Source organism: Paramacrobiotus metropolitanus, unplaced genomic scaffold (genome assembly GCF_019649055.1).
Source record: "Paramacrobiotus metropolitanus isolate TYO unplaced genomic scaffold, Prichtersi_v1.0 Parri_scaffold0000057, whole genome shotgun sequence".
Taxonomy (NCBI): domain Eukaryota; kingdom Metazoa; phylum Tardigrada; class Eutardigrada; order Parachela; family Macrobiotidae; genus Paramacrobiotus; species Paramacrobiotus metropolitanus.
Window position 1 is genome coordinate 167518 of NW_026570277.1, and position 70042 is coordinate 237559.

At 45.0% G+C, this 70042-nt stretch overlaps 7 protein-coding genes across 9 annotated transcripts; 3 read left to right on the forward strand and 4 right to left on the reverse strand.

Annotated features, from left to right (window-relative positions):
* Positions 1–8705: 8705 nt before the first annotated feature.
* LOC129592914 (uncharacterized) lies at positions 8706–10190 on the forward strand. Its single transcript, XM_055489068.1, has one exon. The coding sequence runs from the start codon at positions 8706–8708 to the stop codon at positions 10188–10190; it is 1485 nt and encodes a 494-aa protein (XP_055345043.1).
* Positions 10191–13999: 3809 nt separating this feature from the next.
* On the reverse strand, positions 14000–16110 carry LOC129592958 (uncharacterized). The gene is made up of 5 exons (XM_055489116.1): positions 15782–16110; positions 15482–15724; positions 15245–15403; positions 14591–15118; positions 14000–14523 (listed from the first exon to the last, which is right to left on the reverse strand). Exons 1-5 carry the CDS (start codon positions 15878–15880, stop codon positions 14311–14313), a joined length of 1242 nt encoding a protein of 413 aa, XP_055345091.1. The 5' UTR covers positions 15881–16110; the 3' UTR covers positions 14000–14310.
* A 192-nt stretch (positions 16111–16302) lies between these two features.
* LOC129592915 (uncharacterized) lies at positions 16303–28877 on the reverse strand. Its single transcript, XM_055489070.1, has 12 exons — positions 28478–28877; positions 24111–25181; positions 23788–23931; positions 22291–22739; positions 19832–20072; positions 19334–19723; positions 18995–19235; positions 18081–18899; positions 17964–18013; positions 17184–17891; positions 16706–17116; positions 16303–16626 (listed from the first exon to the last, which is right to left on the reverse strand). Exons 5-12 carry the CDS (start codon positions 20057–20059, stop codon positions 16303–16305), a joined length of 3171 nt encoding a protein of 1056 aa, XP_055345045.1. The 5' UTR covers positions 20060–20072; positions 22291–22739; positions 23788–23931; positions 24111–25181; positions 28478–28877.
* Positions 28878–30912: 2035 nt separating this feature from the next.
* LOC129592916 (solute carrier family 22 member 6-like) lies at positions 30913–33183 on the forward strand. Its single transcript, XM_055489071.1, has 3 exons — positions 30913–30918; positions 32131–32490; positions 33022–33183. Exons 1-3 carry the CDS (start codon positions 30913–30915, stop codon positions 33166–33168), a joined length of 513 nt encoding a protein of 170 aa, XP_055345046.1. The 3' UTR covers positions 33169–33183.
* Positions 33184–33197: 14 nt separating this feature from the next.
* Positions 33198–34155, forward strand: LOC129592917 (solute carrier family 22 member 3-like). The gene is made up of 3 exons (XM_055489072.1): positions 33198–33650; positions 33749–33926; positions 33995–34155. Exons 1-3 carry the CDS (start codon positions 33198–33200, stop codon positions 34153–34155), a joined length of 792 nt encoding a protein of 263 aa, XP_055345047.1.
* Positions 34156–42679: 8524 nt separating this feature from the next.
* LOC129592949 (uncharacterized) lies at positions 42680–45251 on the reverse strand. Of its 2 annotated transcripts, none has more exons than XM_055489108.1 (3): positions 44938–45251; positions 44525–44787; positions 42680–43564 (listed from the first exon to the last, which is right to left on the reverse strand). In XM_055489108.1, exons 1-3 carry the CDS (start codon positions 45056–45058, stop codon positions 42896–42898), a joined length of 1053 nt encoding a protein of 350 aa, XP_055345083.1. In that variant the 5' UTR covers positions 45059–45251; the 3' UTR covers positions 42680–42895. The 2 variants fall into 2 exon arrangements, with proteins under 2 accessions (XP_055345083.1, XP_055345081.1); XM_055489106.1 differs by having other exon boundaries at positions 42680–43579.
* A 6796-nt stretch (positions 45252–52047) lies between these two features.
* LOC129592939 (uncharacterized) lies at positions 52048–57114 on the reverse strand. Of its 2 annotated transcripts, XM_055489096.1 has the most exons (10): positions 56775–57114; positions 55392–55815; positions 55048–55290; positions 54313–54969; positions 54089–54203; positions 53829–54016; positions 53578–53761; positions 53117–53489; positions 52717–52993; positions 52048–52637 (listed from the first exon to the last, which is right to left on the reverse strand). In XM_055489096.1, exons 2-10 carry the CDS (start codon positions 55598–55600, stop codon positions 52169–52171), a joined length of 2715 nt encoding a protein of 904 aa, XP_055345071.1. In that variant the 5' UTR covers positions 55601–55815; positions 56775–57114; the 3' UTR covers positions 52048–52168. The 2 variants fall into 2 exon arrangements, with proteins under 2 accessions (XP_055345071.1, XP_055345073.1); XM_055489098.1 differs by lacking the exons at positions 52048–52637; positions 52717–52993 and having other exon boundaries at positions 53123–53274; positions 53358–53489.
* Positions 57115–70042: the final 12928 nt, after the last annotated feature.

Below are 70042 nucleotides of genomic sequence, written 5' to 3' on the forward strand. Positions count from 1 at the left end.
TGTACGCAGCTAGCGATGTCCGCAGTCGGGCATTAATCCCTGGTCAGCGGCAGTATACGATCGACAACTTTTTTGGTTCCGAGAAAATACCAAATAGAATTGTTTTTTGCTATGGTCACTCACGACGCCTATCTAGGAAACTACCGCAAAAATCAATAAATTTCCAGCACTTCAACCTTGAGGAAATAACGCTAATAGTCGATAATCAGATTCTATCGTATAAGCTCGATTTTAAAAACGGGCACTATGCCATGCTTTACATTGCGTTGGCATGTCAACTCGGCAATAGAGATTATGCCTGCTCCACCGACACATCGTATGCCGACATTCGCTACGGAACGGTACAAATGATTGTTTTAATTAACGCTCTATCGTTAGAATTTTCTTATCGTTATGTATTTGATTTGTGTTTTGTGTTTTTCTCGCAGAGCATCTTCCCTTTGATTTGACGCCCAATCATGATATCGATGATATTCCGGTCGAAAGGAGACAGCTCGCTCGATTAGAGCTTAAATTCGCTGCGCCGCTAGAAGAACCTGTCGAACTGCTTGTATTTTCTGAGCAGCCGCGCATTTTTCAAATTGATAAGAGCAAGAAATTTATTAATGTCATGTGAAGGTCACTAGCAAGTTATAGTGTTAGTTTTGTCGTTCGGTCGTTTTCTACTACGTAAATCATCATGTGTCTGTTCTCTTAGATTATTAAAGCATCCGAAAAGCATCGAGTCGATTTTCTGTGATTTATTAAATATCATACACACGACAGCAGATCATAAAAGACGGTGTCATAAAGAAAAAACATACCTGACGTGCACAAACCATTATTACGATTTTTTTACGTGTGATAGTTATCGAAAAATTCATGCAAAAGTTTACGGGACAGAGAGCAGTTTGACAACATCAAAGGTTTTATATACGAAACGCTTTTTACAAAAGTAGGATCGTTCAACAGCTGTTTATAAGCGATAAACACGACCGAGATCGTCAACAATAACCTGTTCGGGGTGCGGTGTCCCATCCGCTCGCTTAATCATGCGCCGAATAGCTTCCATAGGCTTCACATCCATAAAAAGGTTAAATCCGGAATAATAAAGGACGCTGAAGTGGCTTCCCCTTCGCTGGTTTCAATGCTCTTCATCCAGTCCATATCATGTCCACGGGCACTGCCGTAGGCCAAATCGGATAGGATATAGCGGTCCACAATAACAATATTTCCGTCGGCTAAATTACTGCGAATGTCATTAATGAGTATCTGGCGTCTCGCGGAAAGGATAAGATAGGTAGCGCGGGTGTGAACAAGGTCACGGTTAGATAAGGCAAGAACAGAGGCTCGGAATAAGTCAGGCAATGCTGGCTGGGTGAGGCAGTTCGACATGGAAAGGTCATTGTGTAAGGAAACATTATACCCCATATTGGCAAGCGCATCAGCAAGTATGACAGATCCATTGGTTTTCTCTGCGGTGTTAATTCCTTCGAATACAATTAAAAACGGCTTCGGTTTTGTCTGTTTCTGGTTGCACTGCTGCTGCTGCTGCTGATGCAACATATCCATGATCGTAATGTGCTGCAAAATGAAATGAAACACTATGTAAGCTGCTGTTACACGGATATATAGGCACAGTACTGAAAATGCTTCAGGAAGCGAAGCGAGAACGAGCTGTCTGTAGTGAGAATGAAAGAAACCTTACTTTGCTCAGTCATTCATCTTCATGCGTTTGGATGGTGATGGTTTCCCCCCGCTGGTATAGTCACTCCCTCCAGTTTCCTCACCGCTAGCTCCTCCTCTAAGCTGAATGGCCGGCGCATTAGCTTCGGCAAGCCGATCCGCTAGTTCAACAACAATACTTTTGATGTTGTTAGCGTAATCAGAATTCCTCCTCAAGAAGTCGGTTAAGCCCACTTCACAGAACCACTTGAACGCTGCGTCTCGGTAAATCCAGGTTTCTCGACTCATGCCCGCTGCGTGGGCTGGACCTAATACGCTGTCCCTGAGCGGTTGTAACACGTCGCGCCGTATTGATTCGGTCCGGGCGCAACAATCTTTCAGGGTCAAGATATCTGGAAAGTGGTTTCTCAGCGAGGCAACTGGATGACAGGTTTTTGGCCGGTGTAACTACCTCCTTCTTAGTGGAAACATTATTAAAGCCGGTGGTGGCATCCATTGGTGACGACGGTGGTGTAATCGTCGTGGCGGTGACAATAGGGTCCATAAAATTACGGCACGCAAAACCGTTATGATTGGGTGGAATGTAAAGCACTGAAGACATTGCCGACTGTGCTCCTGATGAAGGAGGATTTTGTTCTGCAGGCAGATGGAAAAACGACGCCATTGGATATTCATGCTGTTGCTGCTGCTGCTGCTGCTGCTGCGGCGGCGGGTCAGCGTGAAAGGTCATCATCCCTCCTGCAGAAGCGAACGGTGGCGGCGCAAAGGCGAGATTCTGCATTCTGTGGTCGACAGCCGCCGACTGTTGCCACAGTGAAGCCAAAGACGGTGCCGGTGGCGGGGCAGCGGCGGCTGAGGCTGCGGTGAAACTTTGCAGAGAACGTAGTTGGGTTGCTGTTGTTGCTGATGCTGTTGTAGGAGCTGGTCAGGCTGGTGGTATTGCGGAAATGCAGAAAGGAATTGACTAAGAGTTGTTGCGGTTGCCGATGGCGACAGGTCCGACGGCTGCGCTGGCTGAAAGTGATTACGCAACTGTTCGGTGGCTGGCAAGGACATGCTGTGTGAGAACTGATGCGGATGTAGCAGTGGCAATGCTTGATGCGGGGACTTTTGGAGTCCTGCTGTTGTGGCTGTTGTTGTTGTTGCTGTTGTTGTTGCGCTACGATCATCCCGTCGGCCGTGGTTCCATAGCTGAACGGATTCTGAATATAACAACTGGCCATTACGTGATGCTGTGGTGCCGATGATGATGATGATGTGATAACTGGAGTATACGTTGCCGCAGAAGGTATTCCGAGACTGTTGCTGCTGCTGCTGTTGCTACTACAAGTAGATTTTGCCGGCAAGAATAATCCTTCGTCAATAAGAGGAACTTTTACACAAGTATCAACTTCAGGCATAACAAAATTGTAAACTGATCGGTTTAATAAGCGACCAGCAATACTACTAATCCTCCTCCAAAAATCCTCACGCGCTTAAATAGAGTAAAAAAGGAGAGGATGAAGAGGCGCTCATCCAGAGTGATGGGAGGAGCTGCACAGAGAGGAAGCAGATGGGCTAGAAAGTATAGCAGGGAACCCCCAGTGCGGCTGCCAGAACAGATGGGGTATATAATCAACTTACGCGGTTAACTCCGCTAAATATTGGTATTATTACTATAGACTGACTGCAAGGACAAAATGGATATGGGTCAAACACCTTCGCCGTTCCTAGCGGCGCTGTCGTAAAACTGATTTTGAAACTGGCGGTAATGATGGTAGTAGTAGCGACAACAACAGTGACCACAACAACAACACTTGCTATAATGCTGAAATCGATAATAATAATAATAATAATAAAAATAATAATAATAGCGAATTTATTGGAGAAAACAGGAACCTGTTGTTATATCGTCTTGGAAGAGGCTAGTTATTTTCCCTATCGAGTGCGACGAGGCGTGGGAAATGTATAAAAAGGCAGTTGCTTGCTTTTGGACACCTGAGGAAATTAACCTCTCGCATGACACACGACAGTGGCCAATGCTCAGCCAGTTTGAAAGAGATATCTTGGGAAACGTTCTGGCTTTTTTTGCTGCCAGTGACGGCATAGTCATGGAAAACCTTGCATAGAATTTCCTATGTGAAGTTCAATTGCCGGAAGTCAGGGCGTTTTATGCTTATCAGATTTTCATTGAAAACGTTCACAGCGAAACGTATTCTCTGCTTATTAATACGTATTTCCAGGATTCCGAAGAAAAACAGAGGTTACTGCAAGCAATCATTAATAATAGCAATGTTATGGAAAAAGCAGAGTGGGCAGCGCAGTACATACGCGATAAAGAGCGTTCTTTTGGCGAAAGGCTAATTGCCTTCGCCTGTGTCGAGATGATATTTTTCTGTGGGGCTTTTGCAGTTATTTTTTGGTTCAAGGGGCGAGGCATTTTACCTGGTTTGACATATAGTAATGAGCTGATAGCCCGCGACGAATCTCAGCACGTTGAATTTGCTTGTTGGTTATATCTGGGATTAGTAAAATTTAAAATCCACCTGAAGTCATTTATGAACTAGTGTTAGAAGCTGTAGAAATTGAGTGTAGGTTTTGGGAGAATGCGTTCACACATCCTCTGCGGGGCCTTAACGAAGCCTCCATGAAAACCTATGTTATGTTTGTCGCTGACGTCCTGCTGAAAATGCTGGAAATGGAGCCGTACTTTAAAGTGGAAAATCCTTTGCCCTACATGGAAACTATCTCGCTAGAGGAAAACCAATTTTTTGAAAGACGCGTCTCCGAATACCGCAAGGCTTATGTTGGCCAGGGTGCCGAAGTTATGAAAGAATTTACAACCGAAGCAACGTTCTAACGAATGCTTTTTCGTTAATACAGAAGAGGTTAATTGAATTCTTGATTTCTTTGAATTTAAAACAGAAGCAACGTCTTGACAGCTCTCGTCGTTTTAATGTTTTTATTAGTTTCTCTATAATGTTGTTTTTTTTTGCAAGGAAAAAAACGATAATAAAAGGCGAATTTGCATTGAAAAAGCATCTTTTATTCGTAGTCGTCATGTAAAAGCATATTATTGCAAAACAATCTTGGCGGTCTGCTATCATAGGGGTGGTACATTTGATAGCGGTGTACGCGGCCATGGCTGTAGTTTTTTTAAGTATTCCACGCACTGTATTTCCTCCCAATTTCCCGTCCAATCACATTTTGGGTGAGCGCATTGTATAATATTGGTTGCATGGAATCCGTGAGCAAGGAGAAATTCGATATCGTTTAGATCAGGCAATTCTTTGTTGTCGAATGTCCTACGACGACTTTTGTAGGTCCGGCGGCGTAGAGCGCCGAACTCTACAGGATCCGGGTCGGTTAGGGAATAGTTCTTTAGATCTTGGCACTCTCGCTCAAAATGATGAATTATAGCAGCTGTATCGCGCCAGTACAATTCCTTTTTACAGTGATTGCAGCGTACAGTGCCTTTGAAATTGTATCCCCATGATGCCAGTACAAACCGCGTCCACTCTGATGTGCGGAACATAAGCAGAAAAGAATCTTTGTGCTGTTGATACATAGGGCATACGGCAGCGGTGGCCGGGGGTAAACATCCAGGTCAGTGGCAAACGAGTCAGCATCAGCAGTAACAGGATCATCATCATAAGCTGATGATGACAACCGGCTTTCATTGTAATTGCCGGCATCATTGTCACTGCCTTGTTTAACAACTGCTGTTGTAATCTTTTGCGCTGCAGCAGTGGACTCCATAATTGAATTAATAGAAATGAGCAGCAGCTGCAGCACAGCACTAACCAGGCTTCATCAAACGCATCGAGTCAAGCTGTTTATATACAAACTGCTAAAACGTTTAGTACACAATAGTGATATTCCCGCTGAGCGAGATCCCCACTGAGCGGAAAGCCACCTCCTTCTAACTGATGGTGCACCGCAGGCGCCGCAAGCACTGGGTAAACATGACATTAGCGCGTTGTGCTTTGCCGGGATGCATATATAAATAAGCTGACTAATGTATGTCACCCCGCAGAGTAAAGCTGCTCACCATCCGGTCGCTAACGAGCGATCATCATGACGCTGTTGTTTAGGTTATTTGTTTCTAGCTTTAGATTCAGTGTTCACACCTGTTGTCCCAGTGTTAGTGGTGGAAGAAGAACGACATCATCAGCATCAGCAGCTGCCATCTGCGTTAACGATGAAAATGAACCCGAAAAGCAGCAGCAGCAGCAGCAGTCAGCGCGGCAAAAGCTTAACCAAATTACCGAAGAATTTATTGCACGAGAGAAAAAGGTCACCAGCAACACCCCACCACAGACGAAGTCGCAACGACAAACGACAGCGGCAACAAAAGATTCGATGGGAGAAACTTGAAACTAAAAGGCTCTACAACAAATGCAAAGATGTGCAAGCAGCATCACTTTTGTTTCGGCAAACGCGTCACATTGCATTCTCGTACAAGTTGTTTTACCAACAATTAAAAACCTGACTGGTGGTGGTGGTGATAATAAAGTAGTGGGCCTATGAACACGAAAAAATCAAAACAGCTGCTGGTGACGGAGCCAGCGCCGCCAATAACGACCGTATTGACACCGATGCTGAAGAAGAAAAACAAGAAAATCGTGTCGCTCTCGACGTCATAAAAAATCCCGCGCAGTTTTACGCTCTGAAATCAATAACGTCGCGGCATAGCAAAAGTTTAATGTCTGGGCAGGGAATTTTCAGCTAAAAATTGAGTCTCTACCGCTAGAGGGAATCGATACGGTCTTGCCTATTTTGTTGGCGATATTGGAAGATTTATTCAGCAATCTTCGCAGCTACATTCCAAATAAAGAAGATCTTGTTAGCGTGTCGCTGGAATCTAGTCAGCTATCCCATCCTATACAGATGCGTCTAGCCGCACAAGACCAGGTTAATGCAGAAATGTTTCTCTATCTTATTGCCAACGCACTAACTTCAAAACTGAATTTTCGCTTGATTGGCCGGTATATATCAACCTTACACGCGTGCCAAAGCGTCCAGCTGGAGGTTGCGATCATGACAAAAATAATAATAATAATGATGATGATGATGGTAAAACTAGAAAAAATAAAAAAAGTAATGCTGCTGCGCGCCAACACCACCTACATAACCTAATTCGAACCCCTATGGCGGCGGGATAATTAACGTGCGCAACAACGATATGCTATGCTTCGGGCGTGCCCTAGTTATATCAATGGCATTTGTTAATAACCTTCCTGCGCAGGATAACAGGAAATGGAAACAGCTCTGCGATGGAAGAAAAGCGGTTCAAAAAATTGAAGCGATAAAGCTGTATCAGCAGGCCATGGTACCCCTTGGCTCAGTGACATTCGCGCAATATACAGCCTTCCAAAACCTTCTCGCCCCTAACTATTGCCTTAAAATCTATAGAGCGCCCGACAATGAAACCGGGCTGGTCTACTCCGGTAGTGAGGACCAGCAGGTGCAGCAGCCGCTTGTCTCTACAAGCAAAGATGTGTACCTGTTCTTGTCGGATAACCACTATACAGCAATAACAAAACCCGCTCGATTTTTTGGTAAAGCTAAGCAATGTCAACACTGCAAAAAGTTCTGCTATAGGCTTGGTGCGGCGCACCACTGTCCGAAAATGTGTCCGAACTGTCAGCGCCCGGAATGCTTCTTTGAAGTGGAGAAAATCTGCGGCTTGTGTAATCGCGCTTTTCAAAATAAAGTCTGTTTTCTCTTCATCGCTCCAAGGTGGTGGACATAGGAACGGGAATGACTGACTGTCAAATGAGACAGAAATGCCTGGATTGCGGCCTGATTACCAATGCAAACAAAAGACACGGCGACAATCCGGTGCATTGTTGTGGTGAATATTTCTGCAGAAATTGTAAGATGGTGGTGGGAAAACTTCACCGCTGTTTTGTACAAGTGCACAAGGCGACACCGAAACCTGCACGGCCGTTTTTGTATTGTGATTTTGAAGCGGACATTAGCGGCGATCAGCATGTTCCAATTGCAGCAGCAGCAGTAGATGATCAAGGCATCGCAACGTCATTTTTTGGCCCGAAGGCCGGAATCCAGTTTTGTAGCTGGCTATTTGCTCGCTCCCATCTTAACCATATCGTCATCTTTCATAATTTAATGGGATACGACGGCAATTTCATTATGCAGTTTCTGCATACAAAGCAAATCTGGCCACAAGTCATTATGCGGGGATTAAAATTTCTCCAGATTTATGTACGAAGGTTGCTCTGTTATTGCTCTGTTGTTGTTGTTATTGCTGTTGCTTGTTACTTTTACCTAATCCCCCCCCCCCGACTTTAACTTAAATCGTGTGTTAACATTTTAGGTGCCCAAGTTTAAAATAACATTGCGTGACTCTCTGGCCTTCCTACCGATGAGCCTTAGCGAAATGCCGGCTGCATTTGGATTCCCAGCTGCAAAAGGGTGTTTTCCGTTTCTTTTGCGCGGTCGGAAAACTTCAATTACCGCGGAAAAATTCCCGATGAGCAGTACTATCTTAGCTCTCAAATGAAGTCAAAAGAATACGCTGCCTTTAAAAGTGGTACGATGAGGAAGCTCTTCAGACAAATAAACGTTGGGTTTTGAGAAAGAAATTATCAAATACTGCATTAACGATTGCCGTATTCTACGCGATGCTTGTCAGCGTTTTGTACTAGCATGGCGGCATTGTCAGGCGGGTACAACCCACTAGTCGAGTCCGTATCCCTACCCAGCTTCGTGAATACCGTATATCGAGCACGCTTCATGCCCGCTGACAGCATCCAGTTTTTTACATATCGTGATCTTCACACGCATCGATCTTATTCTTTTGAGAGCCTGGAATGGCTGCATTATGTGGCAAAGTCAGAACAAAATCAATACGTCACGCTCGCAACCATCCCGAAGGTGAAAAGCAGATTGGGCGCTTCTTTGTGGATGGGTTTGATGAGGAGAATAATGTGGTGTATGAGTATCACGGGTGCTATTTTCACGGTTGCCCAGCGTGCTATACTAAGGACGCCAAAACATATGGAGGGCAGTCGATGTCACAGCTGTTTCATTCAACCATGCACAAGCAGAAATGTTTAGAATCACGGGGATTTGTATACCGTTCAATTTGGAGCTGTCAATGGCGCGAGCTCAAGCGGCAGCAGCAGGAGGCGGTCCAGCAGGCACTAAACGATTTCTGCCATGTGGCACCAATGAATATCAGAGATGCGCTTTTCGGTGGGCGGACTGAAGCTTTTCGATTGTTGGCTCTGCCAGACTCTTCAAAGGGTGAATATGTATCATACTTGGATAAAAATTCTCTGTACCCTGCTGTGTGTAAACAGAAAAGCTACCCGCTGGGTATTCCGGAAAAGATACTCAGTAACTTCAAACCATTAGAAGAGTATTTTGGGATTGCCCACGTGCGCATTTTGCCCCCTGTCAGCTTACATCTGCCTGTTTTACCCCAGCGGATCAATAACAAATGCTTATTTACGCTTTGTTGGCGCTGCGCCGAGCTGAACAATCAGGATGCCACATGTGGGCACACTGACGAACAGCGATGTTTCAATGGGGTGTATACAACACCCGAGTTAACACTGGCCATGTCGTTGGGATATACTTTAATTAAAATCCATGAGATCTGGCATTATCCGCGACAAGGGGATCTTTTTTCCCATTATATCAGTACATTTATGGCCGAGAAAGCGGCTGCCAGCGGTTACCCTGCCGGGTGCATCAGTGACAGTGACAAAAGAGCCTATCTGCAGCTGCTGTACGAACGCGATGGTGTAGTGGTTGATCCGTCCCGCATGGAAAATAATCCCACTAAGCGCTTGCTTTCCAAGCTCATGCTTAATACGCTCTGGGGACGTCTGGCAATTAAGGAAAATAAAACACGATTCGAATATGTGAAAGATATGAAACGATTTAATGATCTCTTCTATTCCGGTACTTACAACGTTTCTTACGTAGACGTTCTGAGCGATGACGTTCTGCAGGTGCAAAGTAGTTTTACTTGCGATGTTGACGGATCAGATCTGCATGCGAATGTAGTCATTGCGAGCTTTGTGACTAGTTATGCGCGCCTCGAATTGTACGCAGGAATGGCGTATGTGGGAATAGAACGGCTGCTGTATGTCGACACTGATTGCGTAATTGCTTTAGAGGGACAAAACTTGAAGAGCCTACCTGTTGGCGAGTGTTTGGGAGAATTTAAGTCGGAGATTGGTGAAGACCAAATTATTGTGTTTGTCTGTGGAGGTCCTAAAATGTATGCCTATCGAACGCGCAAAGGTTCTGAAGTATTTAAACTGAAAGGAATCAGCATAAATCAGGGTAATAAAGATTTGTTTACCGTGGACACGCTTGAGAAAATGGTGCGAGATCCCAGACTGGTTAAGCATTCCGTGAACCCATACAAGATATTCCGGATTAAAGGAAAATGGCAGTTAAAATCCAGTGAACAACGCAAAGTTATTCGTTTCACTTTTGACAAGCGCAGAATCTTAGAAGACTTTCGAACGGTGCCTTTCGGCTACCATCCGTCAGCAGAAGTATAAAAGCCAGAAAGTTAAACACTTGCCAATTGTTCTGCTCCGTTACTGTTACCGGAAAAAATGTTTGAGCAATTTAGTTTTGAGCCGCTTCTTGTGCACCCGTTCAACTTGGTCTGCAGCTGCCAAAGCCAAGGTGGCAAAACATACTGGATTTCGCGGCTGCTCGAAATGCGCAAGATTACTCCTTTTCCTAAAAAAATCTATTTTATTTTCTCTTACGAGTCGGCTTTTTTTAAAACCATGAAACGTCATACGAAAAATATTGTTTTTATTAAAGATATTCCAAGCGATATTGCAGAGGAGAGTTTTACTAATAAATGCGAGCCATCACTGATTATTTTAGACGATCAAATGCAAAATATAGATAAAAACGTAGTGTCACTTTTCACTCGCGGCACCCATCATCTCAATCGTTCAGTAATTCTGACAGTACAGAACGTATTCTACCAAAATCCCTTTATGAGAACCATTTCGTTAAATGCGCATTATTTAGTGTTGTGGAAACAGCCGCGCGATATGCTGCAAATCGAGATTCTCGCTCGACAAATGTACCCTCGTAGTTCTAGTTTTTTTATGGAAGCATATAAATCTGCGACCGCTCGCGATTACGGTTATTTGTTCTTGGATTTCAAGTCCTGTACGCCAGATGTTCTGCGCGTACGTGCTTGCATTCTAAACGAAACCAGTGACCTTTACCAGCGCATTTACGCCATAAATACAACATCTATGGAGGAATTTGCTCTGGTCCCTGTAAAACACTTGACGGCCACTGGATCAAAAATGGTGATGACACGAAAGAAAAGTAAAGGAAGCGGGAGCGGCGCCGGTAGTTCAAAGAGTCACACCAAGAGCAGTAACAAAAGCAGCAGAAAAAAGAAGCTGAATGCTGGCAAAAAGAAACGTCACAAAAGTGGTAAAGAAGGCGCTGGACTGGGGATCGCTAGCTAGCTAAAATGGATCTGTCTGTTTTTATTGTAAATAGCAGAGACAGTAAAATAATGTCTTTATGTATTACTGCATGGTGGCTGTATATGTCAGTAAAGTTTAAATTATGAAAAACAGATGGGTCACTACCGTCAGAGCGCTGAGATTTTATTGATCTTTGTTCAAATGTTCCTCGCCTTTTTGCTATTGACATGACAAACACACAAACACATACACACGCACACACACTCATTCAAACACAGGTACGAACATCATTTCTTCACAATCTCACAAACTTCACTATCATCACCGTCAATAGCATCTCCATCATCATCATCATCATCATCATTCACATCACCCTCATCGTCGTCATCCCCACCTTCAATATCACTACCGCAGTTTGCTTTAGTGGAAACACGGTCGACGCTATCCGTAGTCTCATCATTATCATCATCATCATCATCATCATCTTCATTGTCATCGACAAAACCGTTGTTATTGTGGCCGCCAGGTTTATTACTATTTCGGATTTTATAATTCGTCCTTTTCTTCGGGTTTCCGGTTTTGTTGCCGCTGAATTTTCGCTTATATTGCTGCTTTTTCGAGGAATAAGGTGGTTGCTGAGATGATTTTCCTTTCCGTAAAACTGGTTGGGGCTGACAAAACTTATTATCCTTCTGCCACTCTTTTACTTTTTCTCTGAATTTCTGGAGCGCGTTACTGATTTCCGAAAGGTACTGCAGGGGAAAATGTAGTCCACATCTAGTAGCTACGTATTCGTCCTTTTGTTGAGATCTGACGATAAGCCGAATGTCTGCTCGCGGCTGGTTCTCTACATAGGTGCTCAGGCTTAGCATTACCTTGGTGGGCTTGTGCTGCAAGCAAGCAGGGATATTTAGTAGTGCCTGTACTACCGCTTCTACTGCGTAGTGACGGAAATTCGTCTTTATGTAAAGTAGAGCTCATAACAATAGGCGGAGATTGCTGAATGATTTCGCTGATGTTTTTTTCCGTGGGAAAAAGAATTATGTCCAGGCGCGGCTCGCCTTTCAACCAGCTATTTGTAAGAGCAGTTATATTCATTTGATAATTTAAGGTTTTTTCCGAGAGTGCTCGTATTAGCCTGTTAACGGACCCATTCAGCGGTCTGAACATCGAAAGAATATTTTCGACACCGCGACCGTTTTTTAAAATTGCCAAGGTGTCATTAATAAAACTGCTAATTAAAGAAGATTTTCCGTTTAAAACGGCAGCAGTCTCATTAGTAAATTGATTAAGCATTCTCCCGCTTCTCGTAAAAAGGCACAGCGTTGTTAGTTGGGTTGCAAAAATTAAAACTAAAAAGGTCGGTTGGCTATAGCGATGCCAAGCGGAAATAAGATACTCATGAAAGGTCATTTTAGCAAATGCTTAAGTGCCCAGGGGCGGCAGAAGAGCGCAACTGTTCTCGACAGCTCCGCTCTCCTTCCGCTTTTATATCCAGCACAATCATCATTCCGCCTATGCCAAAATATTATTGTTGAAAACCCTGCATTTGTTTACAAAATGTTTACAGAGAAGGGTTATTGCATGCACTTACAACAAGAATGAACGGGGCGGTATTCAACAGCGTTTCGTATTCCGATCCTCCAGCATCGTCTTGGCTTAAAATTTTCAGATTACCACTACCAGCATTGCTCTTAGTATTTCCATGTGCCATTTTTCCGTAATGCCAAGCAAAGTGAATTTCGCGCATTCAGCATATTGCTCAAATAGCCTTTTTATTGAGTAGGGTAGTAGAAGTAGGTCATGATGTTAAATTGTCAACGCCTCCTGCTGCCTGTTGGGGCAGACTGGAGAGCCTTTGTTATTGCCTGGCAGCAGCTGCATGGCAGAAGGCGCACAGCTTGTCGTCTGGCAGGGGCGGAGCATGTCCAGCTGGCTGTTGTTTACGGCCAGATGAACGCAGCTTACCACCCGCTGCTTCCATGTCGGTGAATTGACTCATGCAAGAGCATAGGGCGGCTATGGAACCCACCCCCCACCGCGCAGAAAACTACCATTATAGCGGAAGCGTATAAAAGCAAAACCGTAACTATTTCAGCTAGCTACTCGATCAAGTTGTTCAGCGGCAAATTTCCAAAAATGTCCGATTTTAGTCCGCTTATTCAGCAGGATACAGAGCTTGGTCTGAAAATTGTTTGGCCCGGGAATGACGATGAAGTAGCTATTAATCAGCTAAGGGCAAATGGCTTCACCCCCGTTAATCTTCTCGATTCCTACTTATGCGCTTATTGTGGACGGATAGATGTTGGATTAACTACACAAGCCAATCCAATCATTTGTCATATTCAGAAATATTCTGATTGCGAAAAACTCCGTGAAATGTGTATGGATGATGCGGATGATGATGAGCGCCCTATCAAGCTGAAGTTACCGGAGTTTCCAGCTTTTCAGAACCTGGACGATCGCCTGAAAAGCTATGCCCATTGGCCCGTGAAAATTGCGAAGTCTCCCTATGAACTTGCACAAGCAGGGTTCCACTATTGTGGACGAAAAGATATGGTTAAGTGCTTCTATTGTGGACTTATGGTCAGTGGGTGGATTAGCTCGGATGTTCCGCTGCTGGAGCATCTGCGCTGGGCCCCCAGTTGTCTCTACGTTCTCCTTAAGCTTACAGATCGTCGCATGCCACCCATATATGCCACGTGCTGCTCACCAACAGACAGCGAACCATCATCATCGACAGCTATAAGCCCCAGATCGCCACCCACACCCTTCTCTGACCCGAAAAACTGACCACCACTAAACAAGCTTAATTAAACGTATCGGACTTGCTTCCTATCACTGAAGGTCATTGAAGATTACTATCAGCAAAATAAAAACCACCGCTGCAATGAGTTCCTGTCTGTTTACTATTCAAGTTTGAAAAAGGTTTCTGATTCTAATCGGATTGCATGAAACAATAAAATAAAGACGGTACCAGAAAGTTGTCGCCGGCGCAAAAATGTTTGTAAACCCTAAAAAGTTCATACGATACCGTTCTTTCAAGATTAAAAACCAAAACAAGTAGCCTGTAAATTGAAAGATCTGACCCTCATTGTCAGCTATAACAAGTAACTGCGCAGTAAGCCATCGCCAGTAAAGGAGGAAATGTACTGCCGCAAAAACAAAAAATTCAACAATATCTTCCCATACAGTAGCGGGAGAAAAACGATTTCTAAAACAGCTGAAGAAATTGCCCCGGACGATATTCCTTGCAGTTGGTTTTCTTAGGAATTACGGCGTAAAAGTGGCGCTGGATCTTGACGTTCATGATGCGCAAAATCGGAAGTGATTTATCCACGACACCATCTTTGTTCGGGAAACAGGGGCGAAAATCGAATGCTACCGATCCGTTTTTCGTGGGAAATAGGAGAGCTTTCCTTTTCATCTGCAAGGTATATTTTTGCCATTTTTACATTTGACAAAAATAGAAAACCAATACGAAAATTGCTTACTGGGCAGTCCAGTGGCAGAGATCCAGGATCAATGAAAGGACTGTAGCCATCATAGCTGTAAATCGCTTGTCCGATGAAAAGAGCTATTCCGCCGCCATGTCGCTCCATACCATATCGATCTGCGTTCACTGAGGCCGCGGAAGACTCTTCCTTAGAGAGGCAGGCGATTTTAAGGAGTTCGGGGAAGGTACGCGGCTTGGATTTCGGATGCGAATTCTCATACAGCTGCTCGAATGCCTGACCATAATGGAGCATTCCAAAGACGGCAGCCAGCCGCATCGCAAGGTAGTGCTCGTCACTTCCCGTCTTTGCCAGTGAGATGGCTCGAAAGAAACAGTTGCCATCGCCAGGCACGTTGTATGCTGTGTACTCTTCACAAAACTCCACTGATTGCAGCATTTCGTAGTGCCATTTGCAGCCCACATGCCGCGAATCGACATTTTCTACCAAAATTTGGCGTGAGGCAGCCTGGGACGTCAAGAAGTCCTTTAGTTGTTCCGCGATATTTCCATATTGCTCTTTAATGAGCTACAAAAACGTAGGGAAAAAATGAAAAATCACGCTCATTGCTAACCCACATATACGCAACGCACACATGCGACACACACACAAACACACACACACACAAACACAGGGTTTAGTTGTTATCCTTACATTAAGGACAGCAAGGTGGAACTGTTCAGCCGCAAGCAGTGTGGCGTCGACACAACATCTGTCGACCAATTCCAACACATCCACAATAACGTCCCGAGTGAGCGATGATGGGGAGAGAAGGGGAGAAGTCAGCTGCAATTTGCAAGATGCCGCATATTTCTAAAGAACAAAACAGAAATTCTGATGATTCTGTGCAAATATCTCAGACGGATTTGCCGGCAAAGCAGTGCTTTTTACCTCCTGGTCAACAAGCGCGCTCATCAAATGGTTGAAAGCGCCGCGACGGTGATCGGCAGAGGCGGTGCCTGCCAAGAGCGGCAACAAAACCTCATCCGGATACAATGTGCATAGCTTGCTGAGAAGATGCTGATTAATATCGACTTCGATTGTGAAACTCGGCTTCTTGACTTCGCTCAGAATCTCATTCCCGGATTTGGAAGGCGACGACAGTGAATCACAATCATCAATGGGGATGATATTCTGCAAGCATTTTGTGTGTACAGGCTACAAACGTAGCAGTGAATCCTAGAATCATACCTCTTCAAGGACCATTTCAGGACCTTCCTTCGGCTCTACGTCGATGACTACCGCAGGGACAACGGGCAAAAGATCGCGAACGTCTACTAGCGCTTCCATGCTTCCACTGTTTTGTACGACTGGCCCCAAGGGTGTTTCGGCGATTAAGCCTGCAGCGCCGTCATCAACCACCAAGTAGCCGCTAGCGCCACACTCGTAAATGCTGGAATAAGACTTCAAATCGGCTTTCACGGGCTCGAGGGCATCAAAACTCGACGAAACATCAAGGAGCTTCTGGCGGTGCTTGTACAAATCAAGCTTCTTTAGCTCGTTCCCAATTTGTTGTAAAGTCTGGGGTTTCTCTGCCAGTAGCTGCCGGTGTGCTGCATTTCGGTCCGTGCTTTGGGGGGTGTGGATCGACAGTTTCTACCGCCTGTTTTTTTGGACCACTTGGCTGCTGCAAACCGATTGAGCCATTAAAACTGAAACGTGAAAAACTTAAACGAGCATGTTTTTCACATACTTCGGTTGCGTCTTCAGCATCATTTTTGGCGTTCACTGCCAGCGAAAAACCAAAGTGAGGGGGGATTGGGTTCAGAGCCAGAGCCGCGACCGCTATCCTGCAGAGACTGCGCTTCCGCATCGGGCTTCACGGAATTCGGAAGCGATTGTGACGTGCTGGCAACTTCCATTTCGTCATTGGGAGGAATACTGTGAGTAGGGGATTGTTCTTCTTCCACAGCATCCAATGAGGTTGATGACGGCGACGGTGTCGCAGTGCCCGGTTCCTGTCCGGCAGACGCGGTAGGACTCTGTTCTGCTGACACAACCACCGAATCGCTGCTGCCTCCATCCCCGGACAACGACTATAAAGGCACGCACATTATTAACAACGGGAAGAAAATTTACGAGCTTGGTACTATGGATACAGTTCCGGCAACGCACCTTGATTGTCTTTCTACGTTTGGCTGATGGCTCCTCATCGCCGGTGGAAGGATGATGCGCTTCTTCCTGATTGTGGTCACCATTGTGCTCATGCTCTCCGTCGTCTTCAGTGCTCTTAATAGCACTCACATCCGCCCCGAAGTGCTCGTCCAGTGTGCGGCAGCGTTTTCCTGAGCTTGCCGGCAGCGGTGTGGAGTGGCGCATATCACCGGACGATGACGTAGTGGAGGTAGTGACGGGTAGAATAACAGGTGGCTGTTTAGAAGCTGCTGCCCTGCTATACGCTGTCCGCGTTGACCGAGTCGCACCTCTCGAAAGCTTCACAGTGGACGGACGTTTCTCTTCCGGCTCTGGCAGCGCCCGTTTTGTCGTTGGCCAGGGGACCTTGCGCAATTTTTCCCACCGCTTTTTCTGCATGCAAGGAATAGATCAGTCAAAATGTTGCAAAGAGAATCAATCGCGTTTTCAAATATCTTACCACTACATCTGGCTTGCAGGCCTGAATGATGCTCAGGCTCCCATCCAGAATCCGATCCAATGCGAAATCGACCATGGGCCAAGGATCATCTTTGCGTAATTGGCGCAGGTCGTGCAGCTTTCGAGGGGTTAGAAGAACACAGAAGAGGCTGCCCAGTTTGTTTTCACGCCGGGCCAGGTTATCGACAGCCGGCTTTGCCCTTCGCTCCACTAGATCCCAGAGTTGATCGAATTTCGACTGCAGCGCGCGCGGATAGCAGGCAATTTTGAGAAGCCAGCCTATCGCTTCGGACTGATCTTTCGTCAGAGCCTGATGGTCATCGCAAATTCCAGGCATTGCGGGCTCAAGATTTGACAAAAGCGTTGGATAATGCTTAATAAACAACAGCTTAGCTGACGCGAGCGGCTTGCTTTGTTGAGTAGTTGGAACTGGAGTGAAATGAAAGCGGTGGTCAGGATTCGTAATGGGAACGGAGTCCGGTAGATCTACGGTATCATCCACGGCCTGGTCATCACTGAACGGAACAGGAACGTTATCTGGAATCCCAAGCTCTTGTGCATGCTGTCGTGCAACTACTTCGACACATTTCCTGGCTGTACTGAAAAGCTGCTTGCCCGTGTACTGCAGGGCGACCTGCGCGTTGACTTCCTGAGCTCGACAACACAAAAACTTCTGCTCTTCTGCCGTGGGATTCAGGTACAGACAAACCTGCACAACAAAAACAAAGAATACAAATGTGAATTTTTAAATAAGGCATTGCGAGGACTGATGAACACGCACGTCCAGTTCTTCCCATCCCATCATTTCCGCCGCGGCGCACCGCTGTGCACCTGTAAGAGTAATCCTGTTAAATACTTTTTCTACATGATGCGCCTAGCGTAGTTCGAGATTGCATACCGTCGTAGATGGAAATCTTGATTTTGCCATTATTGACCAGCTTTTCCACGTCTTCCCATGTACCATCCGGTTTATTGTAAAACACAACTCCCGTAACTGTCCAGCCAACTGTGTCGGGAGTTTCGTCTGTTCGATGGTTACGTAAATGGTGGCGTAGATCATTGGCATAGCTTAAAGAGACTGGCCGGACATCCGGGTGCGGGACCTTGCTGCCCCAGACCAGGCAACTAAGAGGAAATTTCCGCCTAACCAGGAACCGCGTTGTCAGAGCCGGTGGTTCAAAAGAAGTGGGTTTTTCTGGCAACAAGATATCGTCCTGCCTTAGGCGCTCCTGAGCTGCATATGCCCGACCGGAATAGTGGTACCATTCCACTGACTCCGGGAGCGGAAGATTGGAAGTCAGGTCAAGCTGGGGATTATTTGTTGCCTTGGCAAGCTGGTCTCGGGCGTTTAACCAAGCTTCCATCTGAAAAACTTCCATTCTGCACATTCCGCGGGAGGTAGCCTTTGGATCTGTATTGTTGGCAATATCGTCAGGGCATTGACGATAGAGATCCGTACCAATAACTACGTCTCTGTAGTTATGGATATCCGCAAAGTTTCCTGCAATGGCTTCATTACGTCCAATTTGTCCGCCTTGATGGATCACCCCGCAGCCGACAAGAACGAGATCTCCCGGTCCCTGCTCGATGTACCATGCATGACCTCCTTGCCGCAAGAAGTCTCTCCAGTCGGCCAGGATGAGGAGTTTGTGAAGATGGTTCACGCCGATATCGTCACACGTTGCGGTGTCTGGCGCGATAACTTGAGCGTACTTGTCTATTAAAAATATTAAAAACAAACAAACAGATGACACCTAAGGACGTTCTCATATGGGAGCCACACCCGTTGCAATTATTCTATCGCTTTCTTACCTGCAAATATTTTCTTGGCCAGTGGAAAGTGCTCAACCGGAATTCCCATCCATGACTTAATGACGCTTTCTAGTGTGAACAGGAAGTTGAAAGAAGCGAGCATCCCATCTTCACAGTGAGAACCGAACCCGGTAAGTCCGGCTGATATGAGCAGCTGATTTTTGGTAATGCCGGGCCGAGGACCGCGCTTGAACATCCGGTCAAGCTCTTTAAGCACACAGGGCACTTCGAAATCGCACAACTACAAAAAAAAAAGCAACAATGATTCCCCTACGTTTACTTAATTCCCCTACGAAGATGACACTTAGCAAAAAGGACGCATGCTTTAATTATGCTTACTTCTGGAACAATCTTCACTTCGTCTACAAAGGCATAATAGCCGACGTCTCGGGATGCAGCTTGTGAATGGCGAAGTGCGGCAAAGAATCTCACGCCGGCCTCAGCATCGTGCCGCCCGGGATTTCCCTTCAGGACATCACTGGCATCTAGCTGGCGTAAAATGTTGTTCTCTGATTTCCAGAGCGCACGGTTGGCACATTCATCCCAAGATAACCGTTCATCAAGGGGACAGTACTGCTTGCCAGCATTTTGAATAACGACTAAGCCGTTAGGATTGGCCGTGAAGAACTGTTTGGAATACGTTAGCTGTCCGTTCCTTTCAAACTCTTTGAACGCGGGATGTTCCTGCATATCATTTCGCGATATGCACAGATGTTTGTTACCGGTCACCTGAAGATGTTCAGATGGATGTTTTAAGAAATAATTATCGTGGAAGTTTTACTAGCACAAAGGTTATGGGATAGGCGTTCAGCAGGCAGTTTATAGACAGACACACACCTTCATAAACAAACTGCGTGGGAATTGGTATTGACCGGGGTTTTCTTTCATTTGAAGATATTCACGCTTAAACAGATCGTAAATCTGCGGTCCCACATTGTTCCGATCGAATTTACATTCCACCTCGCGCGCTTTGTGCAGCTGACCAGGAAATTCAACGTCAAGGTTGGCAATATCGTTGCTGGATAAGCAGCCCATGGGCACTGTTGTTGCAGCGGGGAACGACATTGTTGAGGAATTACTGGGGAATACATGAGCGTGAGCGTTAATTCTAAATGTTACAAGAGTATAATTATGCTGGTTTTTTAATTGGCTACACGATGGATACAGGGCAGTGTGTCTTTAAACATGCTGTTCCTAATATTATTAACTGCAGAAATTTACCTAATCCGTACATATATGTTTGACAACTGCTACAGATTGGTAGAGGTTAGAGTTATTGACACTCGTGTTTTGCTGATAGACTTCTGATTCCATTCCACTTCCTTACCATCATCACACATTCTTGTTTTGAACAAAGAATTACATACAGCCCAGTATTAAAAACAAAACAATCAAAAAACTAATAACTGTTATTAGAAATCTATACCAATCAGCCATGAACAAGATACACATCATCAACGTTAGCATGGAAAAGAATCAGGAAACAAAGGTTTTAACACAAATCCAAATCTTCATTCCACTCTCCGCTGGTCCATCCTTCACCATCAGATCTACAAAAATGCCGTGATAGTTAGAAAATAACTCAACAGACTGCTGCTATGTGGCAAACGATGCAGCGGAAAAAGATTATTGCACCTAAATAATAATATTCTACTGTTATTATTATTATTTCTTGTCTCACCTTACTACTACTGCTGCTTCTTCTCGTTGACCTTCTTTTTCTTGCGCCGATCATTGCGGAGACCTGTGCCGAGCTTGCTCCCGTTCTTGGCCACGGTCTGCCGCTCTTTCCGCTGCTTCTCGGCACGGTGGGCACGGACGGCAGCTTTGTGCTTCTCCTCGGATTCCTTCCGCTCTTTGGCAGCGCGCTCATCAGCATCCTTCCGCGCCTCAGCCGCCCGATCATCGGCCGCTTTCTTCTCCCGCCGTGCTCGCTCATCCGCATCCCTCTGCTCCTGCGCTTCCCGCTCTTCCTTTTCCTTCTTTGCCCGGGCAGCTCGCTCGTCTGCCGCCTTCTGCTCCCGCTCGACCCGCTCCGCCACTCGCTGCTTCTCCGCTGCCTCACGCTGCGCCCGTTTTCTCGCCTGCAGTTCGGCTGTACGCTCTGCAACAGACAAACAATTAGCATTAAAAACTAAGAGAACATAAATTTGACACAGAACCGAATCTTTAATTCACTGCACTTAGCATCATACTTTGGGCGACGCGCTCAATGGCTCTATACATGGCAATGTACAGCCGATCGCCCATGGCGGGAGCAATATGCACATTGTCTGTGTGCAGGAACTTGTCCTTATGGTCGGCGACATTCCCAAGCTCGAAGGCCGGCATGTTGATGAAATGCCAGTTGTTCCGGCATTTTCGCCCTCCACGCAAAACTTCCGCAGGCTTTCATTGATATAGCCGATGGCGATATTGCAGTGGGGGCGGTTGATCTCGGTCTCCGGCACTTGCACCACAAAAATTGGGCTATAATAATGCTGCAGGGCGTTTTTAACAGCATTTAATTGGCTGATTATGTCGGATGCCGGCTTGTGGTGATGGGTAGTACTTAAGCGCTTCCCGTACCAGAAATTCTTCACATCGTTGGTGCCGGCGAGGAGAATGAGCTTCTTCCGACGGTCGGCAGGAGGCAGCGCGGTCCCGTAGTGGGCGCGGGCCAGCTGGATCATGTTCCACAGGACCTGGTTGAAGGTGGCCCCGGCCTCCACGTGGAATAGGGCATCGCGCTTCGCAATGGTCGGGTAGCGGCGGTATACTACGGTGGTCGAATGGCGCCAGCCCTTCCCGGACTTGATCCAGCTGTCCGTGACAAGGAGCGTACGGCGGCCCTGGGAATCGGTTCCCACTACGACCTTCACCTGTCCATATTCGCCCACAACGTCAGTACTGTTGAGGCGCTTCAGCTTCGTGAATGCTTCTTCGCTCAAGCAGCGGTATTGGGATTCGTGTTCCTGAAGAGGTGGACGCGGATGGACCAGGTAATCGCAGTTCGCGGCTTCAGCATCTGGAATTGGGATGTGTTCGTCCCCCAACGTGTCGATGGGCAACAGTTCTGACTCCATAACGCAGCAGCTACTACCTGCAAAAAACTTTCAAGACACGCAATATAATTAGTACGTACTACATACGTACGTATTGTATGCAGTCTATGAAAGTACTTGATTATCATTATTATTACGAGTGAATAATATTTGTGTTAAATTAGAAATTGCTTAATTTAAATACTAGTAGTACGTACGGATCCATCGTGTGCCATGCAGAATACCTATAGTGTACAGACAGATACTACTTACGCGTACACTTCCGGGGGGGATATGGAAGGCTACCCGTTTGTCCGTCCGTCCGTCACAGCGGCGAGTCCAGGTCGCGACGCCTGCACTACTACCACCCAACTTTATCAGTCAGGTAGCAGTCTCTGTCCGGTAAACCGATTGTGAGTCAGTTACGCGGACTGCAGGCGGTGGCACACCGACCGATGCGCTGCTAAACCAACGGTTAGTCAGTTGCCACAACGCATCAATCGGCAACTGGTCCTTGATGGAGAGGTGCAGGACAGCAGGTGGCTGGAATACGGCACGGACACGTCGCGGCAAAGAGGGCAGGAGGCGATGCTGGGATTGCTGAACCAACTGTAAAAGTCAGTTACCGCAATACCCCCGCACTACCGGAAGGAGCTGGCTTGGACAGAGACTGCGGAGCGAGGAACGGCCGGCACTGATCAGTCAGACGATTCCGGTGGAAACTGCAATAGAAAAAACACTGGTAGATACAAGTATTGGTACACGTACACGTACACCTACACCTACACCACTACTGCTCCGCAAAATATGCACAGAAAATATTCATATAAGCTTTCCTTGTTGCCAGTATACTAAAGTATTAGATAAATCAGTACTGTGACTACTTGCATAATGTGCAGAGAGAAAACACCTCAACCGCCTGCGGGTTGCACTGGTCTGAACACTGACTTCGCTAGTTGCGAAGTTGGTCACTACAGCCCGTGGGTGGCTGGTAGCTTGCCCGCCAAATACACGAACATACAATTCCGTTGCACTTTAGACAGCAATAAGTGGCAGCAAAGAAAGATGTCGATGATAAATTTCTGTTTTCAACACTTATTCCATTGCATTTTAATTTTTTGGGAGCAATAAAAAAAATAAATTGAAATTCATTAGAAAATAAGTTCGAACATTTTGAAATTTGGTCAATAGTCAGTCTTCCCAATGGGTCTTTCTTGATAAGCCTCTCACAAATATCTGTTGCTGTGGAATACGAAATATTTAGTTTGCGCTTTGTGCAAACTATAAATAACTATCTTTAAGGAATTTTGTTGTATTTTTTTCGATCAAAATCGGCTTATTGAGAGCGTAAAGCTATAGCAGTCTTACTGGAAATGGGTTATTATTATCATTTTCTTGTGCATTTTGGCTTGAATTTTTCGGTTCTTCAAAATTAACAAACAGTGAAAGCACTGCATCGAATTGTATTTAATGTTGATATCCTCGGGTGGTACGGTATCATTGAATCTACCATAATATTATTGCAATTTTGTTGATGAAATATTTTAAATGCCGATATTTCCATAAATCAATTTTGGATTATGCGAATTTGAGAATTACCTAAACCTAGACTAACGGAAGTGGAGAATACAGCATAATTCACGAACCAATAACTGAAGAGGATTCTCAATAAACAGAAAGATACAGTGTGCAATTTAGTATTTTAGAAATGCACATTTACACTATGAGAACGCTGAGAAATAATTATGCGAAAGCAGACGGAGAACTTACAAGTAAACAGGCAACTCAGCGGGCTCCTCGATATGCGATGGCACTTGAAGGCAGCCGTAGTTCTCGGTAGTTTCTCTCTTCGCAGCAATTCTCTGATCTCGCTCTTCCGCAATGCTCAAGCCTGATACCGTTTCGCAGTATGCCCTGTAAAAAGCAAAGAATTCGATTCGTTTCTCGATAAATATTGACGAACCCGTAGCCAGTGCACGTCGATTCATTTTACGATCAGCAGACATACAGATTGCAGCAATGGTCGAGGGCTAGATGTGCTAAAAAACATAGCATTCTGCATCGTAAACAACAGCGCTAAAATGCCTGCTTACCAGTTTTTACGACTGCTTTCCCCGAGTAGGAAGAATAACACGGGGTGGCTTGTGGTGTGGATGAGGATCCAGATCCTTTGCGTCGCAAGAGCACCTCCGCCTCAGATCAAATTGGCAGGCCGCGATGGACACCAGAAGCAATGGAAATTAACGGCGAACACAGAGATATTTTCCCTATAATCTCCAATACACTCCAAAAAACTAGTCAGCGATGACTAAATTAAAAAACCTCAGAAATTCACGCTGGTTCTTCGTTATGTGTTAAGCTTCAGTCACGCACGCGGAACACTGTGTGGCAAGAAGTGTGCCGTGTGCCTTGGCAACTGGGCGCAGGGCAAATGCAGGTAAAGCTGTCTGCGCTGTATCTCTAACACATATACAGCGCAGTTATATGTGCGGCGCAGCCTGACCACCCGCAGGCTGGCTGACACCTGCTTCGGAGGTAGCGAAGCACGTCACTTTGGCCCGTGAGTGGTTGACGGCTTTATTAATATTTTAATTTAATATTGATTTATACAGTTGTTTATTTTAACTTTGAAAATAGTATTATTTATTATTTTATTTTATTATTTAATTCCAGGGGCAGTTGGGGTGGCTGCTTCTGGGGGGCAGTGGATCAGGGGTGGCGCCCAATGGCGCCAGAATGATCACTTATCATCATACGTTGTCCGCCCACGAACACCTCCACCAGCGCGTAGTCCGATAAGTTCGCGAAAGAATCAATTAGGACCCTGCCGGAATACCATTTCCAGGCATGGTCGAACAGCAACACTTCCACGGCAGCCCCAGCCCGTGGTTCATCAAACGGTCTCATGCAGTCGAAAACCTTCCCGTATTCTATCGGAACCGGTTCCTGTGCCGGACACCCGAAATCCACCACAAGACGCTGGGGGGCTCCTTCGTGTTCTTCCAGACCGATGACATGGCCGTGCTGCAGCATTCCGTCCACCTCCACGTCCACAGCGTTCCATGCGTATACCGATCGTCTATCGTCCTCGTACAGATGCATTCTGGCTTCGGCCAAGTAGTACACCAAATTTGGACGAAAGAAGCAGATATCTGACTCAAAGACTGCCAACAAACTGAACTTGTAATTAATAATACAGGAAACTACACTGAAATTTCCTGTACACTTAGTACAGATTAAAATGTACCTTACATAATAGTAGGGACACGCGTGGAAGTGGAATGCTCAGTACAGTTAACAGTACATACTCAAAAGTCAATACTCATCGCCGGTGGCTCATAAAAATCATCGTTGCCGAGTCAGACGTTGCACGTTATATGAACTAAACTTTAGTTTTTTATCTTCTTGACGTAGCTGAGTTCTGCCACTTACAATTCCTTGAACGCGGATGTTTCGTTGTAATTTTGTTTGAATTGGTGAGACTGTATGTAGCCAGCAGGTTCTTATACATGGGTATTTCGCATCCGGTTCAGAGCAAAAGTGTATGTAAGCCTATTATGCAGGTGTATTAATTCACTGTACAGGATCCCCCTTATGTAATAGTCTACGGGATGCGCCGGTTCAGATTCCAACGTATTTACTTTTCAGGTGTATTAAATTTTGTTTACCAGGTGTATGAAGAAGCAGTTTTTACACTTTTACTGTACTTTAAATAAGAGAGTCGAAACGGTCAACTGTTAGGGCAGGAAAGCGATAAAGAAACCGACTTTATTGGATTTGGATAAGTAAATGTACGAATTCAAAACAGAAAAAGGAAAACCTTTAGCAGCACGAAAAGTTGTGCGCAGAGGCAAAATGCATTAGGCATCGACCATGGACGTCACTGGCGTTCAGCAAAAAAAAATTGGTAAACGTCCACCAGGCGTCGCCTAACGTTTATATTATAAAAAGTAGGTTTTATGATTTTTTATCCATACCTTCCAATATTAACAAATTTTCATGCTGGCCATCACAATCCTACCTTCCGCCTTCGAGATTAAACCATGATCTTTCTGCAATCTCACTGGATTTATCCTGTGCAATGAACCAAGTTTGCTCATTAAATTCGATGCTGACCTTTCTCGTCCACGGGGAATTAACGAGCATTACATCATTTCACTGAAAGGATCGGTATACCCGTGCCTTATATCGGTAACGCGGTAAAAACCATCAAGTACGAGTATTAAGTGTGTTAGTGATTTAGCTTCTGACACTGCTCCTGTAAACGGTTAGCTTCTGACCATGCGCAACATTTGGGCCTCTGTGTAAAACGCCATAAAAATGTCCGTTCGCGTTCGAATTAGAAAATGGCGACCTCAAGAGAGCATGCAGCGCCGCGATATTTTTATAAACTGTAGCGTGGCTGGAAAAATAGCGGTGTGGGCGTTCGGATTCGCTGCTTTTCTGGTTGAGGTTACAGTTCATGCATTGGTCAATCGTCGCCTAGCCATTATCTTCGCGGCATTGTGATAACTGTCCAGTTTAAGACCAAATACGACGAATGGTATATCATCCAATTTACTAGTTCTATTGATAAAGTACGGTATGCATGGGGTAAAATGTGGCAGTGGCACCTGCCAGGGGCACTGCCAATGGCACGGCGAGCGATAAAACGTGGTGACTCTGGCAACTGGCAAGCGATAAAACCTGGCAGATGCCGAATAAAATGTGGCACTTCGTAAAAGCGGGTTCGGAGTGTCCTGTCTAGTCAAATGCATAATTCTTGAAAATGTTACCAGTGAAAATAACTATCGTGTAAAGCGCTGATAACCAAATGCGGCTGAACAATCTATGAAAAAGGGTGTGAAATAATAATTCAGAAAGCAAAATTCCAAATTTTTAAATGTGAATGTAAAATTCCGTGCACAGAGCCAAAACCCGTGGCGTCTTCCCGTGCACGCAGCCAATACCTGTGCGGACCAAGAAAGGTCATCCGTGCACGCAGCCATAGTATTAACATTATTATGTAAACTGACTCGTTTACGAACAGATACGCACAGGTAATTCCCCAGCTGAAACTTGAAAGTGGTTTTGTAAAATTTCTCCGCACACCCATTTTGTGAAATAACTTGTGAGGATCGCTACCATAATAATGTAAGTCTACCAGAAAAAATATTTAAATTATTGATAGTGGTGTATTGATATTGGTGCTCATACTTTTACAGCTATGTAATTAGTTTTTCCTTAAAACGAAGCACTGTAATTTTAATCAGTCATACCCAGTAGAACTCCACGGCGTGCTGTTAGTATTACTGAAGACAAACACTTTCGCACCGGAAGGGAAACTACGTGCCACAATGAAATTAAAAACACTTTGAGATCATTTCCGCGAAGAGTTGAAGCTCACCCGTTATATTAGTCAGTACCACTGACTCAGTAGTCAGTTAAGTCGCCCTTTGGTAGCACATTGACTACAGGCTTGGCCTAGCAGGATGATTACAGATGGGATGCTTTAATTTTTAAGCTGCTTTGATGCCAGCTTAATTGTTTAGAATACTTACGTGAATGTGAAACTGCGCTGTTATTCTAAAAAAACCGGCGCCCTGTCCACGCTCACTTTTCACAACGATAAGCCACAAACAGCTAATATCTTATCTGCTTGTTTTGCTACCCCAGCTGATTAATTTATTTTGCCCAATGTACGGTATATAACGGCGAAAATGAATCATTCGACACAAGTACTTTGTAATTAAGGGACCCGAGCGGTATTCTGTAATATTCTGCTGTGCGTGTGCAATGTGCGTAGTAGTGTGTCACTGTACTGTGTCCTTGCGTTAAAACGTTTTCGTCTGACTGTGAGAATGGCGTTATTGTTAAAGCGCCAAACAATATCGGCACCTGTTGCTGAATTTATGATAATAATTATGGAGTCAATCAAGTAACATCAGATATAAGTGGGATGTACTCCGTGAAAATGAATAATATTATTCAGGCTAAATTGTACGAGTCAGATCTAGAGTAGCTGCGTTTCCCGAAATAATTGTTTTGTCAACTTCTCAATTTGCGTAAGCCGTAAGTAGCTTAATTGTTTCTTTAATTATTATTGACATTAGACATTATTTCACCTTAACATTGTCGATATTAAAGGCTAACCACCCTATGCTATTTTTTAAAACCTACGTTTATCACGGCTTAAGTTTAAACTTTTGATGGTTCACAAGTTGATTTAACAGTTCTTACACAGTATATTATAACCAATAAATTTAGCCCAGATTTTTACTGGCAGATTTGGAAAGGCAGGGTGATATTCAACCCCGGACTATTGGAATGTGACCTTTTGCTGCACTTAAATTCGACGCGTGATGTTTCGTCTTGTAGATAATTTTCCACAGGCTTTTTAGGTTTTCTTAGGATTCAAATAATTCAGAAATGGTGCATAAGATTCAGAATTTTATATGTGCTGTATATTGGATAACTGTACCTTCACGTGCAGTTGAAATAACGGTGGCAGGCGGAGCTGGTGTCGGTTTCACCGTCCTCCGCTTGTTAGACTGCAGGGCTTCCGCCAGAGAAGGAGCACTTCGGTTACGTGTTGCTCGCGTAATGGACAACGGTGTAGTATCCGATTTGTCTTTTAGGCATTCGGAAGGATGTGCGCAGGATGGTAACCAATCGCAGTAGAAGTAGGTTGTTCGGTGGCCGTTTCGTTATAGGAGCGCCATACAACGTAGGCTAAAACGCTACGTGGACTGCCTTTCCGGCAGCTCAATAGCGAAACGTAACGTAACTGTAGATAATTCTATCGGTGCAGGTGTTCCAGAAATACGGGACAAGAAACAACGAGTTCGGGCAGTAGTTTAATGACAGTTAGGTTCGATCGATCGGTCGTTAGAGGATGTTAGAAAAGTCTCTAGAAAAAGCTAATCTGACTGCCATTTTATTGGCGAAGAAAACAATGACTGTTTAGGAAAGGCTAAGTGAGATGGGATAGGTTTTTTTGATTTAAGATTACTCACACTCACACACTTTACTCATACAACACTCGTACACACTCGTACATCATTAGTCACATAGCACAGTATCGCTATAATATACTCGTACAAACTTGTCGAAATTCAAATTTTAGTAGTTAAGGAGAAAATGCTGGTGTATCACACAAATACACTTATACCACACGAGTATTGTACTTCATGCTAATTCCAATAAACCAATAAACCGCTCTATTGAAAGTTTTCCAAGATTGTAATGAATTACAATTGTAAAATAATGCGAATATAGGGGAAAAACTAGTCTACCCGTACCAACTCCCTGTACTGATGCCGTCACCCGCCTGGAGTGTGACGTTACGGCAGTACATACGGTTAAATCAGGCGCGGTACATAAGGACCATGTTTAGCCACAACGTAAAACTCCAGCCGGCTGACGGCAGCAGTACAGGGGAATGGTTCGGCTAGATTAGTTTTTCCCAATATATGTTGTTATTCCACAAATTTGCGTATTGCATTCGATAATTAGTACTTCCACAAACAGAGTAGTCGTGCATCTGATATTAAAAAAAATTTCCGGTTCGCTTTATGTGTACGATACGGTTAACAGCGCAATGTACAAAAAAAGAATTAACAGCAACAGAAAAGAACAGTTGCAATGAAACTGTAAAACCTTAAAAAGGCGCACACCGAGGTTTTGTCCGCTGTACGCGTTGTGGATGAGGTCTGATACAGCACATCAAACAATCGCAACATCATGTTGACCACCGCAACAGCCGTTCTGATGGCCGCTTCGGGGAAGAGGAATTAGAATTACTCATTATTACTGATACAACGGAATGACTTATGTTTTTCGGTCGGGTGCAAACGACAGTAACCGCTAAACGGAGTGGAGAACGCAGAATGTACTTCAACTACGAAGAAGCCAGGAACCAGAGCCTGTAGGGAACGTTTTAACGTTATTTGGCACGCCTTCTGTTCCCCGAGAAATGCAGCAATAGTATTTGAGCAACTACTGAGTAAGAGACCTACATGTTTCACACAATCTTCCGCTCATTAAAGTCCGCTAGTGTTTGTGATACTGAAAACGTTCACACCGGAAACATTAAGCACACTAGGAAATTATGGTTGTTTACTGCGGTCCTGCGGGCAAATCCCAAATCATTGTTTCTAATACTGTATGGTAAATGCTGGGCATACAATTGTATGTCAAACGCAATTAGACTAGATGTTATTATCGGCGGAAATGAAAATTCTGTAGTTATGTAATATAAGTGGCGAATTATTAATCGGCAACATTGGTATCAGCCATTAGGTATAAGCACTCGTACAGTACAATGCCTTTGATGTCAGGAACAACGATAACCAACTCGCGAAAGGACAAAGCGCCAGGATTTTACTATAAATTGTATCATGGCTAGATAATCGTGGTGTGTACCTTTGGATTCGCTGCCGTTCCAGCTGATACCACAGTGCGTTCGTACTTCGACAGAGCATTCACCGCCTTCACCGTCGTTCAGGCGGGGGTGATATTAGAATACAATCCTATGCTGTATATGATGAAGGGCAACTTTCCGAATTTACTAGTTTCATCACTGGTGTATTTTTTTGCGTTGGGAGTAGCGCAGGTACATGATATTTTTGGTGTTGTCACGAGGAAAGTCTAACACCCTCTCGAAATAACAGATAAATCTAGACGTGAGAGAACACGGGTCACAAAATAAGAGTTTGTTGCCCCAAAGGGGCAAGATACAAAACGTAGGGGAAAAGGGCTGCAACAAACTGATCATTTCCGCAGGAAATGCATGAATTCTACGCCAGCAGCCACCGAGGGCGGTTGCTCAGTACATTAAGCAGACACCGTGACACTGTATAGTGTATACAAATAACAGTTTGCCGAAATTCAAATATCGGGCAGTTGAAACAGAAAATGCTGGTACGTATACTGTAATTCCACAATAACACATGCATAACACTGGGCACTCCTGAATTAACTAAGAAAATTTCAAAAAGCCACTGCGCTGCATCAAACTTGTCAATGAATTACAGTTGCAGAAATATTGCGAATATGTTGTTCAGTATTTAGCACTGGCAGAGGCGTACTGGCTCGTGGGTCTGTCTGTTTAAAAAATTTACGATTTTGCAAAAATTGGCACAAAACGGTGGAGAGCGCAATGTGCGAAGAAAATTTTATTGGTGCTATAGTACGAGTATGAGATTACGATTTCATTACAATCACTTCCTACTGTTTTCTTCACTTGAACGGTTTTTTTGCCGGGAAACAAATGTCCGTAATTTTGTTGGTTACATAATGTCTGCAGATACAATGATCCGCGCAATGTCATTTCACATTAAATTTTTGAGCATATGTATATCAGGCTGAACCGGCTTTTACTACACGAGAAACAGATTAAAAAAAAAACACAGCCGTACGGAGCATTCCACCGATTGACTGTATGATCAAGACATTTTTCGCTGAATTGTTTTATATCGCGCTAATGTACACAATACTCTTAAGTTGCAGTGTAGCCAACAATGGGTGGCAGTGTTTGGTGTTTTTGTCGGCGCGTAGAGCTCATCAGAACTGCGTACCATGTTGGGCATGCCATAACTAACCGAACAGTTTTCTCTGATTTCTGCATCAATCACCGTTTTTGACACCTAATGTTGTGCGAATCAATGTGGGCTGTGTTGACAGAAAAACGCTTATGTACACAGTAAAGCTAGATCAATGTTTTCAGCTTTGCAGTGCGCGATCGGTACTTGTAAAAAAGTCATGGTCATATCAGTCAGCATTAATGATAGGCAGCAAAAAATACTAACAACAAAACTTTGTATACTTGTGTGTTAAAATTTGGAAAATTATTTTTTTGTGGGAACCACTCTTTGTGGGAAATTATTTTTTTGGGAAATTATTTTTTTGTGGGAACCACTTTATTCACCATTATGATCGATCTGGGGAAACAGTTTGACGACGTTCTCAATGATCTCCGCGGCAATGGACGATATTCTGCGTCCTGATCCCGACCGTATTCTGCTGCTGCTTCTTTGCATCAGCTTTTATAAGTTGCAATAAGAAACTGAAAAACCTGCAAAAAGTTTTCAAGTCCAATTCGGATAACTGATTACCGAACCGACTGCATTATAGATCTTTATTATCGCGATTCCGGATCACTGGTGCCACGTTCTTCCCGATCAGACGCACCTTCTAGCCCAGTCGGAAGCGGCACGCTTACTACCGCGCCAAGATGACGCTCCGGACACATGCTACCGATATAATCTGGATTGTACCAGCCTGATCAATCGCACCAATTTAAATTTGACCGGCCATTCCGAACTGGGAAAAGTAGCGTGTCAAGCCTGGCAGTACAACCGTACCTACTACTACTACGCGCGTACCTACTACCACGACACCATTGTGACCGATTGGGATTTGGTGTGCAGTCGGGACTTCTTGCCGACACTGGCGTTTCTCGTCAACACAGCTGGCACTGTTCTGTTACAGAAAGTACAGAGGCACAAAACTACAGAGAATAGTATAACTTTACGTATTGGGAAACACAAGTGCTGATAACTGATTATTCTTCGTGAAACAACAACATTAAAGATTTTTAATTCAAGTGCACGCTTTTCTTAACATATTTTCCTAGTAATAGTTATTAATGGTTGTATTAACTTTGAATCGGAAAACATATGAGCGAGAAAGAAGGAACGATCGATAAAAATAATGGCGAAGTGCACAAACGCCGGTATTATTTGTGGAACGTTAGCGACTAGCCGGAAAACAGTTCAGAGCACAGTAATAATGCAGCAGCTTGTCGCAATCTAAATTAAAACGAAAAAAAACTACTTAAAACGCGATGTGCGACTTATCACAGTGAAATTTACCAGCGTTTTTATCGAAGATATCTAATTACGGAAACTATAGCGTTTATTTAGTGCAAATCTGTATGACTGATGGAGCAGTATAAAGTAATTTAAGAGAGACTGATTAAAACGATTAGAAATCTAAATTCTTAAAACTATTTTTCCATTTCAGGTTGGCACACCGCTGGGCGGATTCCTCGCTGACCGGATCGGTCGCAAGCGCACCTATCTCTTTTCCTCTTCCTGCAGATTCTCTTCTTCTCCGTATCAGCCGGGAGTCCACGCGTCTTCTACGGTTTCTGGATTTTTATTGCTTTGACCTTCATCCAATGTCTAGCCAGCAACATCATGTACCTCGCTCCAACTGACCCTCAGCATGGAGCTGGTCACCCTGGACTTTCGGCTACCTTCACCGTCCTCCTCTCCGTCGGCTACACCATCGGCGGGATGGTGTTCAGTGGCCTAGCTTACTACAGCATGCCACGCTTATCCTGGCGCTACTTTACGCTGATTATCACGCTGCCATTTATCACATACGCGTCGTACTTTTGGGTGATGCCCGAGAGTCCCCGTTGGCTACTGGCCTACGAGAAATTCGACAGTCTCCGCCAACACCTGCAGACCATGGCGAAAATCAATGGCGCCCGCATCAGTGACGCGACGGGGAAGAAGATCGAGCAGCTGTGCGAAGGCGTCACACAGGCGAAACGCGAAGAAAAGGTCACGAAGCACAACTCGTATGTGGACCTGTTCCGCCGCCCGCAGATCCGCAAATGCACTCTAATTATGATCGTCTTGACGGTGGCGTGCAGTGCATGCTACAATGGATTGTCCTTATATGCGCCATCCGCCCTGGGGAGCAATCCGTTCTTTGCGTACTTTCTCGTCTGTGCCGGAAGTTACCGGCCGCGCTCTTTACCAAACTGATCTGCGACCGGCTGGGGCGGAAGATTACGATTATGATCTGTTTCTTGTTTGGGGGCACGGCGTGCTTAGCCACCCTGGAGGTGCCGTCGGGGAAAGCGGCGTCTGCCGGCGTGTTAACGTTGTTTCTGTTCGCCAAGTTGTTCGTGACCAGTGCGTATATCATGCAGGACTTTAATTGGAGAATGTGCTGTTCCCGACGGTGGTGCGCGGGAAAGCAGTGGGATTGCTGAATTTTCTGGCGGCGTTTGCCAACGGAATCGGGCGGGTGGTGGTGTACGCGGGGTACCATAATCCGTCCATCAGTCTGGTGATTTTCGGGGGGATTATGGTGTTTGCCAGTGTCTGCTCGGTGTTCCTTCCGGAAACCTTAAAGACGTGAGTTGCCGCTGTGTATGGTCCATGTCGTCACTCGCATTGGTAAATTGTGTGAGCTGGACGGAAGAACAATGAAGTGGAGCTCGGGTCTTGACGTTAATGTGCTGTGGTTCTGCTAGTTTATAAAAAACAATAAAATTTTGTTGTTCTACTTGTGTAGTTAGTTCCACGAAGGGATAATAATTTTTGAAGAAATTTCCAATTTATGAATTGTTTAGGGAGAAGCACAATTTTTACTCGGTGGCACAAAAGGCGAAAACACAAATATCAAAAGAGTTAGGAGTATTACAAAACAGTAGCAAAATAATCAGCAGTAAACGGGTAAACTATGTATGTGAATACACGGAGTACGTCCTGTACTACAGTAATATCCCGTACACGTCAACTGTTTTCAAGAGCCACTGCCATCTCGTCCCACTTCGCAGTGCTGATCGTCAGCTCCCCGTCCAACCATGCGCAGCATCTCAGACACTTCACCTTGGCAAAGGCCAGTTTCAGTCTGTATGGTAATTGCGATTAAAACAAAACAGCAAAATTGGACCCAGTTTGTGCTCTGCAAAACATTGCTTGCCGAAAACTTTCTGGTTGCAGTCTTGCCACTGGTGTTTTGATTGCAACAAAGGTTTCAATGAAAAGTCCAATCACCGATGCGAGTCGATCTGCCATTTATGCCTGCGCTCCAACTGTGAGGCTGATAAAGACGACATCATCGAATGTCAAGACTGCAACCAGAAAGTTTTCGGCAAGCGATGTTTTGCAGAGCACAAACTGGGTCCCACAGTTCAACAGAAGAAAAGGACCTAACAGAAGGTCGAGCTACCACCTCGGGCAGTCGTAAAAGTCACGGTAACCATAGACTTGGAGGTAGACCCCGCTAAGAACAAGTACCTTATGTACCTCGGCTCGGAGGAAACCTTAGCGGAGGGTATCGAAATGAAAGATGGTCCGACCCCACATGACGGGAAGAAATTCACCATCCTCGTGGCTAACCATACTAATAAGGAGATCATCATCCGGAAAGAAACAAAATGGGCCGAATCGAACCGTACGAACATATGACGGACGACCGAAAAGCCCGGGTCAGACTTGCCCAATTAGGTGAGGAAGACCCGGAGACCATCGAAGAGCAGAGGAAAGCCATCTACTCCATGAAGCGTCCAGAAGTTCAAACACTTCATCGACCATTGACCCTTTACTGTCCGAACGGACCACCGAGGGATCGGATGCTAACCGACGTCCACGACTATGTGGATAACTGCCCCCGGTGTACCCTTGTGAACAAGCATCGGACCAAACCACCCGGTAAACTTTAGAAGATGGAGGTCGGTGAACCCTGGTTCCGTGTATATGCAGACTTCAAAGGGCCCTTGCCTCGGACGGAGACAAAGGGATACCAGTATATTGCGGTAATCACCGACCAGTTCACCAAATTCACCATCGCTCGAGCAACCAAGACGAACTCTGCAAAAGAGTTCGAGAAATTCTTTGAGGAACATGCTTGCTCAAGTACGGCATGCCGACCCACCTTCACATGGACCAAAGATCCCACTTTACGGCTAAAGCTTTCGCCAAGGTGGCTAAGATCTTCGGAATCCAGCTTACATTCGGAATAGCTACCACCTAGAAGGACAAGGACAGGTTGAACGTTCCATGCAGACGATATGGGACGGAATCTGGAAGTACTGCGACGCTAAGGATGGCCATCGATGGCACCGAGCCCTGCAATACGTGGTATGCGGAATCAACCGTGCGAAACACGCGACCACCGGGTTTTTACCCTACTACATGCTGTACGGACGCCAGATGACTATACCCCAGGATTTCATCACCGCAACCAACGCCCCGGATCAGTACACAGACAAGGAGCAGTACATCAGAAGGATGAAAGAACGGCTCCAGCGTGCACATGACATCGCAAAGACGAATATCGATGAAGCCTTCGAAAAGAGTGCCGAAGTCTATAATAAAAAGAAGTCAACCCCGGACTTCCGAAAAAGAGACTTAGTCCTGGTGGAGTATCCCAATAAGGATCCCATCAGGAAGGAACGATACGACAGAGTGTGGACGGTACTTCACCACCGCGGACCCAACAACCTTTGGCTCCGAAATGTCGACACCGGAAAAGAAGACGTCGTCGCGGTGGATCGTTGTAAACAACACCCGAGCAACAAGCGTCGTCGGATAACCCGATCTTACGGTCAGAAGCGACTCGAGGGAGCCCTGGATAGCAACATTGTAACGGTGCCAGACCCCCATGAGGGTCGACCCGCTCGCAGTACCCGGGCCCGAAAGACTGAATTAGCCGAAGAAAGCCTGAAAAATCGGCCAAAGACCCTAAGCAACCGGACTTAAGGTCGGTGCAGGACCCCAATAAGGGTCGGCCCGGCAAACCGAATCCGGTCGCCAACCTTGAACCGGAGAAGCCGAAAGGTAAACAAGGCCGACCGAGGAAGAAGCCCCCGTCGGAATTTGAAACACCAGCCCTGCAAGAATTGCAGAAGCAGGCATCGCGGAAGACGAAATTGCGGCCACACCGGAGCAACCGGTGGACTTAGCCAAATCAGCCGAGGCTACCCCGGATAAGCCGGAAGAAATAGCCAAGAAGCCTAAGGCTACCTCGAAGAAGCCGAAGAAGCCTAAAGCACCAAAGGAAAAGCCGGCCAAGGAGAAGAAACCGGTGAAGAAGCGGGAAAAGAAGCAACCCGACACACCGGCCCCGGCCGCATCGACCAGTAACCAGGCTGAACCCCCGGCTCCAAAACGGAAGACTGGGACGGCCAAGAAGCCAATGTTAACGGCTCAAGAAGTGCTTAAGGAGGCTCAAGTAGCCGAAGACGAAGCCCACAAGGACATCCTCGACAGAATTGCCGAGGGACGGGCTGAACCAACTTCAAAAGCTAAGAAGCCAAAGGCTCGGAAGGCTCCCACTTTGGTGGTTGAGCACCGGCCGTAAGCCAGCGGAAATGAAATTCACCGTTAGCCGGACCCCAAAAGGGACACGGCGCAGCATAAGACCGGTATATGTAAACCACGACGTCCCCAATAGGGACGTGGACGAATCGAACCGGTAAAACCGGATTCCTCAGACAGCACCCTACCCGGAGACTCAAACACCATACGACCTGGTACCTCAATTAAGGTCCGGTCAGAAAAGAAGAAGTTGAAGAAAACATCGGCAAATCTCAGCGAGACCTCGGAAGAGGAGTCGAATGGGAACAACAGTGTTGAACAGCCGCCAATAGTGGCTAATCAACGTCCGAGACTGAAGAACCCCGGCAACACGGAAAGTTTATCGGAATCGGAGGAATCAGACCATTCCACGGAAGCTAGCCGGGGCTTACCTGCTCCGCGTCACCGTATGCAGTTCAACCCACTGGCGTCAACAGCCAGACCCTCGGCTCCTACCCAACCCTCGGAGAGGAAAGCCAAATCTCCGGACACCAGACAGACCACTCGGGCTCGGACGGGAGACCCGAATGGTTAGGGCTGCCCGGACCGAATCGTCAAAGGAGTTAATAGGCGCAAAATGCGCCGGTGGAGTTTTGAGAATCAACCTCCTCCAGGCGGGATACGGACAAGAACAGATCGTACCCGACCGTAGTAATTATAGAACGTAATTTTAGGACGTAAACCATAGACTTTGTTAAGCGTGATACTTCAGTGCTCTGCTCGCACAATCGGACAGAAGCTTATGACCCAGGATGCAAAAGCTGCCGTGCGAATAACCACAATTATGGTTCCCGGCATGCTTGCGCAGAATGCATCCTCATCCGGCTGGATAAACAGTCCTCGGTCGGAAGAGCCTCACACGATCAACAGGCTAACGCCTTGTACCTTCAAGCCGTAGCAGGGAACTTGAGCGCGTACCTGTATCTGGTTGGTCACCAGAAAGTGATAGACCAGTTGCAGGGCGAGCCATTGCTGCATTTGTGGGACCTGCACCGTCACCGTCCGCGTACACAAGAACATGGCTGGGATAGAGCCCCACCACCCCCGGAAAATCCGAGGCTGGTAACGCCCGAGAGCGACGTCGCGCAGAAGACCGCGAGGATGAACGGCTGGAAAAGGCAGCAACACAGGCTCAGCGGGATAGGCTCAACACGGAACCCAATAGGTTCCCGGTTGAACACCCGGCGCCAACCCACTTTCCGACGACCGCCATACTGACTGGACCAGACGGAACCCAGTACTTGGCCCAACTCACACGGATAGAGGCCCCGGTGACGACACCACCAGTCAGCTTACCGGTAGTATCGAGGCTACCTCCGGTACAACCTTCGATGGCGGTAATGACCCCAATAGGGTCGACCCCATCTCCTCAGATGAAACCGACTGGCTCCCGACCATCGCTCGGAGATTCGCACTGACGGACGGAGGCAAGTCACCGAGGAAGATCGAAGGCTCAGCTCGGTAAACCTCGGAACCTGCAAACCCTCGATGAAAAATAATTCACCGGTAGCCGGACCCCAGTAGGGTTAGGCTTATGATAAAACCGGTCAAGAAGGACATGACGACGTCCCCAATAGAGACGTTGACGAACTTTTTTCGGACAAACTGGAAGAGAACCATCGCAGATCGCGTTAACCAAATTTTACTACCCCTTCGGAACCTCAACAAGGGATACAACGGTAGAACCCCTTCAGATCGTGGGTTAACCACGACTCGCTACTATGCCGGACCTTCAACAAGGGATACGGCGGTAGAACGCATGCAGACCGCGGAAACTACATTAGTTACCCGACCGGACCCTCAATAAGGGATACGGTGGGTTAACTCATCCCTGTACTGTGTCCAATGAACCTTAAGAAGTGGACTCCCGGATTGACCCGGCAACTACGAGTGCAGCCGTCATCATTTCAGTGCTCGCACCGTACCGGAACGTCTTCCGCGGTTTCCCGCGGACAGTATCCGTCAGAATGTTCGGATCCTCCGGCACCAACAACCTTCGTGGAAGGATTGTGTCTTTAACCACATCTGCTACCAAAATCGCAGATCCCGACTTCAACCAAGATTGGCTACCATCACCGGCCCAGAACGGAGCCTTCGCCCGAGCCTATGCTGTCCGAGTCCGCAGACTGCGGCTCTCAACCACATTAAGGATTAATATCGAACCCACCAGGCAGGGCATCAACCCTCTCCACGTTGCCCAATAGACGACGAAAATAAGGGTTGTTGCCCGGATGGATCGTCCATCATACTGTAAACACGATCTGCCTGTGGACTTCAGTTCACCCAGAGCTACCCCGGGTCTCGACCCTCGCACCCTGGATTTAACCTCAGACTCCAGCATTAACCCTTCCAATGTTGCCCAATAGGTGACAGAGGTTCAAAACAGGATTTTTGCCCGGACGGAATATTCAGCACATTAAGGAAACATGACCTGAAGTAGAATCCAGGGCAACCATCGGACTCTACCTTCGTAGCCGAGGCTGCCACTGGACTTTCAACTTTTCGACAAAGTATCCGAGGGTACAATCGGACTTTAACTTTTCAACAGAGGCTAGCACCCGGATACCAGGGCTACCCTCGGATTCAACCCTTCAAGGCCCGGCACTAGGACGGTACGAGACCGGGTCCTTCGCAGAGGCTCGGACTCCCGCCCAGAGGCATGTCAGGCCGGTCGCCATGGCAGCCTACGAGATGGCAGCCAGCGACAGCCCTGCTTCCGGTGTGCTGACTCACACACGGAGTCGCACTCGCTGTCATACGCTGTATTGACCTCGACTCAGGCTCAGCTACGCCTTGCCACACCTACGGCTTTACGTCTCGGCCAATCAGCGATCCTTCGCTCGTGTTGGATCAGCCTAGTGCCGCAGATAGGCATTTTCTATGTTACGGCTCATTCAGCCGCTCATTCCTGTTTAGTCATGATTTTCTCTCGCGCTGGCCACTTGCTATGCGCTTTGCCCATGCTTTACTGCTGTACACAATAAAGCCTCATTACTCACTGTCGTGAGCCCTCTGTGTTATGCTGCTGATAGCCGCCCCTCCCGGAAACGCATGTACAGGTCCGATGCGCCCCAAACGGCTAATCTTGTACCATGGCACAACGATAGTACTGTGCGTCATCGCACTTTTCTTTATGATTATCCTGTATGGGAGGCTGTTACTTCATATGTACCGCCGCGCGCAGTTGCTGTTTACGACAAGAGTCGCCATATTTGGAGAATTACAGTTGTCCCAACAATGCTGCTCTCTGCCAAACGACGGCTTCAAGAACTTTTTCCAAAGCAGGGAATACAGAGCAAGCCGGATGTATATTGCCATAACGGTGACGGTGATTTTACCAGTGACATTCCATTGCATCATTCGCTTCATTGCTGGAACTGATGTTAAAGTCAACCAAAACGCTTTTGCAACAGCCGGTTATTTTATCATGCTCTTATTTACTTTGGTCAATCCGATCTTGTTGTTTGGATTCAATCGCAATTACCGAATTGGATTAATGCGGACTTTGGCCAAGTTAAGATGCTTTCGCTCATGTGGATGGAATAACGGAGAACTGGCAACCGCAACAAGTAAGTGCATAGAGTGCACTCAATTTGCAAGTGAGCGGAAACGTATGATACACGCTTTATGATCGGACAATGTATAGCGCAAAGCGCAGACAAGTGATATTAGGTATTTGTTATCAGTCGAAAGTTGTCGGAGCTGTGAAGTTCAAAGCACGGGTACGTCATGGAAGTAAGCTTATCAAAATAAAGTTTTCTTTCCACGTCAGACGTGCCATGCAAGGAAAATAGCCCGGCACATGATACCAAATTGGCACGGATACGTTCAGATTTTTCTTCATTAAACAACTTTTCATTGATTCATTCCATTCCGTATCAAATTGTTTATCTTGCTAGCGCAGTTCTTGATGTGTGCAGACTGTACGAGTGCAATTCATGAAAACGATCTGCGCGCGCAACGCTCAGCAACAATTAAGCGGCGTAACACTTTCTGCGTTGTCTTATAGCGGTTTGTTTGCTAATCGGTTTAGTACGGGAAGTTTTGAGGAAGAAGAAGGAGGCTAGTTAAAAATGGAAAACTCGACTTATCCACCTATTTAAGCGACAACGACGGTCTGCATTGTGTTCTGGATTTAATTATAGCCATTGTCTCGGCTTGTATTATCATAGCGAACACCTGTTGGCTCCTGTCAGTTGTGCCGCACTCCAAGCAGCGTACTCAAATAGGCGTCTTCTTCATCTCAAACTCCACCTTTGATCTTGTACTGAGTGGTTTGTCTTCCATTGCCACCTCGTGTTACGTACTGGTATGGGGATACCACATCGACTCATCACCATACACCATGGCTTTCCAGAAAGATGTGATGGCTAGCGCGGACGTATTTCATGTAACGGTATATGCGCTTATATGTGTTTGACCTTAATATTATAACAGAAGGCTGATGATGGGCCTCCGTTTACAGTGGGTTGGCTACACTCCGCGCCACGACGCACAACAACCGAAGGTGATGGTCAAAATTGAAAAGGCGAAGACGCTACACAGTTCAGAGAATTACAGGAATCAGGAAGACGAAAAGTCATTCCGAACGAACGATCGAACGAACGAAAGAAAGAAAGAAAGCTTTCTCATCGAAGTTTATTAGCAATTGAAGAAGTGCGGATGGCTGCGAAGCAGCACCGTGCCCGACTGATTTCCGTAGACTCATTCTCATCTCCACAGAAGCTAGAATTCGGAGCACACACCGCCCACAGGCTACTGATTACATCATCGGCTTTAAAACCGACCAATCAAATAAAACATAATTATTTGAATCTAATAGCACTCGGCGCTATAATATACAGGTGCAGTGTATGTACGAAGAGAGAGCTCGTGCCATCAGCGTTCACCCAACGGAAATCGTTGACATGGAAATCAGCCGTACTCGGACATCACTATTTTGCCCCTCGTTAGAGATCGACTTGAACAAGTGCATTGTCGGCACATGAGAAATGTCTTGAAAATTCAGTTTTAGTAATACTTCTACATACAAGAAATCAAAGCTAAAACATCGTACTGAAAGGTATGGTTTTAATAATTCTAGTTTTCCGGCATATGCCATATTTTATTGCGTGCCAGACGGATAACATACCAGGTTTTATCCCTTGCCATGCCAGTGGCACCGCCAGAGGCGCTTGCCAGTGCCAGGTTTTCCACCCTGCCGATTGTTAATCATTATCAGTTGTCTCGGTATGTCAGTCGCCTGTTTCCCGGACATGTCAAACACTCAAAGGTGTATTCCCAGGTGCCTAGTGCCCGGATAAGCTGCTACAGATCAAAATTAATGCTGATACCTTATTAAATCTGCATGACCACACATTTTCAACCATAATTCTGCTATTGAATACAGTTTCACGAATAACCGAACGGCAAACTAAATAACTTGCAATAACGTAGTTCGCATACGATCTCATGCATATTAGTAAGTACTCTGTTAATTGCAGTGAAAGTACAACTGTAATTATGTATTTAATCGGCGCATCACGCAATGAAAAAGTGCAGCAACTATGCCATAATAAATAATAGTTAAATGATGGATACATATTACACGGTAAATCAGCGTTTATTCGACAGAAGCACAAGCTGATCATACGAATGCAATATGTTCTTTCCAAGTTTATCACCGGAAACACTCCCCATACCGCACGATTATCAGCTGTTGCCTGTGCCGTGTTTTACTCAACCTTATAATTGTTAGTTACATAAGATATCGTTTTACAAAGCAAGGCCAAACAATGAAAAATAGGAGAAAATCTTTACAGTTCAACAGTATGCCCAACTGCTGAAGACGGTGCCGCAACATTCATTCCTCCGGAGGTTTGTTGTGATTCGTAGTGATAGAAGCATCGTGAATATTGCGTGCGATGCAAATGCATGTAATGATGGCTGCCCACTCCGGCGCTTCCGCAGTTTTTCATAGGGCTGACTGCGACGAACTTCGGTTTTTTTGCCGCTTTCAACTCCGCCCGGCAATGCTTCCGAAAAGTCTCCCAGGTCGGCAGCAGTTCGGCCATTTTGCAGTCAATGGCATAATACGCCTTATATCCCTCCAGCGGATCGTCGGCCTCGAAGACCCACTCGTGCAGGTGGCGTAGCGCCGCCTCCTCCAGATACAAATCCAGGCAGCGCTGGAAATTCGGACCGTGACAGTGCGCTGTCCGGAACGGAAGATGTGGCGAGGCACGAGTGACGTACAGGCCACCCGGACAGATCTCCCTGCGGCGCTGATGATGATAGCAGATGTAGGCCAGGTGCTCGGCAGTGTCGAGTTTTCGAGCGCGGCGGTAGATAAAGCCCTGGTGGATCACCGGCTGGATGGACGCGCACAGCGTCACGTAGTCGATATGGTTGGGATCGGGATCCTCGTCATCGTCTGAGCTGGAAGTGTTGGCGTCCGAAGGCGTGGCTTCACGCGGGGAGGGTGCCTGCAACATACGAATCTTACAAGGAAAAACTAAAAAGTGGAAATCAACCAGTCAATCCTCAATTAAATTAAGTATCTGTACAGAGGGTGAGCCACCCACATTGGCACACTTTTGGTAGGAAATTATTTGTGACTTTTGGACTCAAGTCCTGTTAAATTCGCTGATGCAGTTTTTTCCCTTAGCTCTCTGTGAACGGAAAACAACTAATTTTCCATGAAGATTTTGCGCACACGTGGCATAAAGTGACCACAAGTGGATTTTCAAAGGCATCCTTTACTAAGCTCAGATAAACTTATCAAGTACAAAATACCCCAGGCTATCGGGTAATGTTTGTAAAAATGTTGTTGTAGACGAAAGGAAGTTTTCAAAAATCAGTTTGTGCAGTGTGCCAATGTGGGTGGCTCACCCTCTGTACATTCAACGGTTGACGGCAGTTTTGAAATAAAAATAGCAAAAAATGCAAAGAGCTCAATAAATGCACAACGCCGCTATTTTCTCACCAGTTCGTTACGTGTTGCATGTCGAATCGTTCACTAAGCCCAAAGACTTTGCAGTTTGCATGCTTTTCTCAATCTTTAAAGAGAAAATAAAACCGTATGTTTACCAAATAACTGATGCATCTAAAAGATGTAGATATCGAAATTTATATTGGAGTATTTCTGTCGAATTCACAGAAAAATAATTTGATTTATCGCAAGTCCACCATCGTGTTGTTGAGATGCAGGCTTACTTTTACAGCGGGTATTTCATTGCTAATGCCTTTATACCGACTATTTTTCACATTCGATCCAACCCTCGTAAAACGATGTAAAATGTGGTCGCCGACCACATTTAATTAATGAACATGCCCTAATTAATGAACATGCCGTCAGATTACCACAAATTTCGTTGGTACTAATGTCAGAACAAATATTGCAGCATATACAAATAATTTCGCCAGTGTGAATTTCTATTTCTTACCGGTATTTTACTAGACCCTTCTCCGGAATCAAAGGCGAGGCTGATAGCCGTACGCGCGGGTGGATGCAACAAGGGTGCACGTTGTGGTATCTCGGAGGATTCCTTCGACGGCGATCGCCCTGGAGACGACCGTGGACCATCACGGTGCAAGTTGGAATCGATATCCTGGAAACCGTGCGAATGATACTGGCCAGTGACCTCCGGTGGAGGTGCATGGGGAGGCGCGATATCCTTGACGGAGAACTGGTGTTGGCACTTGTAACCTGCAATTTGACCACGTTCCACCGTAGTTTAGAAAAAGGGATCGTTTAAGTTAGCTATGGTTTTTCGAACGAGCATTTTTTAGATCGTATACGAGTATATCAGCATATCGGTAGACATGCTTCTAGTTCTTACAGTTTTAATGTACGTACCTGATTTTAAGCCCTTCTTGCGACGCATAACGGGTCTAGACGGTCGCTCAACTGACAAATCCACCTCGCTATTCATGGCGTCGAAAATGATCTCCCGAGTACACGATTTCACTTCATCCATGAATATGATCGTACTGCCTTAACGATTCACTTTATGATGGTAACAAAAAGTTATTTATTTGCTCAAAATTTTTCTAATTTTTCTAATCTGTCGCTAACAAGCAATATTAGCATAATATTCCAATGAGGAAATAGGATTTTCTTGCACTGACATGCACGATTTCGAAATCAATAAGCGCTTGTTCAAACTTCGAAGCACTGTTATATTTTGGTAATGCTTTTCAGGTGGTTGAGTGTTTACATATATACATAGTACGTCGCGGTGCACGGTCGGTTGCTAAGCAAGTAAAGGAAGTATGCGCAAGCCAATACACAGATTCGGTTTTATTACAGATTCGGTTACCGATTCGAATTTATCCGTTACGTCATTACCTTTCATATCGTAGCATAGTCACTGTACTCATTAAGACGCTTCTTTCACTGTGAAACTGTGATAGGTCCACAGCCACTGCTGGAGTCACTGTCAAAATGAAATGCAACGTCATAAGATGCCGAGCTGACTGGCCGAAATGCTACAGCCAGATATGCAATCTACAGCCAGATATGCAATCAATCTCGTACATACAGTGGAACCTCCCGACCCTGAACACTCTCGGTACGGGGTTTCTTGTTCAAGGTTCGGGGGTGTTCAGGGTTCAGGAGTGCTGCCCCTGGGGGAGGGGGGCGCATAAAATTCCAGACAATATACAGTATAATATACATTATAATTATATGTGCGTATGCTAATAAACAAAAGGATATATACCGTTCTTAAATATATTTCCCGGCGGAAGTTATTAGTTCAGTTGATTTTTGTGTTATTCTTATGCTAATTTTGTCCGTCGTGATGTTTAATATTCAGATTCATTTACTGAAACTAAGGCTACTAATTGATAAAGTATGAACTAAACGTGATTCTGTGCTATGTAATTTGCTTGCGATGACATCCGTGAACACATTCAACACTTCCCGGATGCTTTCGCTGCTTCGCACACAACGCAAAGCAGCTCTCTGTTCACGGTTGGAGGTCCGTTTTACTAAAAAAAACGTATCGCGGTACGCAGCCGAGTGTTCAAGGTTCAGGATTCAAAGGTGTTCAGGGTTCAGAGGTCCCCCCCAATGTTATAGCTTACGAGAGCTGCGCGTACGAAAAATATTGTTCAAGATTCGGGGTTGTTCAGGGTTCAGAGGTGTTCAAGATCGGAGGTTCCACTGTACATGGCAGCAGCTGACCGTTAGCGGATGATTGCCATTGTAGGCTCACGCCGGGGAAAACTATGGTATAGCTTGGTAAAGGCTGTAAAGGTCATTAGCGTAACGGTAAAGGTTGGAATACTTGGTATAGGTAGCAACAACTATACTACAGGAAAGATGCAAATTTTGGTTGCTTAAAGCTTAACAAGTTTACCTGCCGAAACCGATACCACCTTTACCCACCGATACTGCACCAGTTACCACCTTTACCCACCGATACTGCACCAGTACCCACCGATACTGCACCAGTCACCACCTTTTCCGCCGATACCGCACCTCTTACCACCTTCACCCGCCGACACTCCACCTATTACCACCTTTACCCGCCGATACCGCACCTATTACCACCTCTACCCTCCGATACTGCACCAGTACCCACCGATACTGCACCAGTCACCACCTTTTCCCGCCGATACCGCACCTCTTACCACCTTTACCCGCCGACACTCCACCTATTACCACCTTTACCCGCCGATACCGCACCTCTTACCACCTCTACCCTCCGATACTGCACCAGTACCCACCGATACCGCACCTCTTACCACATATAGCGTCCGATACTGTAGCTCTTACCTCCTTTACCCGCCGATACATCTTACCACCTTTCGCGGCCGCTACCGTGCCTTTACAACCCTTTGTTGATCGAGCCTTCCAAATAGCCGTTAAAAACAGAAATCGTAGCCATGGTTAGTAGGTGTTAAGTCGTCTACGCCCATTAAAATGAATCGGTGCAGTTTTTGTTTTGTAAGATTTTTCGAGAAGTGCATTGTGCATGCGGACAATGCAGTTTAGAAAAAATTCTTGCCGGTTTTTGCCCATTTTAGAAACGTTTCCTTATAATGACCGAGCTGAGAGAACACTTGTTTGCATCCAACGCAGTACTTCTTCTCACAAAAGTTTATATAAATCCACACAAGCGTCGGTGGTCCTAAGAAATTATCCAAATTATTTACTGAATAACACAGCTCATATATTGCCATCATCGAATAAGACTGGGCGGAAGTATTATCGCAGGACAGATTATAAAAAACCAGGTGCCGTGCAGAAATCATATAAAAACTTCAATAATCCATCCCCTTTGCTACACAAGATAAGTAAATTTTACACAGTACCGTAATAAACAGTCTTGTATCAAGTTTATTAAAAACTGCTTCTATTGCATGACGATACAGCCATTTTTTTGTTGCGGTTGTTGGGAAACTTCTGAAAAATTACTGTCTACCGTACGCTAATGCACGCATAGTACATGTTATTGCAAATCGTAATCGGGTAATAAGAGGTGCGGTATCAGGGGGTATAAGGGGTAAGTGGTGCAGTATCGGCGGGTGTAGGTGGTAAGAGGTGCGGTATCGGAGGGTATTGGTGGTAAGAGGCGCAGTATCGGTGGGTATAGGACAAAGAGGTTCATTTCATCAACCTAAAGTGAAAACCTCTTAGTTTGGTTGGGAAAACCGTGGCACAGTATTTTACTAGACTAGAAGCCGCAATTTATTAACTGGCAGAGTTACTCGTACATTCAGAACACATTTTCTCATATTATTTTTCACAATAAGCTGTTGCCTTTCTGTCAAATTTTCGTAACTTACTGATTACAGTACAGTATTACTCGCCAAGTAGCCATTCTGAGACAACCGCCAAAACTAATACAATAATTCTGGGATAAATACTGGGACATTCGAATCAAACTATTTTAATCTGAGACCATCACGGCTCAGGCATACTTGATATAAGCTCAACGGGTATTCCATGAAAACCGGGGGCTGACCGACGGCCTGCTGTCCTGCTGCGCATTAGTTGCGAATCAGGAGGGCACTTTCTTCATTTGGCAGAAGCTCGGGCTGAAGGCTTGCATTTGCGGTTTCCGCCCGACGGAATCGACGACAACAAGGGGCGAAATCGCCGTTCTTCCAGTGTAATTTAATACTAGCAACGACCGCGGCGCGCTACGCGCCGCGGTATCCACCGAAGGTTACGTTGCGCTTTAACTATCGTGTGGTTAAATTAAACAGTTTACTTTAACTGTTTTCGTTACGGCGCTTAGTCTAGTAACTCTCATTTGGTTAAGTTACGCCGCTCAATCTCCTGGATTACGTTTCGTCGCTTTCTTTTTTTGTGGTCACCTTCCGCCACCACTCTCGTGTGCTTACGGCACCTTACGCCACTTACTTCCGTATACTTACACTCTTGCGGTTACGTTTTGCCGTTCACTGTCTTGTTGTTACATTGCGCCGCATACTGTCTTGAGGTTACGTTACGCCGCTCACTTGTGGTTACGTTACGCCGCTCACTTTCTTGTGGTTACGTTGCGCCGCTTACTTTCTTGAGGTTACGCTACACCGCTCACTTGTGGTTACGTTCGCCGTTCACTCCTTTGCGGTTACGTTCCACCGCTTACTCAATTGTGGTTACGTTACGCCGCTTACTTTCTTGAGGTAACGCTACACCGCTCACTTGTGGTTACGTTCGCCGTTCACTCCTTTGCGGTTACGTTCCACCGCTTACTAAATTGTGGTTACGTTGCGCCGCTTACTTTCTTGCGGTTACGTTGCACCGCTTATTCTCTTATGGTTACGTTACGCCGATCACTCTCTTGCGGTTACGTTACGCCGCTCACTTGTGGTTACGTTACGCCGCTCGCTTTCTTGTGGTTACGTTGCGCCGCTTACTTTTTTGAGGTTACGCTACACCGCTCACTTGTGGTTACGTTCGCCGTTCACTCCTTTGCGGTTACGTTCCACCGCTTACTCAATTGTGGTTACGTTACGCCGCTTACTTTCTTGAGGTTACGCTACACCGCTCACTTGTGGTTACGTTCGCTGTTCACTCCTTTGCGGTTACGTTCCACCGCTTACTAAATTGTGGTTACGTTACGCCGCTTACTTTCTTGCGGTTACGTTGCACCGCTTATTCTCTTATGGTTACGTTACGCCGCTCACTTTCTTGCGGTTACGTTGCACCGCTTATTCTCTTATGGTTACGTCAGACCGTTCACTCTCTTTTGGTTACATTGCGCCGTTCACTCTCTTTTGGTTACGTTCGCCGTTCACTCTCTTGTGGTTGCGTTTGCCGTTCACTCTCTTGTGGTTACGTTACGACGCTCACTTTCTTGCGGTTACGTTTCGCCGGTCAATGTCTTGTGGTTACGTTGCGCAGCTTACTTTCTTGAGGTTACGCTACACCGCTCACTTGTGGTTACGTTAGACCGTTTACTCCCTTGTGTTACGTTTTGCCGTTCTCTGTCTTGCGGTTATGTTGCGCCGTTCACTAACTTTTGGTTACGTTACGCCGCTCACTGTCTTGTGGTGACGTTACGCCGCTCGCTTGTGATTACGTTACGCCGCTCAGTTTCTTGCGGTTGCGTTGCACCGCTTACTCTCTTGTGGTTACGTTACGCCAATCACTTCTGGTTACGTTGCGCCGCTCACTTTCTTGCGGTTACGTTGCGCCGCTTACTCTCTTGTGGTTGCGTTACGCCGCTCACTTGTGGTTACGTTACGCCGTTCACTTTTTTGGATTTACGTTGCACCGCTTGCTCTCTTGTGGTTACGTTACGCCGCTCACTTTCTTGTGGTTACGTCAGGCCGTTCACTCTCTCGTGGTTGCAATGCGCCGCTTACTCTTTCGTGGTCACGTTACGCCGCTCAGTTTCTTGCGGTTACATTGCGCGCTTACTCTCTTGTGGTTTCGTTACGCCTCTCACTATGTTGCGGTTACGTCAGGCCGTTCATTTTCTTGTGGTTACATTGCGCTGCTGAATCTTTTGTGGTTTCGTTACACCACTCACCTTCTTGTGGTTACTTTGCGCGCTTACTCTCTTGCGGATACGTTACGCATTAAATTAGTGCAGTAGGTTCCTCGCTTAATAAGTGCGTTTAGCTGATTCAGTTGGTTTAATATGGTCGTTCAGTAGGTTCATTTGGTTTTGGTAGGGTCAGTCGGTTCACTAATGTTTCGATTGAGTTAAGTTAGTACAATAACGATTGGTTTAGCTTGATTTCGTATGGGTTAGCCTCATTTCGCACGATTGGGTTCGCTTTATTTCGTACGATTGGGTTAGCTTCATTTCGTACGATTGGGCTAGCTTCGTTTCGTTTAGGTTTTCGTATTTTGTATGGTTGGGTTAGCTTCATTTCGTATTTCATTTCATATGGTTTGGGTTCAGCGGGTTCACTAAAATTTGGTTGGGTTCAGTTGAATTCTGTCGATTCACCAAGGATTAAGATGAGTTCAACTGGTTCACTAAAAATCTGGTTGGGTTCAACTGGTTCATTTTGTTTAGTAAGTCTGTTTAGCAGGTACACTATAGTTTGTAAGTTTGTTCATCAGGTTCACTTGGTTTAGTAAGTTTTTGGTGCTGGCCAATGAGAGCGATTTGGATGCGGTTGCGTTCCACGATCAGCCGCTTTTCGGTTTGGTTCATTTAGTTCAGCAAGGATTAGGTTGGGTTCAGATGGTTCAATAAGGTTTTGCTTGGGTTCAGTCGGTTTTTTAAGGATTAAGTTGGGTTCAGATGCTGCAATAAATTTTGCTTGGGTTCAGTCGGTTCAGTAACTTTTTGCTTGGGTTCAGTCGGTTCAGTAACTTTTTGCTTGGGTTCAGTCGGTTCAGTAACTTTTTGTTTGGGTTCAGTCGGTTCACTTACTTTTCGGTTGGGTTCAGTTTGTTCACTAACTTTTCGGTTGGGTTCAGTCGGTTCAGTAAGGTTTTAGTTGGGTTCAGTGGGCTCAACAACTTTTCGGTTGGGTTTAGTTGGTTCACTAACTTTTCGGTTGGGTTCGGTTGGTTCACTAAGGTTTTGGTTGGGTTCAGCTGATTCATTTTGTTTAGTAAGTGTGTTCAGCTGGTTCACTGTAGTTTGTGTGTTTGTTCAGTAGGTTCACTTCGTTTAGTAAGTATTTTGGTTCTGACCAATGAGAGCGATTTGGAGGCGGTCGCGTTCCATAATCCGCCGCTTAATATGTAAGATCTTGTACAAACTCATAATACACCCAGGTAATAATGATCGTCGATATCAACAAAATACCGGGCAGCTGCAGGTATTCCGGGAGGAGAAACTGCGTCAGGGTCCACGGTAGGATGCACCACATCAGCGGTCTGACCATGAAGAAGATGAAAAAGCGTATGACAGATATCCACGCCGAGCAGAAACACGATGTCTTTACTGCACTGTATTACCAAAAAAAGCAGATTGCATTATGTTGTTTACGGATTTTTATTAGTCAATGTACTCATCTGTATTTACGTAGTTAATCGTAGTGCATATGAAGCCCAGTATTACATACTTGTCTAAGTGCGGACAGAGCCATAAAACAATTAACCATGTGCGGGACCAGTGGTCGTGGCCTACCGCTTTGAACATGGAACAGCCGCTTCGTAAGTAAATAGAAGCCGACGAATCAGCAATCTGTTACCTTGCAGAAGTGTAACAATGGTAACATTTGTCTGTAACAGCGGCATATTAGGGAAACTGTTACTGGTCGATACTAGCGTGTGCACATGCCATTAATAAAACCGTAACGACGAGTCGGTATTCAATATACATATACTCGTATATCTGTACTGGACTAATTCGTCGTTACTGTACAATATGGTTTCCATAAAAGTATGTCCATTACGCCATGCTTAACATTCTATCTAGTGTATTTACTCGTAGTGATCGTATTATTAATTGGGAAATTACTTATATGCTTTTGTATAATGAAATAATTTAGGTATTTATGCTGTTAGGTTCAAGTAAATATGGAAATCACTGCATAATAATTACCATTACTACCTTTATTTATAAAATTAATAAGCCACGACCACACTGACAAACAAACAAAAAACAAAAAATCGCACACGACATTGATGCATATAATTAACGCAACAAAAAAACAAATCAATAGTTTTCGTCCGAATTTCCTTCAACACTGCTGCCCAAGCCGCCGTAATATTTGATCGCCTGCTTATTTGCATAAGCATGTTTGCTGGCATCGCTTCCATACGCTTTCTCTTTTTCTGCATTATCCACCTGCTTGCAGCGATACGACCATAGTGACGAAATAAACAATTTTGACAACGAATAAAATAATGGCTGCAGGTTGCACTTGCACGTTTTTTTTACCACTGTTACCTCCCCAATGTGGTTTGGGGCGTCAAAAAACGATCGCTTGGCTGTTCGACTGATCAATTGCTTTGAATCCACCACTCGCATTATCATGTCCAAAACTCCGTCACAAATTCGCTCTTTTTCAATAACGGGACGTAAAGTTTGAAATACAGTAAACAAATCCATGCAGTGCTGTAAGACTTTTTCAGACGGACAAACCAAGCCTCCCCTGTTTGCCTGGTCGACGTATTTACAGTACCTGTAAAAATAAAGTTCAAAAGAAATATATAAGCATATATACATGTATTACGCTGTTTATAAATGGTTAACTTTCCTACCATGGAAAAACGGCTTTAGGTAACAGCAAAACTGAAATGCAGCATTCGCAACGATTCTTATCAGGGCCTCCGAGACTGCTACCACCGCATCGATGTAGAACGTAACCAGCAAGGTAATAGATTATGCAGATATCAACTGTCGATCCAGAGAATGGTCGACCGACGAGATCCTCCATTTTATCTTGCAATGCAATCAGGTCTTCCTCTTGAATCCGCTCAATAAGCAACCACTCTCTTGATTTTTGGACTTTTGCGTGTTTCTGGTCCCGCAGGAAGCCTAAATAACAAGCGCTTTTGGAGCAAGACCAAATTTCTGTGCAATTACATATATAAAAGTTTTACAATATATAAAAATTGTGATAAAAAGCAGGCCAGCAGTACTTTGTGCTGAAAAATATACCAATTAAGTTAAAAGCAGGGCCCTGAACCTCGCTTTCGAAAAGGGCGTTCCCATATTTAGATGGACTCGAATACGTAGTAAGAACTATATTTCTCCACACATCGCGCATCCGTTGCTCGGTCAAAATGCCAGTACGTTCACCGCCTTCGGCCCGCAACCTCGAAAAGCAAAACTCCGTCGGATCGTTGCACATCAGCCGAGTGCATATGTACTGCTGGTGATAATCAACGACTAAGACTACAATAAGTTCGCGCGCGGATAAAAGGGTGATAAGCCACCGCTCTACGAGGCCCTTCCGAAACCGTCCTTTTGATTTCTCTGTAATGATCAACCGCCGCAGCTTTTTCATCCAGTCTATCATATGATCAATAATCTGCAAAACATTAAAAATTAAAAAATATTCTTGTTATATTAAAAAATATTCTTGTCTTCTTGTTATATGATTGCTGTGCGAGGTGTACCTGCATTCGACCGTTCATCTCCATAACTTCTTCGCCAGTTATTGGACGGCGGACAGGGTGGCCTTCGTCCGAATGCGACCCATTCAGCACATCAAATGCAACATTGATCTTTCGTATGAAGAAACATGTATGCTGGCTGCCGTCAAACTGCTCATCCCCTGCTTCGCGATACGCGTCCAGTGAACTACAATATTTTGCCTTCATGTAACTGATAACGCATAATTAAATTAGTATTATATTATTGGGCTTACTCTGCAACGGTGTTACTGAGGACTTGAGCAGCTGGATAAACTTTCATCTTTTCGAATCCCTTTGGATGGATGTGACTTCTCCAACGTAGTTTTGGTGCCCTCTTCAGCAAATTGTCGCGTTCAACATGGTACAGCCGCTCAATGAAGTGGTAGTAGACTGTGCCCACAGAACCGTCGTCCAAGGGGATCTGAAACCAGATATTACTCGTGAAATTTAGAATTACTCGTAAAATTTTCGTACTTGTAAAACTTATGATTACATTAAATTGCTTCCCACTTTCAAATGCCGCGTAGGTATTTTTAACCAAGTGAGGAGGGTCGAAGATGTGGAAAACCTTCTTTCCGTCCACAAAATACGAACACTCCAGGGTATCTCTGAAAGCCGAAAAACGGTTTAGAAGGTCATTTTATTATATTTTATTTAACTTTAATATTATGTACATATAATACGTATCATAGTCCAAGCAACACAAGTAACGCTCACCCATTAGATTCAAAAAGACCAATCATCCGGAATCCAGCGGTATAATTGCTGCTGCCATCCGATACGGTCTCAAGAGTGTCGAAACCCGTTGCGTGTACATGTTTCACTGCGTCTACGGTCATATGACGCACAATGTTACCAGGAATGGCCCCGCGGCTGGTGAAGTACTGAAACGGATGGTCAAATCGTCTTCGCAGCCCACCAAACAAAAACACGGTGACTTTATTTGCCAGTGAGGTATCATGACTCCGCTGCTTGCTCTGAGATAATAGCTTCTCATAGCCCCCCATATCTGGGTAGCCGTTTCGTCGATCTTTTGCACGGTTGTAAGCAACGGAGGTTGCCAAATGGGCTTCGTCGAACCGGATGGCAACGCGTCGATCCCCTGGGTCGGTATGCTTACAAATTTCAGTGCACATCGACTCCATGAAAGACGTCCAGCCAGGTCCATTAGGCATGATGGCACCATAACGCCTAAGCGTCCGTTCACAAGGGCCCGGTAGCAATTTGCGCATAAGATCAAAGCCGCGACCCGATTGCTTTTGGAGCACCATGAACAAAGCCAAAAGCTCGTCAGAATACCGACGCCCAGTCCCTTCGGCATGAGACTGTTGGAGAATTTCTTGCACTAGGCTTTGGTAATGCGGCGGCAGAGAACTAAAACATTTTTTTAGTATTAGAGAAAAAAACTATTTCTAAAGCCATTTCGAGAAATGCGCTATACACTGTTATTACCTCAAGGCGTTAGAAAGATCTGATTTTTTTATGGCATCATCTGGTGCGATTTCTTGAATATGGGTACGAAACGCGGATTTTTTCTGTTTCTTCTCAGCTGACATGGATTTTAACAGCGCTGTCAAGTCGGTTTTTGATAGATACCCGTGCCGAGTACGGTTGGAAGGAAGCGAAGACGATCTGGTACGTTTACGACTGTGGCGTTTCGAAGTAGATTTCGATACTCGCTGACATTCATCGCATCTGTAATCAGATGTAGAAAATATAATTCTCGAAATCATTATGCCTTAAAAATGTACAGGTGCAATAATAACCAGATAGTATATTATACAACTATAATTAACCTGGTTTGGCCAGATTTCCCCTTGAAAACAACTTTGCATTCAAAGCTTCTCCATGTCAGTCCTTCCGCTGTTGTTTGAGCGAATCCAAGCTCTGAATTCTCTTCAAAATTTGCGCTGTTAGAGAATCCGACACAGTGTCGATACAACAGCAATTCATCTAACTCCAGTAAAAGTTCGCTAAGATTGGTCATTGGCGATGCCGGAATCATAACGTGAGTTTTGACACCCGCCTGGTAGCAACGCGGAACCAAATCGCCCACGAAATAAATGCAACGTTTGAACCACGTGGCTGGACCCGCGTCCGCACAACTAGGGAAAACGATAACCGCTTCCGCTCCCTCGTGAGGAAAGTTGACCACAGAATACTTGGGGCGCAACAAGTACGAATACTTAATAATATCCGCCAGGCTCTTCAGTTCAGGGCCTAACAATAAATAATCGTGTTTGTACTGCTCTAAAAATAAAATAGTGTACTTAGTACAAATCGTAATGAACAAAAATATAAATAATAGTATAAATATAAAATAATATATAATATATATATAACATCAAGAAATAAAATTGTAAAACAAAAACAACAAAATCTGTGATATCAAGATCGGGAGGCCATAACATAAAGCTATTCGATTCAGCATGTTCGGAAACTGTGTCAGTATCAAAGTAGCTAAGTAAGAACTTAAATATTTACTTATAGCAAAAAGTAAGTACTTAAAACTACTGTTAGTTCACGTTATTGTAAGTTTATCATAGATGTATATTTTGCAATACCACATATACTGATATCATATACCGCACATAATATCAAGAAACATGGTCTTTAATATAAACACAACAAAATCTGAGAAACGGTGAGCTTATACATATTAGTGCCACCAATGTAATAAGTGTTTCTTCAATATCTGTTTGCAAACATGTAACCGACAAATAACAGACAGATTCAAAGGTTACTCTCGAAATTATAAAAAATAAAACAATGTAAAAAATGCATTTTGAACAGCTACATAATAAAAGCGTACTGTTAGTTCACGTTTATCATAGATGTACTAAGTACACCATTAAGTACTACATTGGACGTTGACAATAATAAATGTAAAAATAATTTTATCTGCGACCAAAAACCACAAGAAACGTGGAGGCAAAGCCGAAGCTGTTTCTTGTAATAAAAGATTATGTACTTATAAATAACATAGTGATATGTAGTGTAACAATTATTTGACTAAAGCCCCGGTCACAGGATTATTTAGTTAGAATTATATTAAGATATGTATTTAAACAAAAGACATTTCAAACAAAGATTAGAAAATGCTTTGATTTCTGTAAATGCTTTTATTTTATTCCAGTAAAAAAATTATTCGAATATATAATAAAGTTATTGGAACGTACTTGATACTGCGGCTCCACATTTCCTGGGGCTCCGGTAACCTTTATGGTGAAGTTCAGCAGGTGGCAAACGGGAAGGTACTGCCGTCTCCTTCAAGATGTTTTTCCCTTTAGGAGAATCGCTGTGGTTTTGGTGTACAAAATCTTCTTCCGTGAAATGATTACGACACACAATATCATGCTTTGATGGGAGACGCAAGTTACCGCAAAACTGGATCCATAAATTGCGAGTAGGTTAACCTTCTTTAGGAACATGATGAAACGATAACTTTGGCGACTGCCCAACTTCCAGCGACTGTTTCTTTGTTCTCGTACCTTGTTCGCTTGGACAGTTCAGCACAAAACACTTCGTCACCATGTTTAACGTCACCACCACAAAAAAATGAAATCAATCAAAATTTTGCATGGCTGTTATGACCCGATATATTAATAAACTGCATACAACATAAAATTATTTCGTTGCTAGCTTTTAATTGCAGTGTAATGGCAAAACCGATTTCATGAACAAATGCATGGTAATGATGGCAGTCATAGACACGTAATCACTTTTGTGACCCAGTAGCTATAGCATACGAGAATGTGCTATTATTGTAGTTACAATACCACCAGACAGAGATTAGAATCGTCTGCTCAGTATTGTTCACTTAAATGCTACCAGTGGACATATAATATACATAACAGTGACCAGCAGACGCAAGATGGAGGTAGCTGCCGCCTGCCACTCACGTTACTGTCTTTCCTATTTTAGCTCTGAATGCATTGAACGGAGCTGACTAAGTAAACAAGCAAACGGTACGGCGGCGAGGAAGCGGTCAAAGGGCCAGTCCCGCACATATTCTTGGTCTGTTCCCTTTCAAATACCTCTACTGTCCACACTTAGACAAGTATGTAATACGAGGCTTCATATGCACTACGAGTTAATGCACTCATGATCTGTACTGATCTGTATTCGTTCTAAGTATTACATTAGTGCATTTGCGTTTCTTACTTGTATGTGTACAAATCACGCATACATCTATACAAGTAGGCAAAAGTAGGCCGGGCCAGCCAATGGCAATTGCGAAAACGTCTTAGTTGTATGTATGTATGCGTGATTTGTACACCTACAAGTTGCAGCGCTAATGCACTATTAAAAAATTACCCGATTTCTATTTGACTGCAGCGGAAAAGTAAAACCTGTGTTACACGTACAGTTAAAGCACAAAAAATATGCGATTGCTTCTTTAACTCTACTTTGCTTCTTTGAAATCAGTGTTGGCGAATTAAGTCCAGACGAAAGGCGTGGCTAGTCTGGTCACGTGAAAAGCGACAGCAGCGTTACGGCGTTTCAGAGGGTTGCTGCAAATTCATGTGCAGTAGCCAGTGCTAGCCACAGGCTAGCTAAAACCATGGTTCGCAGTTTGAAATGTAGTGTTGCCCATGACAAAACTTTAAATTTTCGGAACTTCATGTTATGTATTATCTTTTTGATTTGCATCGTGTATCTAAACAATTTACTGTGATAGCATACTGCAAAAAAAAACAACAGAAATCTCAATTCTTATCGTTCTTTACAGGGTGAAATTTGAACGGGCAATAAGTTTTGCTTGATCCCAGTTTACCTATTTTGTGCATAATTTTGTTATTGTCATAATGCTAGGCTGTGATTTATGCGAAAACAAGTAAGTTATAAAATAAATTAACGCAAGAATAAATTCGAGTGTTAACAATGCACCGTAGTTATCGAGTTATCAAATATTGAAATTATTTCGCGTTTTTTGGAGAGTACGTTTTTTGGAGCGTCAAATCGCTTGTGCGTTTAAAAATTATAACGTATTATAAGTCCAAACATGCGCAATCTGTGGATTCATCTTTGACGCTCTATGCATAAAAACTGTGGATTTTACTTTTTTATCTACCAGTGAAAATACTAGGGTAGTGATGTTAGTTAAAATATACTTTAGAGTACACAATACCTCGAAACATATTTAATATCCTGAGTGTATGATAGGTGCTATAACGAACTATGATAATATAATGGTTATATATGCTTTAATTAACTAACATGACTGTTATATACCAAAATACACTTATGAACAGTTAGTAATTTTCATGATGTTTAATATTGTTGTTTATTTAATTTGCTACAAAGCATCAACAAAAATTCTGTTGTGTGCCGTGCCACAAACACAAACTGGCACCATAATCAGAACTTAGCAAGCAGTTTACATGCACAATACGTGCTTCATCATTGCAGTGCCTGTGCGTCTGAAAATATCCGCTCGGAAATGAGTGCAGCTGTATGGCGGTGTATATATAAGCGTTTAACTACAGATCGTGGGCCACAACAGCATTGTTGTGCTTTTCAGAGTCAAAGACAGTACTGTAGCCGCTAGATGAAGTGGCTCCACTTTTAGATCCGTCCGCTGCCTGCCTCTGGCCGGGCATTGAGCACGAGGCTTCCTCCCACCGGGAGGCGCGCACTTTTCGATATTAGCGCTAACTGCTAACTGTTCTATGCCCCTGCCAGGGGCACCCCAAAAACCACAACAAACCAGATTTGTAAACTGAAAACAATCAGAGCTCTGACATTATGCTCTTACAATAATTATCATGTGTTGCTAAGAATAAGAAAACTCAGTAAACCATACAGAACGTCAGCATCAGAGTGAAAATTTTTTGAAATCAAAAACAATTCTGCACGGAGCAATGTGTGTATATTGGGCCTGCATTTTCCCGTATACCAGACTCTGTGGAGCCACTTCATCTAGCGGCTACAGTATGCAAATTGGACATGTGTTAGTCACTGACCCGGTCATTTTTCTGTGCATCTGTCATGTTATACAGGGTTCTACTAGTAAATGAGAATACGCGGATGATACTAAATAGCTTTAATGATAAACGTACAGTTGGTGATGATCGTAGAGAAATAGCATCGAGATGATCGTAGAATGATGAGAGCATGAATATCATATGAGAGAAGCGGAAGCGTTTAAATATGAGTAAAATAGGTGAAGGTATTTAGGTGAATAACACAAGAGGCTATGTAGATGTACAGACGTGACACGGAAACACATTCTCTATATGACATTCCCCTTCTTGAAGGAATCTCGTAGAGATTATGGTGGAGTAGTGGGAATATGGTGTATGCAGAAAGAAATTCACTTTCGCTGGCGCAGTTTGTAGCGTGGTGTATGCGGCTCGCTTTCACTTTCAGCTGGCTGATCTTGTTCCGCCTGGGGCTGTTCTGTTTGCTGCACGTTCATTTCTTCGTCGGCATGGTTGTACCAAGGCTTGAGTTGCGAAACATGCACAGTGTCGATCTTACGGCGTCCGTTAACATTGGCAATCTTGTAACTGACATTGCCTACTTTCTCTAATATTTTATACGGTCCATGCCAGTTCTTAAGTAATTTGGCTGTCAATCTTCCTTCTGTTTTCCTGATCGCGCCGGTCTTGTCAACAACTCGAGGCACATTCCAACGGTAAACGAGACTACCGATTGGATAATCAACGGTCGTTCGATGTTGATTATAAAGTGGTGCATTTTGATCGAAGGCAGCACTGCAGCGGAGTTTTGCAATTTCTTGAGCGTCGCGGAGAAAAATTTGGGTTTCTTTAACGTATTGATCCATATCATTTATTATTTGTCGTTCAGTGGCACCAGTGGCAACGTCGAGAGGAGTTGTGGCTTTTCGTCCATAGAGGAGTTCAAATGGGGAAAATTTCGTTGTTTTGCTGAGTGAAGTGTTGATGGCGTGAGTGACGAAAGGTATGAACTGGTCCCATCTGTTATGCTGATCCACATATTTCGAAAGGCTTTGGGCATTGGGCAATCGTTTGATTTGCGCGCTCTGTTAATCCATTCGACTGGGGATGATAAGCTGTTGTGAACCGTTGTTCACAATTGACTAACTTAGTCAACTGGGATAACAGCTCATTGCAGAAGTGTGTACCCCGGTCGGAAACGATGAAGGACGGGACTCCATGCCGCAAGATGACATTTTCCATAAGGAATTTTGCTGCAATTTCGGCGGTGGCGCTACGAACCGGTTTGGTTTCGATCCATTTTGTTAGATGGTCGATCGCGACAAGTAAATACTGATTGCTTTTTGTTGATGTTGTAAAGTGTCCTTGGTAGTCAATCCCAATGGTATGGAACGGCCCGTAGACTTTAATCGGTTGCAAATATCCGGATGGCTTTCCGTTTGGCGGCTTTTTAACGTTGCATGGAATACAGGATGCGCGGTGGCGGGATACGAATTCAATCATTACAGGCCAGTAATAACGATCTTGTAAATTGTAGTATGTCTTTTCTTGACCAAAATGACCGGAAAGGTCATGCGCGTTCTTAAGAACTTCGGCGTGCATTGTCTTCGGTACGACCAGTAGAAAAGTTATTTTGTCGTTGCGGTAGGCAATTCGGTAGAGAAGATCCAGATGAGGGTAAAACGCACACGGCGATATCGATACGCTTGATTGTGAGTATGTCTTTTGAGGATGTTAATTATTCTTTGGCAGAATGAGTCATTCATTTGCTCTTTCTTGAGATTAGTCGTGGTGATGTTGAATAGTGACGTTGAGAATTGTTGACCTTCAGGTGTACTTTGACAATCAGAAGGGTATCTATAGAGGCAGTCCGCAACTACGTTTTCTTTTCCGGGTCTGTAGCCGATCGTAAAATTGTGCTGGCGTAGCCGCAAAATCCATCTGGCATGTCGTCCGGTAGGGTTTTTGGCGTTTATCAGGCCCTTTAAAGCGTTGTGGTCTGTAACGACCTCAAACGGTCGGTTAGGGTCGCCGATGTAGGGGCGGAATTTGTCCAAGGCCCAAACTACGGCCAAAAGTTCTTGTTCAGTTGCACTGTAATTTTTCTCGGATTTGGACAATGATTGACTCGCATAGGCAACGACGCGCTTCCATCCGTCGGGTTCAATCTGATGGAGTACGGCGCCCATTTCAAGTCCGGAAGCGTCCGTTTCGATTACATGTGGTAAGTCGCGGTCGAAGTGAGCTAGTAACGGGTTGGACGTGAGGCAGGTCTTCAGTTCTTGGAAAATTTTCTCGTGCTCGCTTGTCCATAAGTACGGCGTTTCTTTGCAAGTCAGGACGGGAAGAGGAGCGGAACGTGTCGGAAGGTCACGGATGAATTTACCGTAGTAACCGACCATTCCCAAGAAAGATCGTAACTGTTTCTTGTTCGTCGGCGCTTCGAGTTTGGTGATCGCTTCAACCTTCTTCGGATTAGGACTGATGCCGTCGGGATTTACTACGTGTCCTAGGAAGTCAATTTGTGTATGTCCAAATGTACACTTTGAGGGTTTTAGCTTCAGGTCCGATTTTGAAAGTCTCCGTACAACTTCTTCCAGGTGAGCTAGATGCTCTTCGAAGGTTTTGCTGAATACGTTAATGTCGTCCAAGTAGATAATAACAAATTTTTACGTAATTCCATTGAAAATTTTAGTCATCATTCTCATGAAGGTTGCAGGAGCGTTCGTTAAGCAGAACGGCATTACCTCGAAGCGGTACTGATTTGAGGGTGTTAGGAAGGCGGTTTTGTCTTTCGACTCCTCATCCATTGGAACTTGAAGGTATCCTTGGACCATGTCCAATCCGGAAAAGTACTTTGCTCCACGGAGAACGTCCAGGCAATCGTCTATCCGCGGGAGCGGATACTTGTCCTTTATCGTTGAAGCGTTTAGATCCCGGTAGTCGACGCATGTCCTTATCCCATTCTTCTGTTGAACTAAGACCAAATTCGCTGCATAGTTTGACTGACAAGGTTTGATGATACCGAGTTTTATCCAATCTTCAATCTGCTTGTCCATGGCTTCTTTTTCCTGTTGCCAGTATCTGCGTAGGTTTCTTGCTGTCAGAGGATTCGTGCCGGTGTTAATGGTGTGCTTGATGCAGTTGGCTCGTCCCATAGGTTTGTCTTTCGTGGGAAACACGTGTCGATACTTGTACAGTAGTTTCAATAATGCCGCTTTCTGGTCAGTGGTCAGCTCTGGGCCCAACTGTAACGTCTCTTTAAATTCTTCGAACGATGGGTCGGTTGCCGGAAATTTGGCCGAATTTCCTAGCAGGTCGTTCGGATTTAACTGACCGTCAATGTCGTCGTACGCGTCCTTGATATTTTCTTGTGACTCGTCGTCGGGGTTTCCCATGTCCATGGGGTTTTCCAAAATTTTCTCGTGCACTTCTTTCTCAATCAACTTACTCTGTCCACGCGTGTGTTGAGATTTTGCCGCTGGGTCCAGGTGAACACTTTCTGGCCCTTTTGCACTTGTCCCCACGTTAGTCAGACGTGAAGGATCCGTATTCCCTGAGTCTCTGCAGAGTGGACTAGACTTTGCGAAAACGTTGGGCTAGTTTTGTCACCAGTTTCGTCACAGGATTATATATCCTTGAGTTTCCGAATTTCACGACGAAGGGCGTACTGTTTTAATAGTCCGTTACCAAAAGCAGTTTGAACGGAAAATCGTCCAATATCGCGGCCGTTACATATGTACGTGCCCCAAGTAAATTCACAGCGAATCGACAAGCCTTTGTTATTTTAAGTGTATCCCCCGAAGCCGACGTAGCGCGTGTACCTGTCCAGGTATGTGTGCGCAAATTCCTTTCGTTTACAAAACTTCTGTTTACAAGTGAAATACCAGATCCAGCGTCGAGTATGGCTTCGGTTGGCTCATTGTTGATTCGTACGTAACAAGAGAGTGCGCCGGATGAAACGTTGCATACGAGGGCTGATGAATCCGCGGTAAAAAGAGCCGTTTTCGCCGCGGGTTTTAGTTTAACGGTCCTTCCATGGTGTAATCACTCTCTTCATTTCCATCTCCATCCGTGTACGTGAAGTAGGTCGGTCGTCTTTGGGGTCGGCCATTGTACCTTCCACGCTGGTAGCTATTTCCGCGTTGCATGCCGTTTGACCTGAATTGCCGAGATTGTCGACAGTCGGTGGTGACATGATCGTTCCTTCCGCAGTTGTGACATTTTGAAAAGCAGTCGGCGAAGCGGTGTCCGGGTCGGTGACATTTGTGACAGACGATGTGGTTGTTGTTGTTGTTTTGATAATTGCCTCGTGGACAAAAATCTTGCTTTTGATAAATGTTGTTGATCATCGTCATCACCTGGTCGAATTTCTGGGTCAGTTCGGCAATCTTGTCCGGTTGGGTTGAAACTGCAAATGCCGGTTTGTGTTTTTCTTGGTCTTCCAGTTCTTCTCTTTCCGCTTTCTCTTTGTACTGAATTTTCTTAGACTCGACTGTCAGCTTCTCCAGGAAGTCCTTAACGTTCGTTGGCCTGTTCGAAATGAAACTGGTCTTCATCCGGGTCGGTAGTTCTCGAAATAACTCCGTGGCATTATCTCCTTCTGTTGCGGTCGGGTTGATGACCTCGTACATTTTCAGTATTTTGCTGACATACGAAACAGGATCCTTCTTAGCCAAATTTTGAAAGTGTTCTTTCTTTAGGTCGTAGTCCAGGTCGGTTGGACCAAACGTTTTGAGATGTGCTGTCCGGAGAGTGTCCCAAACATGGTGTTTTGACCGTTCTGATTCGTACCATCGCAGCGCGGTGGCGGAGAATAAAAGGTTGAGGTAACTGAGAATACTGGTGTTGTCCCAGTCGTAGACTTTAGCGAAACTTTCGATCCTGCTGACAAAATCGCGAACGCCTTCGAACTCTCCCCCCCCCCGAAGTGTGGCATATCTTTCGGAGTTATTTGCATTAAGACAGGGACGTTGTGTGCTGATTTTAATGATTTATTCACTAACTGCCGGTACGATAAGTCGGTTAACATTGCCTTGACTTCCCTGGCTTCTCCTTCAGTTAATCTGAACCGTAAGACGTTGGCTTGTATCGCTTCCGAAATTGCGGTATCACTGTTCTTCTGAACGAAGTTCACCGTCGCTACGAAATCCTTTAGATTGCCGTAAGTCACTCTTGCGATGACTGGATAATAAGTTGCCAATAGATGCAAGCGAGAGAAGTATTTTACTATGTCGATGTCTTCCGGTTTTATATCAGAGGATGCCATGAGGGATCTGATTGGAGTGTTGTTCTGGGTAACCCGAGGTGGTAACGACCGAGGTGGTGATGGTTGGTGTGATGATATCTGAGGCGCTGTTGACCAAGGTGGTGATGTTCGAGGTGGTGGTGAGTGTGTGGATTTTCCCCGGAAGTCGATGATTGGCTGGAAGTCGATAGATTGACTTTAGAAGCAGATAACTGAGGGTTTCGTACTGGTGCTTCTTGACCCGTAGGTTGCGCGCTGTGAGTGGATGTCGAAGGAGCTGAATTTCGAACGTCCGGTGGATGTTGGTTGGTATTTGGTGGTCGATCCCGATTGATTCGTAATCTTCCTTCTGCAAGGTCGAGAGCAGCGTAGCCTTGTTCTCCAGTGATCTTTGGTATCCTGTGTGTTGAGCGGAGTGCGTGCCCGGTGTTCTCAGATGAAGGCTCGTCAGTGTGGGGGTACTTTGATCGTTGCGGTGATGTCCTTTGGTGATCCAGTAAGATGGAAAGGTCAGCTTGCTTGCGTTTGTCCGGCTTTGACTTAGATGACATGAAAGCTACAGTGTCTAAACCAAATTTAGACAACCCCTGGAGCCACCATTGTTATACAGAGTTCTACTAGTAAATGAGAATACGCGGATGATACTAAATAGCTTTAACGATAAACGTACAGTTGGTGATGATCGTAGAGAAATAGCATCGAGATGATCGTAGAATGATGAGAGCATGAATATCATATGAGAGAAGCGGTAGCGTTTATATATGAGTAAAAGAGGTGAAGGTATTTAGGTAAATAACACAAGAGGCTATGTAGATGTACAGACGTGACACGGAAACACATTCTCTATATGACAGTCATATCTAAAAATTTTTTGCGGTATTAGTTTGATAGAGAATTTAAAGCTGCACAACTTTTTTCTCTGCATTTTTGCTCTACAACGCGATACAAAGCGTACACAGGTCAAAATGGACTTGGACATTGCACATTTCCCGTAGACGTCCATGTTATAAAAACTGCTGCAACCCTCTGAAATCGCTCGAAAGAGGCAGACCATATCACACCTCATTAGGGTTCTGCCTGAACCTAATTGATATGTTGCTGCAACACACTGCTTGCCTTGCTAGTTACCTATATGAATGAATTTTTTAACCGCGGACCAACTGGCCGCTTTCGGCGTTTTTTGTCCTACAATCAGCAATACAACGTTTTGAAAATTCACCTTCCGGGCTGTACCTGTTTGCCGGTAACTGGGATGCTTCCTTCACCTTGGCACTATCTGTATCCTTGCGTGGATATACTAAACTTCTGATTAAAGACACGAAGGCGCCGCCTATTAGGCACACTATGAACAGACCGTATAGCATCCAGGGTAAAGCCGCCATGACGGTTACCGCTCCACTCCAGACCAAAAAAACCACTCCCGTTGCTGGCGAGATAACCGTTAACTCTGGTAGAATTGTTGCGTTGGTCAGGTTTCCCAGCCTGTCACTCACATCCGTCCAATACGAAACCGCAGCCAAAACGGGATCCAACATCTGCAGACACATTGCAACAAGAAGTACAATACTCTTTTATCGTTCTCGTATGTATTCTTCTTGTTGTATGTATCCGAAAAACATTATCGAATACGCGCACAGGGAATATTCTCGACGTTTTTTATAATATATTTTTATGGTATACTGGGTACAGTACAGTACATAGATATATTCTAGGGTCCCTTAAGAACAAAGTTTTCTTACGTTCGCGTTTTTTGAGCCTTATTGACATACTTACATGGATGTCCGTTGAGGAATTGGAAGTGCAGCTTATGGTAGGAGAAATAGGTTGCTCGATTGGTGCGGAAAATAAAATATCATGTGGAAGGATTTCGTACATGGGATTCACGTTGATGATGACACCCGCACAGTATGAACCTAGTCCAAGTAATACTTCCAGACTGCGTGTTTCATCCTGGTTAAACGCGCAGACGGGACCGTGGCGATGTATACTTGTACTTGATTTTCGTGGAGGCAGTTGGCTTCCCCAAAGCAATCTACAACATAAAAAAATTTTCTACAGCCGTCAAACGGAAGCATCTACTATCTCGTTCTTAGCGGAACAACTGAGAATCAGCTAGAAATTGTAAGTGACCACGGACATTCATATACATATATTATTAATAATGCCAACAACATTACACAATAAAGAATATACATCCCCATTTTCTCTCCTCGATAACATATACATATAATTATAACCTCGTTGAAGCATACACATTCCGCAAAAACGCTGGTTATAAGTAACTGATGTAAGACAGTCCAAAACAACTACGTAAATTGACCACTGGCTTAACGTTAATAACAAATCAACTTATAACGGTACCAGTACTAGCTGTATGTTTAGTGTTACTACTTAGTACTTACCAATAGAAAGCTATTATTGTAAGTGCTCATGATTTTATTTAATTTTTAAGTAACATAATTGTTTATTTATTCATAAAGTTGACAACTGTAACGCTAGTTAAACATACCTGCCATTACCTGGTTACACTCCCTCCGTGTTACTGACGACAAACGGTTTCGTACCGGAAGAGCAACCATATTGTTAATTTGTTGTAAACTATTATAAAAACGCTACGGATCATTTTTGAAGAGAAAAGGGCAGTTATAACTCATAAGTAAAGCCGCGCTTTTGTAACACTTTACATGTAGTGTTGCGAAGTATAGATAAACACAAAGAGCCACAGACCCAATTTTAGACTGCAATGGTACTTATGGTAGCGGACCGCGTTTGAGCAATTTTTGTCATTGCCCACACTTTGCTAGACCTAGCAGGGTGGTTAGCGATGTTTTAACATTTTTTGAACTTTTAAGCGTACATTGGTGCCGGCTTAGTTTAGTTATTTCATATGGGTGCATGAGAACCTTCACTGTTATTACAAAAAAACCGGCGCCCTTTCTGCACGAGCTTTGGAACTTGTCTGGCGTTCATGATTGCTTGCTAGCTACGTGAACTTAATTAGAACGGCCTGCAGCATGACATTTTGTACAGACTGTATGCATTTGCAAATGAAAGAGAGAGCGAGCTAAAATGATTTGCGTGTTCTGTTTCTCTCGCGACAGAACGGCTGTCTGTGCCCGCCCGTGCGATGTAGAGAAATTGAGATAAACATACAAGACGCGATTCATCCCTCTCTCAGTTATCACGTTTTCCCATCATATGTATCGATTATTAATGGCTGATGTTGTTTTGATTTTTTGCTGTTAGTCATTGCTTGGGCATAGATAAGGGATACGTACGCGGCAGTCATGCAGCAGATACTAACGGCCTGCTTATATTTGACGCTTGTTAATGTGCGAGCTTGTTAATGTGCCTTGGCCCGCTACTGTACTGTCTCGCAACCATCCGACCACATAAATACCTAAAGTCGAAGCTCAAGGAAAGTTTCCTGGACGATGATGCACTGGGCGGCGATCCGGACGACGTGTTTGACGATCTTTGTTCACTACAGGCAGCCCTGGAACAACGTGGGCTCATGTTAAATATCGGGAAATGTGAACTGGTGGTTATTGGTGGTACTGAAGAAGAACGCCATACTGTTTATAACGCCTTTCTCAACTCCTTCCTAGACCTGCAATGTCCACAGCTGAAGGATCTGCATTACCTCGGGGCAGCATTACATGATGATGCGATTGCGGGAGCACTCACCAGTGCCACCGAGGTAATTGCTCGAATGACCGAACGGTTGGTTCTGATACCGGCACACCAGGCTTTATATCTACTACGGTGCAGCATGGGACCGGTGAGACTGAACTACAAACTGCGCACCAGCCGATGTTATCTACAGAAAGCACATCTAAACCAATTCGACGACATGATCCGTCAATGCTTAGCTACCATAACTAACGTTAACATCACCGAAGACATGTGGATACAAGCATCCCTTCCGGTTGCAAAAGGCGGTCTCGGAATAAGAAGTCTGGAGAAGCTTGCACTTCCGGCTTTCCTGGCCTCGGCTTACTCTGTGGCTACATTAACTTCAGAGATCGTTGATTTTCATCCGGAGACGTACTGCCTGGATGCCGCTGCAGAGTGGCAAGAAACAACCCAAAACGACCTCCCACCCCCTAATGCGAGAAAACTCCAGAAAGTATGGGATGAACCCATAGTCGAAAGCACCGTGCAACGGGTGCAAACGGCTATCGGGAATTACCTCTCCGGTCAAGCGCGGTTCTTGGGTGTCAGCACAAAGGAAAATGGAGCGTGGCTGGGAGCACTTCCAGCTGCCTCACTGGGCAATCTCCTCACCGATTCCGCGGTCAGAATCGCAGTGGGCTTACGCCTGGGAGCACCGGTCATTACCCCACACCGTTGTGTTTGCGGAGATTGGGCGGATGCCCGCGGCTACCACGCCCTCAGCTGCAAGAAAAGCCGTGGAAGAATTCCTACCCATAAATGTCTGAACGCTATTTGGAAGCGCAGTCTCGCCTCCGCCGGCTTCGAAAGCGAATTGGAGCCACTAGGTATCTGCCCAACAAATAACAAGCGCCCTGACGGCGTTACGCTGACACCATGGGAAAGAGGGCGAATGTTGGCATGGGATGCCACGTGTGTTAATACCATGGCCATTTCGCATATCGTGGCAACGTCTACACGTGCCTGAGCGGCGGCAGCACAGGCCGAGCAAAGCAAGGCGGAAAAATACCGGGACATCACTATAAATTACCTTTTCAGCGCCTTGGGCTTCGAGACGGTTGGACCGCCCGGACCAGAAGCAACCCGCATGATGACAGTAGTTGGACAGAAGATTCAAGAGGAAACCGGCGAAAAGCGGGCCACAGAATTCCTGCGCCAGCGGATCAGCATCGAAATCCAACGAGGCAATGCGGCATCTATCCTGGGAACGGCACCGATGGGAGCAAATTTAGATCAAATGTTCTCTGTGATTAGGCCGCATGAGTCAGTTGATGCTGTGTAATAAGTGAACTCTCCTGAGGTTGTGTGTAAGAAATATATGTTAAGAAATTTGTTAAAGTGGATGGATGTGCGAGTACAGCTGACAGCTTTTACATCTAAATCCAGTCGGAGTATAATGTTTGCAGTAGACGTATTCCGGCCCCTGCCGTTAGAGTGCCGGCTTACCGCCCAGTTCAAGGAATAATTATAATAATTATATGCTCAAGGACTCCACCATGTTGGTTAGGATCACGCTGGGACGCACTACGTGAAATTATTAAATGCGTGTTATACTATTTGCGTTCACAATACATCACTATTGTGGAAACTGCGTAAGTAA

Bases quoted from the DNA above. Each gene is read 5' to 3' on its own strand.
- LOC129592914 (XM_055489068.1), top strand. From the start codon at position 8,706: ATGCACAAGCAGAAATGTTTAGAATCACGGGGATTTGTATACCGTTCA.
- LOC129592958 (XM_055489116.1), bottom strand. From the start codon at position 15,880: ATGGAAGCGCTAGTAGACGTTCGCGATCTTTTGCCCGTTGTCCCTGCG. The intron at 15,404-15,481 runs GTAAAAAGCACT...TTTGTTCTTTAG, and splicing joins GCGCGCTTGTTGACCAGGAG to AAATATGCGGCATCTTGCAA. The intron at 15,119-15,244 runs GTAAGGATAACA...ACGTTTTTGTAG, and splicing joins TCCACCTTGCTGTCCTTAAT to CTCATTAAAGAGCAATATGG.
- LOC129592915 (XM_055489070.1), bottom strand. From the start codon at position 20,059: ATGTCGTTCCCCGCTGCAACAACAGTGCCCATGGGCTGCTTATCCAGC. The intron at 19,724-19,831 runs GTGTGTGTCTGT...GAACATCTTCAG, and splicing joins CACGCAGTTTGTTTATGAAG to GTGACCGGTAACAAACATCT. The intron at 17,117-17,183 runs GTAAGATATTTG...CCTTGCATGCAG, and splicing joins CCTGCAAGCCAGATGTAGTG to AAAAAGCGGTGGGAAAAATT.
- LOC129592916 (XM_055489071.1), top strand. The intron at 32,491-33,021 runs GTACAGAGGCAC...TTTCCATTTCAG, and splicing joins GCACTGTTCTGTTACAGAAA to GTTGGCACACCGCTGGGCGG.
- LOC129592917 (XM_055489072.1), top strand. From the start codon at position 33,198: ATGTACCTCGCTCCAACTGACCCTCAGCATGGAGCTGGTCACCCTGGA. The intron at 33,651-33,748 runs GTGGCGTGCAGT...CTGTGCCGGAAG, and splicing joins TAATTATGATCGTCTTGACG to TTACCGGCCGCGCTCTTTAC. The intron at 33,927-33,994 runs GTGCGTATATCA...GCGGGAAAGCAG, and splicing joins CGCCAAGTTGTTCGTGACCA to TGGGATTGCTGAATTTTCTG.
- LOC129592949 (XM_055489106.1), bottom strand. From the start codon at position 45,058: ATGGATGAAGTGAAATCGTGTACTCGGGAGATCATTTTCGACGCCATG. The intron at 44,788-44,937 runs GTACGTACATTA...GTCAAATTGCAG, and splicing joins CAAGAAGGGCTTAAAATCAG to GTTACAAGTGCCAACACCAG. The intron at 43,580-44,524 runs GTAAGAAATAGA...TTTCCTTGTAAG, and splicing joins AAGGGTCTAGTAAAATACCG to ATTCGTATGTTGCAGGCACC.
- LOC129592939 (XM_055489096.1), bottom strand. From the start codon at position 55,600: ATGATTCCGGCATCGCCAATGACCAATCTTAGCGAACTTTTACTGGAG. The intron at 53,490-53,577 runs GTACACCTCGCA...AATGTTTTGCAG, and splicing joins AGATGAACGGTCGAATGCAG to ATTATTGATCATATGATAGA. The intron at 52,994-53,116 runs GTATATTTTTCA...CTTGTTATTTAG, and splicing joins CCCTGCTTTTAACTTAATTG to GCTTCCTGCGGGACCAGAAA.